Source organism: Papio anubis, chromosome 3, assembly GCF_008728515.1.
Source record: "Papio anubis isolate 15944 chromosome 3, Panubis1.0, whole genome shotgun sequence".
In the NCBI taxonomy this organism is placed as follows: domain Eukaryota; kingdom Metazoa; phylum Chordata; class Mammalia; order Primates; family Cercopithecidae; genus Papio; species Papio anubis.
The window spans coordinates 111,618,174-111,690,262 of record NC_044978.1 but is presented as its reverse complement, the minus strand read 5'-3'; the positions used below and the strand labels follow the sequence as shown (position 1 = coordinate 111,690,262).

Sequence of the window (72,089 nt, the reverse complement as noted above, 5' to 3'; positions counted from 1 at the left end):
TTCTATTGTTTCCAAGCTACCCAGTCTATGGTATTTTGTTATAGCAGCCCAAATGGACTAAGGCACTTTCCATTTCTGTATCGTATGTGTGTGAATGTGTCCTTCTGTGTTCTTAGAGCTAAAAGCTAGTCTGAGTGCCTATCTGCATGTCCAGACTTTGGTTTGAATTCTGGTTTATTCCTTTCCTGGTTGTTTGATTTGGGGTAAGTTATTTAACCTCTGTGGCCCTACTATAAAATTTGGCTAATAGTAGTGCCTTCCTTATAAGATTGTTGTAAAAATAAAGGGAGTTTATATATACATATGTATATATGTATGTAGGGAGTATATTTATATTAATATATATATAAACTCCCTACATTTATATATATTTACTCCCTACACATTATATATAATATAATATAATATAATATAATATAATATATAGCACCTCTCTATTTTGGATAATATTATTAATAAGTTGTCAAGGTTACTCAATTTTTCAAGGTGAGGGTAACATATAGCTGCTTTTGTGCCATTAAGTGACTGTTCTTCTTTTTTTTGAGACAGAGTTTAGCTCTTGTTGCCCAGGCTGGAGTGCAATAGCACGAACTTGCCTCATTGCAACTTCCGCCTCCTAGGTTCAAGCGATTCTCCTGCCTCAGCCTCCCAAGTAGCGGGGATCACAGGTATGCACCACCATGCTAGGCTAATTTAGTACTTTTAGTAGAGACGGGGTTTCTCCATGTTGGTCAGGCTAGTCTCGAACTCCCGACCTCAGGTGGTCCACCAGCCTCAGCCTTCCAAAGTGCTGGGATTACAGGTGTGACCCACCATACCCTGCCTAAGTATTCTGGTTTCTTAGGTGGTGGATGGGCTGTAAAGCTCCCAAAAATTTATGTCCTTTGTGTTAAGCTACCAGGGTGAGTAGAGAAATATCATCAGATAGGGGCAGGGTTAGTTGGGTCTGAGCTCTACTTCTCCTTGGCTAGGGCCTGCTGTGGCCACTGTGGTGTACAAGGGATGGTTCTCAGGCTGCTGAGGTAATGTTCCAGAGAGGATTATGGTTGCCTCTGCTGTGCAGTAGCGTTCGCAAGGTAAGTGGGGGAATAGCTGGCAGCAGTAGGCCTTACCCAGCTCCCATGCAGCTGATGAGACCAGTCTCATTCCCTCAGTGCCATCCTAACAGCACTGGGTTTAGATCCAAGCAGCCTGTGCTCAGAACTCAGATGTGTCCCAGGCCATAAGCTTCCCAGTTGAGAAAGCAAGCATGACTTTCAGACCATGCCCCTACTTATCTGCCTACAATGCCAGGTGCCTAGCTCCTGTGCTGGTATCTGTGGCACTTCCTGCTCACCACCTAGATTCTGCTCAAGGGAGTTCATGCCCACTTGAAATTATACCATAAAATTCAGTTGAGAGCTTCTTTCACCCTGTGACCCCTCCCAGAATTCACTGACTGACTGCCCTGCAGGCCCCTGTGAGATATAGTCAGAGATGGCTTCCCTGGGCTCATGCTGGAGACTGGGAATGCCTGCAAGGTTCTTCCCACCATGGCTTCTACTTTCATATTTCACACCACTCCCTAAATCTGTTCCAGCTCTAGATAGGGTTAAGATCTTCTCCTGTGATCTGGATTTTCGGATTCCCCAGTGGGAATGTGCAGTTGGAGGCATGCCCTCCTCCTCTCACACTCCAGAAACTCAGTTTTTCACCTGTGTCTTGGAGTATGCTATGGCCTACTCCTTCTTTCAAAGGATCTGTGAGTTCTTTTGGTTTTCCTGATAAGTTCCCCTGGTGGTTCTTGGAACAAAAGTTCACAGTGTGAATCTTTTCACACTATCCTGTCATTCCAAATGGGAGAGGCATGCTGACACTGCCTCCTATCTGCCACCTCAGACAAACAACAAACAAACAACCTCAACGTGTGTTCTTAAAAGAATAAGTAGCAGTTTGGAGCACATGAGCTATATATGGAGATGTGAAGCATAAGTTTTGCAAAGGTAAGACATTTCCTTCTTTCCTGTCCCTTTTCATATAAACACAATCGAAAGAATGAGACAGCCATGGTTTAACCATAAACACAAAAAGACATCTTTTAAGTCAAAAACATCTGAATTAGGTAATTAGGTGATGTCACTGTGTCACAGTTTTCTTCAAGCCCATTCAGTGGCTACTTTATTTACATTTGTATCAACATTTTTTTTTAAAAAAAAACAAATTTAACTCAAAGGTCAATTGAATACTCAATTCTGGGGAGGCAGAACACTATTGTATCTTTAAAAAGTCATTTGTTAGATTATATCAGCAAGGTTTTATTAAACAAAACAAAATAAAACCAATGACAACAAAATAAAAACAAATCCCCAAAACAGCAAACTAAAAGCCCACCCTCCTAGGATACTAACTACTTACATATAGTTAAAATTATTTTAGCATTTATAGTGATTATATAATATTACATTGTAAAGATGAACTACATTATTGAGCCATATCTGTATTTTTGTACTTTAGATTACTTTCAATTTTCTATTATTTTAACATAATATGATGTGTAACTTCACAATATTATTCAGAAGTACATACACACAGTAATTATTTTGGGTGGGAGATTTGGGGTAATTTTTGTTTTTTTTTGTCTGCTTTTCTGTGGGTAAATTCTACAAAACATTTGAGAAAGAATAATACTAATTATACACACACTCATGCAGAAAATTGAAAAGAAGATAATACTTCTCAACTAATTCTATGAGTTCATCATAACTGAATTCCAAAACAAGATTAGGGCACTACAGGAACAAAAACTAAAGGTAATATCTCTTATTAACATAGGTACAAAAATTCTAAATAAAAACATTATATTCAAAAATATCACAAGTATATACATCATGATCAGAGGAGCTTATCCCAGGAATGCAAAATTTGTTTAACATTCTAAAATATGTCAATTAAATTATCATATTAATAACTTGAAAGTAAATTCATCTCAGTAGATACAGAAAAATTATTTGACAAAATTCAACATCTACTCTTAATTAAAACATTCAGCAAATTAAAAATAAATGGGATCACCTTAACCTGATAAAGGGCATCTATAAAATACCTACACGTAACACCAAATGTAATGGTGAATCCTTTCTCTCTAAGATCAGAAACAAGACGAGGATTTCTGCTCTCACCACTTCTGTTTAACATTATGGTAGAGGTTCCAGCCAGTGCAATAAAAGTAAGAAAAAGTGAGGCTGAGGCAGGAGAATTGCATTAACCTGGGAGGCAAAGCTTGCAGTGAGCTGAGATCGCACCACTGCACTCCAGCCTGGGCGACAGAGCGAGACTCCATCTCGAAAAAAAAATAAATAAATAAGAAAAAAAGCAATTCAAGTCACAAAGAAGAAGTAAAACTCTATTTTGTGGCAACATAACCATCCATGTAAAAATTTTGATGGAACCTTTATAAAACATAAAGCCAGTAAAACTATTAAGTTTGCCAAGGATGCAAGATAAAATATTAATATACAAAAATGAATTCTGTTTTTGTATACTGGTAACAAACAGTTGGAAATTGAAATTCAATAAGCAATACTATTTATAATACCAACAGAAATATAAAATACTTAGGAATAAATCTATCAAAATATGCAATAGCTATACACGAAAACTTATAAATTAAAGAAATTAAAGAAGACCTTACAAATGGCCAGGTATGGTGGCTCATGCTTGTAATCCCAGCACTTTGGGTGGCCAAGACAAGACGAACTCCTTGAGGCTAGGAGTTCGAGACCAGCCTGGCCAACATGGTAAAACCTCGCCTCTACTAAAAATACAAAAATTAGCGGGGCACGGTGGCACACATCTGTAGTCTCAGCTACTCAAGAGGCTGAGGCACAATATTTACTCCAGCTTGGGCAACAGTGAGGTTTGGTAAAAAAAAAAAAAAAAAAAAGAAGACCTAAAAAATGAATATACTGTGTTTATGGATTCAAAGATTATGTATTAATATGTAAATTTTCCCCAGATTGATCTATAGATGTAATAAAATTCCAATAAAACCCCAGCATATATTTTTTTGGATAGATATTGATAACATGATTCTAAAATTTATATAGAAATATAAAGGATTTAGAATAGCTAAAATAAGTTTAAAATTTAAAAAAAGTCGAAGGACTAATGTCACCTGATTTTAGGACTTTTACAAGGTGTAGTAATCAAGAGAGTGTGGTATCGGTACAAAAGTAGACAAATAGACCAGTGGAACAGAATAGAAAGTCCAGAAATAAACACAGACATACATGGCACACAGCTGATTTTTCACAAAGGTGTAAAGAGGGAAAAGATAGCCTTTGCCATAAATGGTGCTAGCACAACTAGATATGCATGTGCAAAACAAAGGAACTTCAAACCATATCTTGTATCATATACAAAAATTAACTCAAAATATATCATAAAACTAAATGCAAAACTATGAAACTACAACTATAGAACTCCTAGGAAAAACCTTAGAAGAAAACTTCTGTGACCTTCAGTTAGGCAAACATTTCTTGGGCATGACACACACAAAAAGCATAATTCATTAACAACCTTATGAATGAATTGGTCTTTTATCAAACTTAAGAATGCCTTTAAAGACAAGCCACAGACTGGGAGAAAATATTTTCAAACCACACATTTAATAAATAACTTGAATCAGGAATATATAACAAATTCTCTGAACTCAACAAAATCTGAACATCTCAGTTAAAAAATAGGCAGAGGATTTGAGCAAATACATCACCAAAGATATACATATGTCAAACAAACAGATGAAGATGTCCAACATTATGAGTCATTAATGAAATGGTCATTAAAACCATGAAATATCATTACATATTTACTAGGAAGGCTAAAATTAAAAACACTTACTATACCTAGTATTGGTGAGGATGTGAAGAAACTCAACTTTCATTCATTGCTGGTGGGAACAACACATTGTATAACCAATTTGTAAAACAGCTTGGCAGTTTTTTAAATAAACATCTACATACTGCATAATCCAACTATATCACTACTATGTATTTACCCAAGAGAAATAAAAATACATGCGCACAAAAGACTTTTACATGAATGTTTGTAAACTGCTTTGTTTGCAGTAGCCCCAAACTGGAAACCACTGAAATAACCAAATAATAGGTGAATGGATAAATAAATTGTGGAACATAGATACAAAGTAATCCCTTTAATGCTCAGCAATAAAGAGGGATGAACAACTGATACATGCTACCACATAAATAATTCTCAAAATAATTCTGCTGAAAGAAGTGAGATGCAAAATAATATTGTGTATGATTTCTTTACATGAAATTACAGAAAATGCAAACTAATTCACAGTGACAGATCAGATGTTGCCCAAAGAGGGCTGGGAGGGAGGAATCACAAAATGGTCCAAGGAAACTTAGGGGAGGTGATGGATATATTCATTATCTTGGCTGTGATAATGGTTTCATAGGTATGTACATATGTAAAAACTTACTAAGTTATATACTTTAGATGTACAGTATATATATATATATCAATTATATATATCAAAAAAGCTATTAAAAAGAATATCCTCTCTTCAATAAAAGTTAATAAATCCATTTTTAAAACTTTCTTTGGTTTTCTGTTTTCAACACTAAATATTTTAATTTATTCTCCTTTGTTTGCATAGTTTCTGATGAGAAGTTCATTATAATTCTTATTCTTGATCCTCTATAGGTTGAGATTTGTTTTTTCCCTGTGACTTCTTTCAAGACTTTGACTTTTGTTTTCCATAGTTGAAGTTTCTGGAGTGTAAATTTTTTTTGATATTTATCCTGCTTGGTGTTCTCTAAGCTTCCTGGATGTGTGATTTGGTGTCTGTTATGGTTGGAATATTTGACTCTTCTAAACCTCATGTTGAAATCTGATTCCCAGTGGTGAGGCCTAATGGGAAGTGTTTGGGTCACAGACGTTTTTCTGTTAAAATTTATTTTTTGTCTTCTCATTTCAGTTGGGGAAGTTTTTTATTGACCTACCTTCAAGCTCATTGAATCTTTCTTTGGCTGTGTTCAGTCTACTGGTGACCTCATCAAAGATATTCTTCATTTGTTAATGTTTTTGATTTTTAGATTGTCTTTTGATATTTTCTTAGAGTTTCCATAATCTTTGCTTCTAATACCCAGTTGTTTTAGCATATTTTCCACTGTTTTTCATTGGAATCTTTAATATATCAATTATAATTATTATAAATTCCCTGTCTGATAATTCAAAAATCTGTGTCATATCTGATTCTGGTTCTAATGCTTGTTTTGTCTTTTCAGATTGTGTTTTTCCTGCATTTTGGCAGCTTGTAACTTTTTTTTTGAAAGTCAAACATGCATTGAGTAATAGGGACTGAGGTAAATAGGTCTTTAGGGTGAATATGCCTATTAATCTGAGTAGGAGTTGTTCTGTGTTTAATGTTTCCTATAGCCGTAGGTGTCATAGGCTTCACATTCTTTGAACATCCTTGTTTTTCTCTTTCTGTTGTCCTTGCTCTTCCTAAATTCTTCCTTGGATAGAGTGTGCATTTTGCAGACCTTTCAGCTGCAGTCCATTCCTATTACACTAGAGCCCTGTTGGTGTGATGGTAAAGGTGTGGGCAGGAGAAATACTCTATAATCTTATGATTGAATTTCAGTCCTTTAGTAGGCCTGGACTATAATCTTCACAAGTGTTTCTTAGTTTTATTTTTACCCTTTGTGTGAGACTAGAAGGCTAGAAAGAACAGGAATCAGGGAAGTACCCATCTTCATGTAGGATAAGGCTCTGGTAAAGTCTTTTTCTGGAAAGTGGGCTTTATAATGGAAAATGCTCTGGGCATTTCATACTGGTTACTTGTCTCTTGCACCTGTCAGAGCCACAATATCTTTCGTGGCTTTGGCTTTTTACCATGAGAACCTGGCAGAGTTCCCAGACATAAAACCCATGAAAGTGTGGGGGCCCCTAAGTCTGAGGCTCCTGGGAGTTTCTCATTTTCACACTGGTCCATACACAGCCTCTAGAAATTCATCAAAATTGTCATTTAACTATTCCTACTAGCTTATAGCTCCAAAAGCTTCTGCTCCAGGTAAGCAAATCCAGGTAAGAAGTACATGATTCTCTGGATTCATCTGTTTCCCCAAATTTTGGGATGGTTGTTTTCCCCACAACTTCAGTTCTCTGAGGGGTCCAAGGAAAGCCACTGATTTTCACCTTATTCAGCTTTCTTCTTGTTGTTGGGATGAGAATGACAATGTATTAGTCCTTTTTCACACTGCTATAAAGATAGTATCTGAGACTGGGTAATTTATAAAGGAAAGAGGTTTAATTGACTCACAGTTTTTCATGGCTGAGGAGGCCTCAGGAAACTTACAGTCATGGCGGTAGGTGAAGGGGAAGCAAGGCATGTCTTACATGGTGGCAGGAGAGAGAGAGAAGAGCAGTAGAGGAACTGCCAAACACTTATAAAACCATCAGGTCTCATGAGAAGTCACTCACTATCATGAGAACAGCACTAGGGAAACCACTCCCATGATGCAATCACCTTTCACCAGGTTCCTCTCTCAACTCCTGGGGATTGCAATTCAAGATGAGATTTGGGTGGAGACACAAAGCCCAACCATATCAGGCAATTTCTTAGTTTTTTACATGTTGGAGCTGAAGTAGGGAAATCTTTTTTCCAATTTGGGACAATTCTCCTAAACTCTTAAATGGTTGAGCTAGATCACAGGAAATTATGAATAATCTTTTCACACCTTTACAAAATAAATACTTTCCCAGCTTTCTTGGAGCTCAGTCTAATGTACAAAAGAGATCATTTAAACATAGGAAGATAGGTGGTTGATGGATATGTCAGGAGGCTATAGGAGTACAGAGGAGGGCTAGGTTCCAGCCTGAGGGGATGGGACGGAATATGGATGGAAGAGCAGGCAGGCAAGGATTCAGGAGATGGGCAGTATCTGAGTTGTGTTTTGGTAGTTAACATGTTGAAGAAGGAGAGATGAGAGAGGAAAGATGGTCTGGGTTAAAAGGAGAGTGAGTATAGCAGCACAAAGATGAAAGAGAAAGTGCCTTAGACATTATTGCTTAGTATCTTACAGTGTTTTGCTGTTTTAGACAATGAACTCCTATTGTTTTTATGCTACTTAATTTAGAATGCTCTCTGCACCACAAAGAGAGTGTTCATGGAAGGGCTTTACACGTCCAACTTTTTTGTTGCTACCCTAACGTAGTATAATTAAGGCTTTATTTTCTATTGAGTTATAAACGAAAATGTGATACATTCATTTCAATTATAATTTGTTTCTAACATCTTCATTTGTGCGATTATAAAACAAAAGGGAAATCCTTAATTTTCATGTGTTTTGAGAATTTGTTTTGTTAGAAATGCTTTAAACTAATTAATGAGAGTAATAACAGATTTCTGCAAGTTGCAAGATGTTCAATTAACCACAGCTGCCCTTTGGGAACATTCCCTGGACTTCAGCAATCCATTGAAGGTTTTGAGAATCTAAGGCAAAGCTTCAAGCCTGACACAGGAGAGGATTGTCTAATAATTAGAACAACAGACTGGGAGTTGGTTACCTTGAATTGTATTTTTGCTTTAGCAAGTTTTTCAGACTGACCTTGGGCAAATTGCATAATCTTTTGGGGCTTCTTTATCTTTCAAATGCTGATAGTACTAGCTTGATTTTAGGCCTTTTAAAGGTTCTTGGATGAAAGCTGTTTTATAAGCTTGTAGAATTATCAGGAAATGCCAGATTTAGAAGTTATTATTAACTCTGGTAAGCATGTGAATGCACACTCACTCCCCTCCCAAGATGGAAAAAACCAAAAAAAAAAAAAAAAAAAAAAAACTCAACAAAACACCATCAGAGCCCCACTGCTGGGTTGTCATGGACACAGTGTTCTTTTCATGATATTTTGCAGAGCAGTTCATAGTCAGTAGTTACTTGTGGGTATAAGTTGTGTTTTCACTATTCTTTTCAGGTCAACATTATTTATTCATTGACTGCAGGCCTCATTATATTCCATTGGGTGGCTTTACAAATGCCACCATCATGAACATCTGACATTAGTTCTTATAACATAAGGGAAATGACCTGACAAAAATATGGAATCCCAAAAGGTAAATAAATAAACATACTCTAAAAAGCAACACTAAAATTATACAAGGAAGAATATAGTCAGTTCACAGTGGATGGCTTATAACAAATATACAGTGAACAGTGCTCCTTTGACCATAGTCAGGCATCCCATAGCCTGACCATCCCAGGCATCATGACTTCTATAAAGTTTAACCAGACTGGTAAGTATTTATGCTAGTGGAAATAATATCCTTTTTATTTTCTCTCATTTGCATTCTTTGAAAACATTGTGCTGCTTTTTATGATATTATTTGTTGATGCTTCAACAAAACAAAGACAAAATTATTATGAGTAGTGCTGCCAAATCCTTTGAGGCAAGTGTTTCCAAAACATAGCAATCTATTTGTTCCTGATCTTTTGCCTCTCCCCTTTTTTCTTCTGCTGTTTGTTTACTTATGTGGAGCTAGAAAACATGTTATGTACAGAGCAAGATGACTTGCTGACAAGCAATCCAGAATCCCTGGCCTGAAGCGTATCTCTCACTGGGAATGGCCTGATGTGAAGGATAATGGAGCAATGACTCCTTTGCTGATCAGGGACTCAGAGGAAGGCTCATTCTGCCACTAAATTGCCTCAATCATAAAAAAGTAAATGGCTCTGGAAAAGTTACCTGTTATATGAATTTATTCATTTAAATATTAAATAGTATTAAGTATCTACAATATGTTGGGTACCATGATAGGCACTGAGAAATCAAAGATTAATAAAATACAACTCATAATCTCCAGAGATTTATAATATAGTGGAAGAAACAGACATCAGACAACAAAGAATTTGGAAATGTCTAGGTTTTATTAGCTTAGGGGTAAAATGGAGTAACTTAAATTCCTGTGGTTCATAGTTGTTCTTGATATCACGTATCCTGGCTTCTTTAATACTCCCCTCAGTTACTTATGGGGATTCCTGGGAGTAATTCGTATGTCTTCAAAAACAGTCTTTATGTCTTCCTCTCTAGCCATTCATTTTTGCCCTGATCACTGCTGTTGGAATCCCATAGGAAACATTCTCTCAGGCATCTAAAGACAGGAAATTGTCTAGGATGAACTCCAGATCCATGGTTCTGGAAACTGGGTAACTAGTGGTTACCCACTAAACAAAAAGGGGTTTTGAAATAAAGTATGAGATTTTAAAAAGGAGAAGGGGAAGTAGAGGAAGAACAAATTTTGAGGGGAAGTTAAGAAGTGACTGTTGTGCGTTTTGTACTGAAGGTGTCTGTCAGACACCCAGGTGGAGATGACAAATGAGACATTATCATTACCATTGTGCTGCTCAGGAGAGAAATGTGTAAATTTGGGGGGTTATCAGCTTATAGTGGCTTTCAAAGCCGTATTGGTTGTTGAGACTGCCTTGAGATAGGTTTTAGAAAGTGGAGAAAAGAGGAATACATTACAGAGAAAGAGGTCAGGTTTGTTGTTGAAACCATGTTTCAGCAGATAAGAGACTGGAGAGAATATGAAGATAAAGGTGCCTTAAAGTAAGAGGCTGAAGGGCTCAATATAAGGGAACAAGGGCTCAAACTTAGGAGATGTGTTAGCCAAAAGCAGAGTTCAATGACTTCCCAGTTTTGCTAATGACTGCTCCTTCTTCATAAAAATTTGAAAACTGAAAGCAACTGGAATTAGTTTCTTCGCTGAGACTGTCTTTTCCAATAGCATTCTTTAGATGTCATCTCCATCCTCCTAAACTCAAATCAAATCAAACCAAATCAAATCAAACCAAACCAAACCAAACCCCATTCTATGACGTTTATACACATTTACTGAAGATACAAGCTGGAAGCTGGATAGGATGCTGCATGCCAATGACAGAGTAAATAAAAATAAACTAAATCTATAATTTTGAGTTTATGATATTAACAGTTTAAGTTCTTTTTACCAGTTCCAGTTTTAGTCTGTTTGCCTAAAGTGTTTCAGTATTTCTAAACTTGCAATTGCTATCACTAGTATTTCTATTGTTATTATTATTAATACATATCTCTTTATTTGGACCTTAGTTATATAAAATTGGGTTAATCCTAATTTTTGCTATCTGTACACCTAAATAATATATTTTCCTTGCTTATTATTAAACCTTTGAAAAGGGCATCAAACTATATGTAGTCTCCTGTGACTGACTCTTTTTTTTAACTTGATATTATGTTAAGATTCATACATAGTGTTGCTTATAGTAATATATTTTACCACTACACAGTATTTCACTGCATAAATACATCATGATTCTTCTTTTATTCATTGTATTCGTCAATGAGCATTTGGGTTGCCTGAGCATTTTTACCATTACTGACAGTGTTACTGTGGTCATCTTGCACATGTGCAGAAGTTCTCTTCAGGATTTTATCAGACATATAAACCATTATGCTGTGATAACAAATTAACTCCGATCCTTATATGGCTTAACACAATAAAGCTTATTCCTTAATGGGGGACTTTCAGGGATGAAGGCTGACAGAGACTGTGCTATCAGGAATGTGAGACCTCCTTTGGCTCCTTGGCAGGGGAAGAGGGATGTGATAGAACTGCAGAGGGCCTTTCAGTACTTCATCTGAGAGTGACAGATGACTTTTGTAATGGTTAGTTTTATGTCTTAACTTAATTGGGTGATGGGATGCCCAGATATCTGACTAAACATTCCTCCTGGGTGTGCCTGTGAAGGTGTTTTCTTCAGAAGGGATTAGCATTTGCATTGGCAGGCTGAGTTAAGCAGGTGGCTCTCCTCACTGTGTGTGTACATCCTCCAATCTGTTGAAGGTTTGAGTAGAAGAAAAGGTGGAGGAAGACTGAATTAACTCTGCCTGACTGCTGCAGCTGGGACATCGATCTTCTCCTGCCCTCAATGCTCCCAGTCTCAGGCCTTCAGATCTGGACTAAAATCTATACCAGCAGATCTCTAGCTGTCTTTGAATTATACTACCTACTTTCCTGGATCTCCAGCTTGCAGAGGGCAGATTGTAGGATGTAGCCCCCATAATCGTGTGGGCTAATATGATATCTAGGAAGACACACACACACACACACACACATTTCCTATTGGTTGTTTCTCTGGCAAACACTGACTAATACAACTTCTATCCACATTTCCTTTACCTGAAGTAGCCCAGTGGCCAAACATAACTCAAGGGAAGTAAGAACTGCAGGGGAGCAGATAAAATGTTTGATGATCACCCCTGTCTCAGCCACTTGGGAAAGAAATTCCCAGGCTTTAGAGTTTATAATATGTAGCTTTACAAGACAATGCCAAATTGTTTTCCGAAATCATCGTGCAAATTTATACTTTCAATAGCAATGTACAAGCAATGTAATTTATTTTGTAAAGTATCTAACAAATTTCTCCCCAAAGGCCTTTTTTTGAAGCACTTTTTGTGCTTTATCTTTGCACTTCCATGTAAAGTCAATAGTGTTATTCTTACGCTTATTTTTCAGATGGAATAAGTGATTGGTTTAAATAATTAAGTAGCAAATTTCTGGTGTTCTTGTTTGTTTATCCTTTCTGTCTTTTGCATCTGGTAATAGCACCTGATCTTTCATTTTTTGGATGACATTTCCAAAATGTTATGATAAGTCTATCATTGTGTTTTGATCTCTTCTCCTCCTCGTTTCTTCCCATAGAGAGGGGTGTAATTTGCAGTCTACATGGCTCACATGATTAACATTATTTTATCCCTTTGCTACAGTGATTGGCTCAGCATTGGGCCCATGGTTCAAATGAGGAATCAGAAACTAATGTAAAATTTTGTTTGTGGGTATTCAGAGAGAGAGAGAGAGAGAGAGGGGGGCAGTCTCTTTTAATGAGACAGAGAGTTGCAAGACCCATGTGTACTTAGGGCTGCCCTTGGCTGTCTGCTCTAACTGTCTTGAACAAACTATCTGAAGAGAAAAGCTAATATAAAAAGTAAAGAAGGTCCAAGCACAGGAGGGAGAAACACAGAGCCTTGGCAACATGGTTGGATCCCCTTGATTTAGCTGTGTCTGCAGACCAGTCCCTGGACCTTTTAGTTATAGGAGCTAATACATTCCCTACTGTAAACTCCTTATAGTTGGATGTCTGGGAGTCCTAATCAGCTACTTAGTGACAAGGATACAATCCAAACCCAGATCTTCAATCTCTTGATTGGATTCTCCATAAACCTTACTGTGATGCTTGGCTCTACTTTGCTGGGCTAAATATTACCAGCTTCAGTTTTTGCACTGAATCCTGGAGGTAGAGATTTAAGAAAACTTTCAGGGGCAGAGGGTGGGAGTAGGGGAAAGTTAAGATTTTGAGAAGCCATTTGGAAGGTTACATCATGAGTAATGTGTCACAGCACAAATTAATATATTAGACAATTTTGTCATTGTTTCAGAGTATAGAAATTGATTCGTGAGTTTCCTGGTCCATGGCACTATAAAAAGATACACATCCATCACTTTACAGAAGATGGTGAGATTTTATCTTTGTACTTACCTCAACATGACAAATAGTTAATTGGACACATAAAACATTTTCTAACACAGACAGTTTTGAACTTGAAGTTTTGCTGCTGACAGAAAGAGGAGTCTCAGAGGGTGCAGGGGTATGAACACTAAATAAATCCAGAACCCTTTCCAATGTCTCAATAACTGCCAAGTCAGCTCTGAGGCTAATTAATCAAAACAAATGTACAATTAAGCCCACGAAGAAGCACTAATTACGATGCCTAGCAGGGGGAAAATGTGCTGAAAAGGGAAACCTACAAGTGAGATGGGAGAATGGTCTTGTCATTGGCCTGTCAAGGGCAGTGCTGCAGGGTAATTGGATGGATAGTGCTGCACCTTGTTCTTGTTCAGGCAAAGGTGCCAGTTGCCAAGGTGAGGGTTGCAGATGCAGGTTCTGTCTCTTATGTATTACAGCGAATCTTGTGCCTGTCTTCCAGAATGAGGCCTGTTCCTTCCAGCAAAGCATGACCTTTCTAGAATCTGCCCCTTGGTCTGAAAGTACGCCAGTAAGGAACAAAGAATGAAGATGCCTGAGGTTATGGAAGAGCCAATTTTTTTCCAATCATGTTCAGTGAGTAATAGCCAAGCATAGCTTTCATGTAAGCTGTTTTATGGCTTTGGTTGTTTATATTATTGACTGTCTCTGCCTCTGAATTTATACTTCTGCATACTTAAACACATTCATCTTATGTGAAGCCTACCCTGCTTCAGTTTCCAGAATAGTTTGGACTCGAAACAGGCATAACTTGAGCAGCTACTTTTGTTGCTATTGGTTTGGTGCAAATATTTGATAATATTGATCTATGATATTGGCCACTGTCTCTGGAGTTGTAGAACTTTTGCCTTGATTTTCAGCCCTGGTCTCTTATTTTGGATCTTGATTTTTCCTTACGTGTTCCTTCCCTTTATTTTCATATTTTTCTGACTCCTAGATTCCTGTTCCCTAACCTTCACTATTATTGTTGGATACAACTGTCTGTCCAGTTCCTAATGCTCATCACTTAGTCACTCAACAGACATGGACTGCCTATTAAGTTAGAGAATTTGGCTAGGGTTCCATCAAACCAATTTCTTCTTCTTTTTGGGGACACAGTTGTATTACATTTTTCAGGCTCCCCTAAAGATAGGTGGGCACATAGGCCTGAGTTCTGGCCAATGGAATGGGAGGGGGAAGTGATGGATATCATTTGCAGGCCTGGCTCCTAAAATCTCCCTGTAAGTCCTTCTCATTGACTTACTCTTCTTCTTCTTCTTCTTCTTCTTTTTTGTTTTTTGTTTTTTTTTTTGACAGAGTCTTACTCTGTTGCCCAGGCTGGAGGGCAGTGGCATGATCTCGACTCACTGCAACCTTCGCCTCTTAGGTTCAAATTACTCTCCTGCCTCAGCCTCCCAAGTAGGTGGGATTACAGATGCCTGCCACCATGTCTGGCTATTTTTTTACTTTTTTAATTTTTAGTAGAGACAAGATTTCACCATGTTGGCCAGGCTGGTCTCTAACTGCTGACCTCAGGTGATCTGCCTGCGTTGGACTTCCAAAGTGTTAGGATTATAGGCATGAGCCACTGCGTCTGGCATTGCTCTTCTTTTAATTGCTGGTTGAATGCAGAAGATTTAGTGGAAGACTTTGAGGCTGTGGAGGGAGTGGAATCATTAAATGAAAAGATCTCAGTGTCTGAATGGTTGTGCAGATTACAGCCACCTGCTGACTCACATTCAACTGTGGCTAAGTAAAAAATAAGTGTTCTTTGATTTAAGACATTGAGATATTGAGGTTGTTTGATACAGCAGTTAGCTTGTTTTGATGAATATATCTTACATTCCTCCATTCATGTAATAGATACGTCATGATTACTTACAGAGTGCTAGATTCTGTTATATGCTGATGTTACAACAGTGAAAAAAATGTACAGAACTTGGCTTCCCTGCTCTTATAATCTACTGGTGACTAATAAGGATGGGGATGGAAGTGCTGGTGGAAGGAGATAAAATCCAAAGTAGCATGATTAACATTTTCAGGAAACTGATGTCTATAAAATTGGATAAGAACAATTTCCTGAGGTTATGGACCTTGACTTGTTATTAAAATAGAGTAGCATGTGAGCTAGTAGGTAAAGAGTTGACAGTTTATGTGGAGTAAAGGATTTTTTTTAACATAAAGATTAAATGACCTAGAAAAATGTAGCATATTATGGGAAAGAATCAGAAGCTTACTGGGTCCTTACTAGATACTAGCCAATGTGCACGTACTCCTGCTTAATTCTGAAAACATTATGAAGCAGGTGTTATCTTTGTTTCCTGTTGCAAAGACTGAGGCCCAGGGACATGAAGTTACTTGTCTGAGGTCACACAGCTAATTAGTGGTAGAACTGGCATTCCAGCCGAAGCCTACTGGGTCTTGGCACCATGCTATTTAGTTTTTGTCAATGGTATTGAGAGCATAGCATACGTGAGAAGAGATCTGATCATTACCCGGCATGGCAGGCTTTAGTCTTGGGAATAAAAGCAAATGCTGCGTTCTTCCCCTCCACTGAGAGATACACACTCCATTAGTTTTTCATTTGCCAGAAGCATCAGTTTTTTAATATTTTCTCTTTCCTTTTATCTCAGGGGAATATCAATCTGTACAGATTTATTATTAATTCCCTGGTAACATGCTTAGCTGCTCAAAAATTTTTTACTGTTGCTTGTAAAAGAAGACCTGCCTGTTCTTGAAATTTCAGGGACTGCGATCACTCTGGATGAAATATTACCTTAAGAGACATTGTAAGAAGAAGAGAAAAGTACAGGATAAAGAACTCCTCTACCTCCCACCCGTCTGCCTTTTCTCTGGAACAAGCAATAGCTACTTTAATGGAGGCTGTTTTTCCAGCAGACTGATCTTTTACTGTTTCTCCACAAGCTTCCCTGTCCAAAGAATATCAAGTTTATACTTAAAATAATATTTCCAAAGGAAAGTAATCCTCTTAGCAGAGGCTCTTTCTTTTATTTCTCCAAATTTCTTTTTACCCCTCAGATTCTCATTTTTTAATTGACTAGTCTGATATTTACATATTTTATTTGTCGATACCACAAAGCACATTTTTGTCTATTATTCTGAACAATTGAAAAATTTTAGGCGAAAATCAAAAGCATTCACTTCTGCATATATTCATTTATTTATTCAATAAATATTAATCAGAGGCCCACTATGTGTCAGAGCTGGGCTGGTGCTGGAGATGTAACCTGTGCCTCCATGGAACTTATGGTCTACTGGAAGACGTAAACGTTAAGCAAATAAACACACTAAGAATTTTGTAAAACTACAGAATTATCACATCAGCTAATTAAGCTGCATGAATATGGTGGGATGTAGGCATGAAACAGTTGTGCTTTTCTCTAGTCCGTGCCTTTCTGTATATTTGGTGATTCTTTCTCACTCCTTAATGACCTTTGGGGAGCTTCAATAACTTCCCAGTTACTATCTGGTGTAAAAATTCCAATCCAGGTCATTTGAGAAGTTAATTCTCTTGTCTGATCCACGTTTTTTTCCCTCTCCCAGTTCTGGCCTGATTTTTGATGAGAGGGGCGTGGCACTGGGGAGGGAGGCGTGGTCTTTTTCATTCCTTTTGTCCCGACTCACTTTGTCACTTTGGGCCCCATCTGTAGAGTGTGGGTTTGGGGGAATGTAAGGAAGGAGAAATACAGAAAAGAGGCAAAAGCTTTTTTAATCAACTAGTGCTATAATTGGTAGCTCCACTTCAGCTCCTGCTTCTACCTCCAGTCGTGTGCCTGTTAATCGCCTGCTGCAAAGCTCCCCTCGCCTCTAAGGCCACTCTGTTTGCAGGATTCAGTCAAGTTCCTCAAATCTGGCTACCTTTGCAGTGTCTACTCCACCCATGAGTAACACACATATGTCTTGGCTTTGGGGAAGAGGATACCTCTCTTGAAACTCTCTATAACTTCCAATAACTCCTCTTAGAAATTACTATCTGTCACATGGGCTTGAATCCAAGTGATTACAGTAGGGCTGATTCTGCTACAGGTAAATCCTATGGGCTGTCTCTGAATAATGTGGGTGTACTTGGTGCCTATTGTTTTCAGCACTGGAGCTTTAGTTACAAATGCCAGAAATAGGAAAAATCCCCCTTTAATAATCTTTTACAAATACAATTGCAATATGTACTAGGAAAGAAAGTATCAGATGTAATGAGAGCTTAGGATGTTGTTATAACAAGATGATTTCATCCAGATTGGAATATATTGGACGTTGGATTAGGAAGGGTGTTCCTAAGGAATATACTTTCAATCAAATACCTGAAGAATGGGCAGGAGCTCCGGTTGCAAATGGTCAGGTGATGTGGGTTCCAGGCAGAGGGAATAACATGGGAAAGGACTCAAAGCAAGAAAAAGCTTGGCTCTGTAAAATAATAGAGGTACTTCAGAAATGATGAATAAGGTCCTTGGTAGATGGTTTCCCCATTGAAACAACCATTGGGTGAAAATTATAAAACACTATCATTTAAAGTCTCTGGAAATTGTATTAGATACATTCATTCAAGCAAATCTACAAATCTCCTTAAGAACACAGAGTTTGTGGCATCAGAATCATGAACTGCAATCTTTCCTCTCTCTTCTCCTCAGCTCCAAGTTCCAGCAGTTTTACCTGGGCACTTGTTTCACCAAGTTCCAGCAGTTTTACTGCAGGTGTGTGTGACTGAAGCAATGAGGCTCTTTCTCACCAGCACTTAGTCGGGGGCCACAGTTTCATCCAGGGAGGGGCAGGCTGCTGGCATTTCTGTCTTTACCCTCCGTTCCCCAAGCCTTATGTAGCAGAAGCTCCCACTTACAGGGCAGAAGCTCTAGTCCAGGCAGCAGGCAGAGCTCATTTGTAGCAAAGGGGCTCCGTACTAGGAGGGACAAGCCAAGGAGACCAGAGTTTGTTTGCACCTCTCCATGCTCACTCATAGTGATGGATTGTGTCACTCTGGGAAAAGCAGTTCTGCTCCAGGCTCTGGGGCAGTGGCACAGGGATTCTCCCCAGCATAAAGGCAGGCCATAAATACAAATTACTCCACAGCTCTGCCCAAGGGGATTTTATGTGGAACACAAAGTGGAGAGCCCATGCCCAACCCTGATGGAGAACAGTAAAGAGGAGTGGCAGTTCCATGAAACAGGCAAAATGGCAGGGTAGAAGATTATTTTAAAAACAAAATAAGGAAAGAAACAACCAAGAAGAACCTTTTAAAGATCTCAGTCAACTGGGGATTAGGAAGGCTCTGTGCATGGCTAGGCTGCGCCCGGTTGGGAACACTCACAGCAGAATGTGGGGTAGACTTAAAAACATTCCCCAAGGAGCGCATAGCAGTCAATACAAGGCAGAAGCTTCACCGCCACGGGGGGGGTTAAATACATCCTTTGACCAAACATTGACTGAATAAGAAGCTACTTATATTTAGGGTCAACTCCTAGGAAGTCAGGCTTAAAACTATATTTCTACTCATCCCTGGCAATGTAAAAGACTATGTGCCATGTCTGTGATGGTTAATTTTATGTGCCAACTTGGGTAGGCCACAGTCCCCAGATATTTATCAAACACTGATCTAAACGTTGCCGTGAAGGTAATTTTCAGATGAGATTTACATTTACATCAGTAGATTTTGAGCAAAGCAGATTAATCTTCATGATGTGGGCGGACTTCATTGAATCAGTTGAAGGCCTTAACAGAGAAAAGGCTGAGGCTCCCACAGGAAAAGAGAATTCTGCTCTAAATTGCCTTCAGATTCAAGCAACAATGTCAACTTTTCCCTGGGACTCCAGCCTCCCTTGTAGATTTCGGACTTGCCAGACCCAACCAACATGTAAGCCTATTCCTTAAAATAAGTGTTTCTATATACACATATATTTTATTAGTTCTGTTTCTCTGCAAAACCCTGATTAATACAATACCCAAGGCTTTACCCTCTCAGGAGTCACTAAACAGGGAGTTTCCCAACTATTAGTCCTTGGCTGAATGTGGGGGTCAAAAATATAAACTCCTCGAACTATGATAGAAGTCATTAGGCCACATACACATCAAATGGTAAGGAATAAAAATCTAACCGAGTAGGTAGGCTGAAGCAGAACTTTTGACCAATAAGCAGCTTATGTCAATCGAGAGATGACCTGTAAGTAGTCAGTCAAAACAGAGAAAAACTGACTAGGGACATACGTGGCTGCACACTGCAGGGGAAATGGACTTCACATAATTAGTTCCATCATTACTGAACAAATCAATAACCAAGCAAACAACAATCACTGAGGATTTGGTCACTAGAGTTGCTATAATACATTTTCTAAAATTTCCAGTTTTTAACAAAAAAAATTATAAGACATGCAAACAGAAACATATGAGCTATACAAAAGAAATAAAAAAGCAGATAATAGGAACTGCCTTTGAAGAGGCACAGATGGTGGATTTAGCAGATAAAGACATCAAAGCAGCTATTATAAATATGTTCAAAAACTAAAGAAAAGCATAGTTAAGGAATTAAAGAAGGATACAATGACAATATCTCATCAAATACAGGAGACAAAATAAAGAGATAGAAATTATAAAAAAGAAAAAAATGAAGATTCTGGAGTTGAAAAGTATAATAATTGAATAAAAATTAACTAGAGGCATTCAATAGTCAATTTCAAATTGCAGAATAAAATATCAGCAAACTTGAAAATAGATAGAGATTCTGCAATCTGATAAATAGGACAAAAAATAATGAAGAATCAACAAATCCTAAGAGAGATGTGGAGCACCATTAAGTGCACAAAAATATGAGCAACACGAGTACCACTGGTGACGAGAGACAAAAAGGGACAAAAGAAATAATAATTTAGGCTGGGCGTGGTGGCTTACGACTGTAATCCCAGCACTTTGGGAGGATAAGGCGGGCGGATCACGAGGTCAGGAGTTCGAGACCAGCCTGGCCAACGTAGTGAAAACCCATCTCTACCAAAAATTCAAAAATTAGCCAGGCATTGTGGCACATGCCTGTAGTCCCAGCTACTCGGGAGGTTGAGGCAGGAGAATCGGTTGAACCCAGGAGGCAGAGGTTACAGTGAGCTGAGATCATGCCACTGCACGCCAGCCTGGGCAACAGAGCAAAACTTTGTCTCAGAAAGAAAGAAAAAAAAATAGAAATAATGTTAGAAGTCCAAGTTTGGTGAAAACATTGATCTATAATGCAGACAGTTCAACAAACTCCAAGAAGATATATACAACGTGATCTATACTCAGACATACTATACTCAAAATACTGAAAGCCGAAGATAAAGAGAAAATGTAGGTTATTATGAAAGACACTATAACTGCATATTTCCTTATATTGTTGAACCTATAAAGTACAAACATACTATTTTTGACAATACCAGAACAAAGAAAATGGGTGGGGACAAAGCTGTGAATAAGCAAGTGATACCAGATGGTAGTTCAAATTCACAGGAAGAGATGTAGAGAACCAAAAAGGGTAAATCAGATTAACACAGCAAATTCTACAAATATGTATTTGCTCTCTTTTCTTTTCTCAGCCTCTTTAAAAGATACAGGATTATAAAAAGTAATAATGACAACGAAGTGTTGTTTGGTTTGCAACATTTATAGACAAAACGTAGGTATCAATAATAGCACAAACAAGGCAGGACAGGGAGAGGAACTATGTAGCAGTAATGTTTTTATACTTCCTGGAACTATGTCAGTGTAAGTCTTAAGTAGATTCTAACAAGTTAAGATGTATATTGTAAACCCTAAATTAATCACTAAGAAAATAACTAAAAAAGTAAAAACAAAGAAATCAAAATGATACTAATAGAAGATACTCACTTGCTATGAAAGAAGTCAATACAAGAAAAATAGAGGGAAAAGGATAGGAAACATGTAGAAAACAAAAAGCAAGATGGCAGGTATAAATACAACTATATCAATAATAACATAATTATTAGTGATCACATGGAACAATATTATCAATAACAACATTAAATGTAAATGAATTAAACCATCTTTTTTTTTTTTTTTTTTTCTTTTTAAAGTTATTTTCTTTCTTTGTAGAGATGGGATCTTGCTGTGTTTCCTAGGCTAGTCTAGAAATCCTGGCCTAAAGTGATCCTCCTGACTCAGCCTCCCAAGGTGCTGGGATTACAGGCATGAGCCACTGTGCCTGGCTGAATTAAGCAATCCATTCAAAAGGCAGAGATTGTCAGGTTGGACAAAGAACAAGATCCAACTATGTGCTGTCTACAGAAGATGCACTTTTGCTTAAAAAATATAGCAGAAAGAAAAAAATGGAAAAAGATATATGATTCAAACAACACCCATAAAAGAGCAGGACTACATTAATATCAACAAAATAGACTTTAAAACAAATTGAATTACTAGAGATAAAATACAGATATTTTCTAATGATAAAAGGGTCAATATAGTAGCAAGATATATTAGTCCAGATGGGTCCACTGGTAAATTCTACTAAAGAAGAATGGATACCAATTCTTCACAAACTCTTTCAAAAAACAGAAAAAAAATCCCATTTCATTCTAAAACATAGGAAGTCCTTCCCAATTAATTCTACAAGTCCACTATTATGTTGATATCCAGACAATGACATCAAAACAAACCTACACACCAACATCTCCAGTGAATGTTAACACAAAATCCACAGTAAAATAGTAGCAAACCTAATGCATCGAATATAAAAAGGATTATATACCTGACCAAGTGTGATTTAGCTGAGCAATACAAGGTTGCTTTAACATTCAAAAATTAATTAATGAAAGTATACCATGAGTGTGTAGTAAGAAAACTATATGTACTATTGATATAGTTTTCCTATTATAACTGTTTATATTCCTACTATATTATTAATACTTCTGTGACCAGATGAATGTTTTCTTTTTCCCTATGCCAAATAATTCTGCAGACACCAGGTAGGTATCCTAAAATTCATTTAAATTCTGCTACTATTTTCCCAGAGATAACATGAGATTCCATAGGTTGAGAACTCAGTACCACAAGGCTGCCTCCTCTTCAGACAGCAATTGCAAGTCCAAGGTTGTGACCTGTGCTTTTGACCAACCAGCTATATATATAATTGGGGTTCCCACAAGCTCCTCTGCTCCTCCTCAGGTTTGATAATTTGCTAGGAGGGCTCACAGATCTCAGGGAAACTATGTTTACTGGTAGTTATTCCATCATAAAGGATATTACAAAGGTTACAGATCAATAGTAAGATAGAAAAGATGCATGGGGAAAAGAATGGGGAAAAGGATGTGGGGCGTCCATGCTTCCTCAGGATGCACCACCCTACTAGTACTTTCACATGGTCAGCAACCTGAAACCTCTCTGAACCCTGTCTTTTTTTCTTTTTTATTAAGTCTTCATTATGTAGGCCTGGTTTATTAAAGCATTGGTTATTCGTAATCAACTCAACCTTCAACTCCTCTTCCCTTCCCAGCGGTCAGGGGGTGATGCTGAAAGTTCTAACCCTCTAATAACATAGTTAGTCCCCTCTGGCTCATCTTGAGTCTACCCAGGAACCCCCATTAGTCATCTCATTAGCATACAGGAAGATACTCATTACTTTGCAGATTCCAAGGGTTTGGAAGCTGTGTGCAGAGAAACTGGATGAAGATCAAATATATATTTAATTCAATTTATTTATTTTATCAAAAAAAGCTTTTTGGAGGTAGGTTCTCACTATATTTACCAGGCTGGATTAGAACTCCTGGGTTCCAGGGATCCTCCTACCTCTGCCTCCAAGTAGCTGGAACTACAGACATGCATTACTATGCCTGGCTCATTTCTTATTAAAAAATCACAGTATCACAGTTGAATAGAGGCCAAAAACTGTGTGATTATCAGTAGATGAAGGAAAAGCAAAGTTTAACATTCTTTCATTATAAAAACACTGAAAAAAGAGAAAAGGGAATTTTCCAAATAGACAAAGGACATTTATGGAAAACTGACAGTTAATATCATACATAACAGTTAAAGATTTAAAGCTTTGCCCCTAAGATCAAGAACAAGACAAGAAGGTCTTCTTTTGACACTTTCATTCAACCATGTACTGAAGGTTCTAGCCAGGACAATTAGGCAGAAAGATAAAATTAAAAGCATCTAAATTGGAAATGAAGAAGTAAAACTATCACTGTTTGCAGATAACATAATCTTGAATAGAGAAAATCCTAAGGGGCTTACTAAAAAGCTATTAGAATTAATTATCAAGTTTAGAAAGGTTGTAGGATACAAGATCAATAGATAGAAATCAATTGTGTTTTTATATGCTAGCAATGGGCATTCCAAAAATGAAATTAAGATGACAATTCCATTTAAAAAATAACAGTTACAAAGAATACAATATTTAGGTATAAATTTAACAAAAGATATACAAGGCTTGTACACAAGAGCTATAAAATAATTTTGAAAGAAATTAACAAAGAGAAATAAATGGAAAGATATTTCATGTTCTTGGACCAGAAGACTTAATAGTATTAGGATGGCAAAATTGAACTGCAGCTTCAATACAATCTTTATCAAAATGCCAGCTGGCTTTTTGTTGTTGTTTTGTTGCAGAAATTGACAAGCTGATCCTAAAATTCATTGCAGAGGACCCAGAATATCTAAAACAATCTTTAAAAAGCACAGGTTTGGAGGGTTTACACTTCCCAATTTCAAAAGATTTTACAAAGAAACAGCCATCAAGACAGTGTGTTGCTGTCATAAGAATAAACATATGGTTTAATGAAATGGAATCAAGAGTTTAGAAATAAATGAATACATTTATGGTCAATTGATGTTTGAAAAGGTTGTCAAGACAATTAAATGGGGGGGGAAAGAATAGACTTTCCAAATAATGGTGCTGGGACAATTAAACACCCACATACAAAAGAATTAATTTGGACACAGACCTCACACCATGTAAAAAATTAACTCAAAATGAATCTTAAACCTAAATATTACAGCCAAAACTATAAAAATCTTATGAGTAAATCTTCTTGACCTTGGGTTAAGGAATCATTATTAGATACACTAGAAGTACAAGTGACAAAAGAAAATAGGTAAGTTGGGACTACTTCACAATTAAAAACTTTTGTGCTGCAAATGATACCTTAAAGAAAGTGAAACTACAACCCCATGAATAGGAGAAAATGTTTGCAAATTATGTATCGGATAAGGGACCGGGCTCCAGAATATATAAAATACTCTTACAACCTAGTAATAAAAAGATGACTGAATTAAAATACGAGCAAAGGATTTGATTGGACATTTCTCCAAAAAAGATATGGAAATGGTCAATAAGTTACTTTTTTGGGGTGTGAAAAAATGTAAAACAACCTTAAGATCTTTGAAGAAGAATAAAAGACTTTGGGGAGTCTTATACATAATTTAGTATAACCTCACTAGTTCTTGAGTAAACAATACCTTCAAGTGTAGAGATTGAGAGTGTGGGTGTCTGAATAAAATGAATTCAGTTTCTAGTCCTGTTCCTGAAACTTGCTGGGTTTTTAAGGTAACCTCAAAAATGTCAACTATTCTAATAATGTAGAGTATCTCCCGAGCACTTATTATCTGCCAAGTATTATTTATAAACTTAAAAATTTGTTTCATCTAATTTTATTATTAATGACAACACTCTGAGGCAGTTACAAGAACTATCTCATTCACGAGTGAAAAACTTGGAGTACAGAGAGGACAAGTAACTTGCTCAAGCTGACACAATCAGTAAGAGGTGGAGTCCTAATTCAAACTGTCTTAATCAAGGCACTTGAGGCTTATATCACAATACTGCCTCAGTTTTCTTACTATCAAAAATAAAGAAAATAATGATATTTGTTTTATAGAACTGGGATAATTAATTGAAAGGGAATACATACAAAATTCATGGCATATAGAAAGTACTAGAAAATTTTAACTAAGGTTACTTAAAATTAATTTTCATGTGAGCTACTTTTAAATATGAAGATGCTCTTAGCTCATCACTGAAGTTTAATAATTGCTTAGATGCTTTGGCTTCTCCTGCAATGATTTCATAATCATTTAGTGTTCTAAGTGCAATTTGCTATTTATAAAAGCATTTATGGCTTCTTATAATTATTAACATACCACCTATGCTAGCTGTAATGTTTTTCCCTTTTGAAAGTTGTTTGTTGTAACTTTATGTAAATCCAGTATTAACTGCTTGAGAGCCTTAATGCCAAGTGAAACGAAATATTCTTCTAGATGCATATCCAGAATGATTAAAAATTAGTAGGCTTCTGTTTCATGTTCATACATATGGCAGATGTCTCACGTGTGTGTGTGTGTGTATATATATATATATATGCAGACTCTGTGTGTGTGTTTGTGTATGTGTTACATCTATATTTGGCAGTATATGAGGTGGTATAGTGAGTTATCTATTTCTCTTGCTCCTCTGCCAGAGCTTGGAAAATAATATTTTCTATCTTATATTAAACTATAAAATCAATATATACATTACAAATCATAGCAGAGACCGGCAAAGTCAACCAAGTCAAAATGACTCCCAGTCCTCCTAGAATTAACTGGAGGATGAAAGGAGTAGATATAACTAACAAAAGAATATGTCACTCATAAAGGAAAGTAGGTCAGGCAGAAGCATAGACAAGGAGGTATCAGCAAGGGCTGATAATTCCCATCTAAGCATTGATCAGGGGAAAAGGAGATGTGGGTCACATACAATAACGATTAAGGCTTGTGAAAACAAATACAACAGGCAATCCAGTTTTATGCCATGAATCCACTGAATTAGGTAATATCTTGCTTAGATTTTGTGCACACTAAATAACATTTAATTATATGCTTTTTCTTCTAGGTAGGTGTATGTGATGCTTGATTTTATGTCTGTGAAGGCATTTTAGAAGAGATTAGCATTGTATTTGTGGACCCAATTAAGTAGATTTTCCTTCCTAATATGAGTTAGTATCAACCAATCAGTCAAGGATCTGAACAGAATTAAAGGCAGAGGAAGGAAGAATGCACCCCTTTTTGCTTTCTGCCTGTGTTCCTGAATGAGATCATCTCATTTTATTTCCTCTGGCCCTCAGACTGAGATTTGCACCGCTGGCTTTGCTGGTTCTCAGGCTTTTGACTTGAACCTGAACTGCACCAATGGGTTTCCTTGGTCTACAACTTATAGATGGCAGATCATGGAACTTCTTGGCTTCCACAACTCTGTGAGCCAATTCCATACACATACATATGTGTATCTACACATGCACACACACACATACACACACACAGAGACACAGACACACACACACACAATTTATCATGCTGCTTTTTCTCTGGAAAACCCTAATAGTCTTCCAATAGCGGCAAAAGGCGATAGTGTTCCGGTGGGAAAAATGGTTGTATTTTCTAATGTAAACTCAAAAATTAGCATTCTGACTTCCTACATCAGTTTCCTGAGTTCTGTCCTTAAGAGATGGATTCCTGTATCTTCTTTTAGGACCAATAACGTCTTAACCCTGCAACCTTCATAAAAGCCCCAGACCTGCCTAAATTCATCAAGGTTTTGCTACTCTGGGAGGCACCTTATAGACACTGCCTGTGATTTCAAGTATCCCAAACAACTTTTTTGATCAGATTTCTGTTTCAGTGTGTAATGTTGCTTATAACATGTGGTTATGATATTTAATTTTATTCTATGACATACTGTAGCCCTGTCCTCTGAGATGGGGCTATAGTCGTCACCTCTGACATCAAGCAAATGAATTATTACTAGAAGACATTTGTTTATTCTTTTATTCATTTATTTAACAAATATTTATTGAACACATATGTTATGCTACATATTTTATAAGACACTGGGTATATAGCTGAAGTCTGCAAAATTTTTTATGCTCAGACAAAGAGCAAATAATTTAGGCTCTGTGGACCATAAGGCCTCTGGTCACAATTGTTAAACTCTACCATTGTAGTGTGATAGCAGCCATAGATAACATGTAACAAATAACTGTGGCTTATAAAATGTATTTATGAACATTGAAATTTTAATTTCACGTAATTTTCAGTTGCCATATAGTATTCTTTTGATTTTTTCCCTATCATTTAAAAATGTTTCATATCTCATCGGTCACATAAAAATGGGCAGACAGCTGAATTTGGTTTGTGGGTTTTATTTTGCCAACCCCTACATATAGTATTGAATAAAACATATATGGTATTTGCCTTTTGGGGTTTGTAGTCTAGTGGATGACTCCTTTGATTAGGGTGCAGAAAACTCACAGTTAACTGGTGGTATGGTTTGAATCCCTTTTTCAAAACTCATGTTGAAACTTAATAGCCATTATGATGCTATTAAAAGATAAGGCACTTAAAAGGTGATTAGGTCATGAGGGCTCTGCCTCTGTTAATGGTTTGATGCCATTATTGTGGGAATGGGTTAGCTATCATAGCAGTGGGTCCCTGATAAAAGGATGAAGTTCATCTCCATCCTTTCTCTATCTCATGTGCTCACTTGCCCTTCCACCTTCAGCTATGGGAGAATACAATGAGAAAACTCTCATCAGACGTGGCCCCTGGATCTTGGAATTCCCAGTCCAGGGGACTTGGATCCCAGTCCTCAGAATCATAAGCCAAATAAGCTTTTTTTGTTCATAAACTACCCAGTCTGGTATTCTGTCATAGCAGCACAAAATGGACTAAGACAACTGGGAATATACATGTTACAGTGGCAGGGCCATCTTCTCCCTACTCATAGGACGTGACTAACATTCGTGGAACTCAGAGCAAGAATACAAATGGAGGCCCATACATGGTAAGTCTAAATGTTTAAAAGCAGTAAATCAAGCTGATAAACTTGTAAATGAAATATATTCTATCATATTATCTTGGCAAGCATACCTTCAACATGACTTGGAAGGCCAGAGTCCAGCTTAGAACTTCCATACTCTTTAGAGTTCTACACCAGGAGATACAGCCTCAAGATACAGGACCCAGCCTACATATGGTTTGTCTGTGTCCCCACCCACATCTCATCTTGAATTTTAGCTCCCATGATTCACTCGTGTTGTGGGAGGGACCCAGTGGGAGATAATTTAGTCATGAGGGCAGTTTCCCCTATACTGTTCTTGTGGTAGTGAATAAGTCTCATGAGATTTGATTGTTTTATAAGGGGAAACACCTTTTCCTTAGTTCTTATTCTCTTATCTTGTCTGCCACTATGTGAGATGTGCCGTTGACCTTCTGCCATGATTGTGAGGCCTCCCCAGCCACATGGAACTGTGAGTCCATGAAACATCTTTTTCTTTTTGTAAATTGCCCAGTCTCTGATATGTCTTTATCAGCAGCATGAAAATAGACTAATACAGTAAACTGGTACCAGTATAGTGGGGCACTGTTGAAAAGATACCCAAAAATGTGGAAGCAACTTTGGAACTGGGCAACAGGCAGAGGTAGGAACAGTTTGGAGGGCTCAGGAGAAGATAGAAAAATGTGGGAAAGTTTGGAACTCCTTAGAGACTTATTGAATAGCTTTGACCAAAATCTGATAATGATATGGACAATGAAATTCAGTCTGAGCTAGTCTCAGACTGAGATGAGGAACTTGTTGGGAACTGGAGCAAAGGTGACTCTTGTTATGTTTTAGCAAAGAGACTGGTGGCTTTTTGCCCCTGTCCTAGAGATCTGTGGAACTTGGAACTTGAGAGACATGATTTAGGGTATCTGGTGGAAGAAATTCTAAGCAGCAAAGCATTCAAGAAGTGACTTGGGTTCTGTTAAAGGCATTCAGTTTTAGAAGGGAAGCAGAACATAAAAGTTCAGAAAATTTGCAGCCTGACAATATAATAGAAAAGAAAATCCCATTTTCTGAGGAGAAATTCAAGCTGGCTGCAGAAATTTGCATAGGTAATGAAAAGCCAAATGTTAATCACCAAGACAATGAGGAAAATATCTCCAGGGCATGGCAGACACCTTTGTGGAAGCCCTCCTGTCACAGGCCTGGAGGCCTAGGAAGAAAAAATGTCTTCATGGTCTGAACCCAGGGTCCCTCTGCTGTGTGCAGTCTAGGGACTTGGTGCTTTGCATCCCAGCTCCTCCACCTATAACTAAAAGGGGCCAACATACAGCTTGGGTTGTGGCTTCAGAGGGTGCAAGCTCCAAGCCTTGGCAGCTTTCATGGGGTGTTGAGCCTGTGGGTGCACAGAAGTCAAGAACTGAGGTTTGAGAACTTCCACCTAGATTTCAGAGGATGTATGAAACACCTGGATGTCTAAGAAGTTTGCTGCAGGAGTGGGGCACTCATGGAGAATCTCTGCTAGGGCAGTGTGGAAGGGAAATCTGGGTTGGGCACTCCCACACAGAGCCCCCATTGGGGAGCTGCATATGGAAGCTGTTCCAAACCCCAGAATGGTGTATCCACTGACAGCTTGCACCTTGCACCTGGAAAAGCCACAGACACTCAACACCAGCCCATGAAAGCAGCTGGAAGGGAGGCTATCCTCTGCAAAACCACAGTGGAGGAGCTGCCCAAGACCATGAGAACCCACCTCTTGCATCAGGGTGACCTGGATGTGAGACATGAAGTTAAAGGAGATCATTTTTGGAGCTTTAAGGTTTGACTGCCCTGCTGGATTTTGGACTTGAATTGGTCCTGTAGCCCTTTTGCTTTGGCCAATTTCTCCCATTTAGAACAACTGTATTTACCCGATGTCTGTACCCTCATTGTACCTAGGAAGTAACTAACTTGCTTTGATTTTACAGGCTTATAGGCAGAAGGGACTTGCCTTGTCTCAGATGAGACGTTGGACTGTGGACTTTTGGGTTAATGCTGAAATGAGTTAAGATTTTGGGGTACTGTTGGGAAGGCATGATTGGTTTTGAAATGTGAAGACATGAGATTTGGGAGGGGCCAGGGACAGAATGATATGGTTTGGCTGCATCCCTACCCACATGTCATCTTGAATTGTAGCTCTCATAATTCCCTTGTGTTGTGAGAAGGACCCAGTGGGAGGTAACTGAATCATAGGGGCAGCTTCCCCCATACTATTCTCAGGGTAGTGAATAAGTCTCATGACATCTGATAGTTTTATAAAGGGAAACCCCTTTCACTTGTTTCTCGTTCTCTTGTCTGCTGCCATGTGAGTCTTGCCTTTCACCTTCAGCCATGACTGTGAGACCTCCCCAGCCACGTGGAACTGTAAGTCCATTAAACCTCTTTCTTTTGTAAATTTCCCAGTCTCTAGTATGTCTTTAACAGTAGCATGAAAATGGACTAATACACGGCCCATAGCTGGCTCTGCTTTCTCTTTTTGCTTCCAGCTCAATCCTGCATTATGAGGGTCTTTATGTACATTCCTCTGTACACTTCAGCTGCAAGTCCAAATTCTGACCATATCTTTGAAGGCATCTTTCTTGTGGTCACACTTTGGGTCTAAGATTGGGCACATCAGAAGCAGAGCTTGGAGAAGGCTGGTATAGGTCCTGGAAGCAGCTTAGAGACAATGGAGGTCCCTAGAATATAGTGTACAAAGGAGAGTGCAAGTTTCACATAGGCATGTCCCCTTTTGTTCACAGACTCCTTACGAGTGAGGAGGGACACAGCTGAAGAAGGGCCAGGGAAGGGTTCTATAAAATATGGGTTTGAGGACAGGGGCCTCATTGGGACAGTGAGAGAATGATCCATGCTAGAGGACAGCCCATCTTCAGCAGAGGCCCTTCGACTTTGCTCTTTGCTCATCTGTCATGGAAAGTTATTGTTCACCTTCCTATTTTGAATTCTCCTCCCTTTAGAAGCTCCTTCATATCCTATCTGAACCATCCTCCTTCTTTCTCTTTTTCCCTCCTACCCAGTCTTATCTAGTCTTGTAGAGGCACTCTGGATGCCATGCAGAATCTTCTTCTTGCACTTGTGCTAAAGGTTTATTTGAATCTCTTTCTGTTTCAGTCTGTTTGAGGAGAAAGAGCAGTCCTTTGGCTACAGGTAAAAGAAGGAGAGAGAGAAATACATAGAGAACAATTAGATTAATATTTCAAGACATGACTATGCCATAGGTATTATGTTTCTAAAAGATTACTTATTCTTTATTTTGCAGGGTAAATATGAATCAATGGTTGCTGACTTACAAACACTTATAAGCTATGACAAAAGATGCCAGTTGGAGCAAGATGCAAAGGAGCAAAACATCTATACATTTAACAATAAAAATCACTGCATGCTTTTAATGTGTCAGGCACCAGTGTAAGCACTAATATATATTGACGTATTCAATCTATTTCATGAGATAGACAATATTTGTAGCAACTTTATATATGTGAAAACGGAGGCAGAGGGGAGCTGAATAATTTTCTTAAGGTTACACAGCTAGAAAGTGGCATAGCCGAAATTCAAACTAAAACACTTTGTTTTCAGAGTTTACTTTGATGTTAAAAGTATGTATTCTATTATACTAGTATGCATCCTCTTCTTAATTGTTTTCAGCTCAACTATTTACATACTAGTAAATACTGTGTGTTCTATTAGTATGTATTCTCCATCCTTCAGAAGGAGATAGGTCAATAGCTCTCACATCAGCTCGACTGTTCATCTTTAGAGATCAGCTTTTTAGCCATATTTGTAGAAGAGAATTCAGTCAATTTTCTTTGTGGTCCCTCTGAAATTTTTAAAGAAACTATTCTTGTAATAAGACAGTGATATTTCTTTTGTTTTCCTTACGACTAGAGTTTGTTCAGTAGATGCTGACGCTGTTCCTAGCATTTTCCATTTCCAATTTTGCTTTCCTTTTCCTGGTGGACTTTCCTACTTTCCTTTCCAGTAGTTCTTAGAACTTATACACCGCAAAGATCTTTATCTGGTAAGAGACAAGAATACGTCTCCCCAAAATATGAAGGATGAGCTGAGGACAGTTAAGAAGAATAAAATTCAGAAGAGCTCTCTGTCCTTCTTTTACTTGCCTAAAAGTGGAACATAAAGTTTACTGGGACAAAATATATACTACCTGCTGTGGTTTGGGTATGATTTGTTTTGTTTCCACCAAACTCATGTTAAAATTTGATCTCCAGTGTGTGAGGTTGGGAGGCCTAGTGGGGGCAGATCCCTTATGAATGGCTTGGTTCTGTTCTCTTCGTTGTAAATTCTCACTCTCCTGAGACTGGGTTAGTTCTCATGTGAATGGATTAGTTCCCACAAGAGTGGGTTGTTATAAAGCCAGGGCACTCCTCAGATTTTTTCTCTCTGTTTGCATGTGTCCACTTCCTCTTTGACCTTCTCACCATGTTATGTTGCAGCAGGTGCCCCTCACTAGAAGCCAAGCAGATGCTGGCACCATGCCTCTCTTAATTCCCAGCCCACAGAACCATGGAAAAAAAAATCTCTCTCTCTTTCTTTCTCTCTCTCTCCTCCCTTCCTTCCTTCCTTCCCTCCCTTTTTTCTTTCTTTCCTTCTTTCTTTTTCTTTCTCTCCTTCCCTCTCCCTCCCTCCCTCCCTCCTTTCCTTCCTTCCTTCCTTCCTTCCTTCCTTCCTTCCTTCCTTCCTTCCTTCCTTCCTTCCTTCCTTCCTTCCTTCCTCTCTTTCATTCTTCTTTTCTTTCTTTTTTGATGGAGTCTTGCTCTGTTACCCAGGCTGAAGTACAGTGGCATGATTTTGGCTCACTGCAACCTCCATCTCCCATGTTCAAGAGATTCTCCTGCCTCAGCCTCCCAAGTAGCTGAAACTACAGGCACATGCTACGACACCCTGCTATTTTTTTTTTTTTTTTGTATTTTTAGAAGAGATGGGGTTTCACCATGTTGGCCAGGCTGGTCTTGAACTCCTGACCTCAGGTGATCCACCCTCCTTGGACTCCCAAAGTGCTGGGATTGCAAGCGTGAGTCACTGTGCCCAGCCAACATATTTTCTTTAAAAATTACCCAGCCTCAGATATTCTGATATAGCAACATAAAATGGACTAAGACACTGCTCCCTGCCCATGCCGACACTAGGTAGAACAAAGGTTAAACATTGAAGACAGCTTTAGACCCTCATTGGCCTGGAGATACTGGAGATAATACCAGAATAATTTATATTAACGATCTTTACTCACTAGCCTATATCTGCCACTCGTTTGCCTTTCCCCAGGTTGCTTCCTGTAGATACTCAAAGTCCTTTTTCTTTATCTTTTCTTTCTTTAAAAATGTACTGTTCTTTGTTGAAAATACTATAGATGGAGGAATTCAAGGCCACTTCCTTGAGAATTACTCATTCTCTGGGTGTCTGTCATGTATATATGAAAGGCACATGTTAATAAACTTCTGTTTGTTTTTGTCTTCTTAATTTGTCTTTTATAACAGAGGTCATTCCAACTATGAACTTATGAGGGTTATTATTTTTGCCCTACAATATTCAAGATCAAGAAAGCTGAGAGCTACAAAGACCTAGCTGTCTTGTTTAGTGTTGGAGGGAACACTAATTATGTCAAACGTTTTAACACGGTTTAAACACATATCATAAATGAAACAATTCTTAAAAAACAATACCTGGGTGCGGTGGCTCACGCCTGTAATCCCAGCACTTTGGGAGGCCGAGATGGGTGGATCAGGAGGTCAGGGGTTCGAGACCAGCCTGATCAACATGATGAAAGCCCGTCTCTACTAAAAATACAAAAATTAGCTGGGCGTGGTGGCAGGCGCCTGTAATCCCAGCAACTCAGGAGGCTGAGGCAGAAGAATTGCTTGAACCCGCGAGGCAGAGGTTGCAGTGAGCTGAGATCACACCACTGTACTCCAGCCTGGGTGACAGAGTGAGACTCTGTCTCAAAAAAAAAAAAAAAAAAAAAAAAAAAAAAAGCAAGCTTGTTTTTCTATAAGCATATTTAAAATAAAACAATTGCTTGGAAGTTATTTTTTGAAAACATGTGGGTGTGATTATTTGAAGAAGTATCATCCTTCTTTAAGTTTTTTGAATTTTGTCAGTCTAGCTGATTGTCCATGTACTTTGTTTTTAAATTAACTGATTTATTCAGGTTTCTCACCAGTTATCAAATAAATCAGACATAAAACAGTGATGGCTTCTAAAAAACATTTCGACATTTACTAAAGGAAAAAAAAAGCTACCTTATTGCTTGCTATTCACAGGGAAATTGTGAGCAATAGATTTCATTTAAACATGAGCTTATGCTTATATGCCAAATAGGCATTTTCTCGTAAATGGTTATAAAATAATGCTTTTATTGAAATTTTTGTGTAACTACAGGCTAATATCTCTCAAAAAGTTTGTCTTTTAAAGTGTGTATATTTTGGTTTAAAACATCAGTCAGCAAATACGGAGTTGTGATATTGATGATGCAATCATACTTCATGAACTTTATATTGGTTAGTGATACATCGCAAGGCTTTCTTGGATTCCCTAGTATTTCAATGACACTAAGAGGATACAACATAATACCTGGTTTTAAGATTCTATTGATTATAAGATGAACCATAAATTTTAAAATAACTTTTCAGGAAAAAAAAATTTCAGTAAATCAAATATACATGCTGAGTATCTGACTATATCCAGATTTCTAAAACATTACAATGTGAAGAAATTTGTATTTTAGAATTGAAGCACTGTGGTAATTCTAGCGAAAAAATGTAACATGAATACCAGAAATGGTTATACAATCCTTCAAACTAAATTCATTCTCATAATAATAGCTATCAATAATATGTATAGCATCAGTTGAGAGCTTTCTATTTGCCAGGCATTGCCAACACCTACCATAAATGATCACATTTAATCCCCACATCAATTATTTCAGTGCGTACCATTATTTCCCTTGTTTTAGAGACAATGGCATTGCTTTAAGTTTTAGAGAACAAACAGAAGTTTTCTAATATATATACCTCACATATATATAAATGACGCCCAGAGAAATGAGTAAATCAAAAGATATGACTGTCAATTCAGGCTTAAGTACTATCTGTTATTGTTAAGGAGGCCAACAATATTTTAAAAATTTATTTTTCTTTTTTGATTTCTGAAATTATTTTGTGTAAGTTACTACAAGTGGGAGAGGAAGATACCATCGGGCCTGAACAAATGAGCAGATGCCGTTGGCCGGGTCAATTCACTAACTATGCAGTTTGCTTCATCCTGTCAGGCTCATGGCGGGAGGAAGATGTGATTCAAATTCATTCTCAGCAAAATTAAAAAAGACTGCAGATCATGACATTTTAGGATTATTGAAGAGTATATAAAAGTGATGAGATTTGGGACATACTACCCCAAAATATGTCACCTTAGCATTTGAGGAGGCAGCAGAAGCAGGAAGGTCACTCTTACCTTTCCTTTGTCTCTTCTCTCTTGAAGCAGGTTATAAAACCTAGTAGCCCCTCTCATGAAGGAGATCGTAAGACTCTCATCCCAGAAGTGTCCTCCCTGTACCTGGAGGATAGGAATGTTATTATCTCTGAGGACACTGAGACGGAAAAGAAACTGTACAAACAAACCTTTCTAAATCCCTCCTAGCTTATTAACATTAGGTTATAAACCCTCTGTCTAATCATACTTCAGCATCACTGTCTGCTCTTCATCAAACCCATCCATAAAAACACACAGGTTTTCCTATTTCTTTGGGTCTTCATATCTGTAGGTTCCCATGTCATATAAAACTTATATTAAATATATTTGTATTTTTTCTTGTTAATTTGTCTTTCATTATAGGTGCCACAGCCATCAATGTATGAAGAAAGAAATCTTTCCTCCCCTGTAGTTTCTGGCACCCACTGAAGGACAGCTGAGACACCTGACTTACTCTGGAGCCAGCAGATGAAACCCTGGGATAACTGACAAAAGCCAGCAAAAGATAAGGATTCTTATCAAGGTCAACTCCCTCATATCTCTGTCTGTAGTGCTCAGTCAAGAGAGGAGGATATGAAAACTTCTTGTCTCACCCTTTCAAAGTTTGGATTAGCTGGAGAAAGCATCTCTGTATCAACTAATTCTTTGGGCATAGCGATTTTGTGATTTTTGCTCAAGTACTCTTGATTTCTTTATCCTTTCACTCCCAAAGATAGTCTTTTCCTCCATGTCTCTATCTTTTTGTGTTTGTCACGACAAGGACAATCAGAAAAGGTTCTCCTTCTGTCTTATTGTATCTTGAGAACTTGGTTTGTAACTAGTGAGAGGAAATTTTCTCTGGTCTCCACCAACCAGGAATGCTGGTTGTGGAAATCTGGATCTAGTGGTTAGCTTTGAAGATATGGTCTGATAGAAAACCCAAGGAATGTCTGTCAGACCATACAAACTCTCAGGGGAATTTGTCTCATCTCTACCTTAGTTGCTGTGTCCTGGGGCAATGAGGATCTTTGCTTTCTTAAAACTATCTTTGGGAGTGACTTTTGGATCATGGGAGTCACTTCTTCGGCACGTGCTCCAGGGATGCCCCCTTTATCCGTTGTGAAAATTTGTTCTAAGCCTGGAAGGTTAACTCTAGGTCTTACCATGCCCCCTTTATCCATTGTAAAAATTTGTTCTAAGCCTGGAAAGTTATCTCTAGGTCTTACCATGAAAAGGAATATTTGATTATGTCACTTTTGCAATAAGTGCACTTCTGGAAATCCCACTTGTCAATGGCTAGATGATGAATCCTTTGATTTGGAAAACTTTTGTATTCGAAAGAGTTCTTATGCTACACAAACGCCCTGTTGGTACCTGTGGGGAGATCAAACTGAAATGGGGACACAAAAGAGCATTACAACTAGCCTTAGGGACTTCTTTAATAAGATCAAATAACAGAAATAAAAATATACAGGTTTCCCTGTTTCTTCGGGTCTTTATTGTATTATGAAGGCTCCTGTGTCACATAAAACACATTAAGCAAATTTGTATGATTTTCTTTTGTTGATCTGTCTTTTGTTATAGGGGTCTCAGCCATGAACTTAGCAACTGGTGAGAAAAGAAATCATTTTTTTTCCCTTCAAAATACAAAAGCCATTGAATGTTTAATTGCTAAGGGGTTATTGAAATATTTTTATTTACGTTGCTTCAAAGTTGGCCACCACTGTAGACTTATGATAGAATTTGCTAATTTTTAAACATTGAGTATTTTAAACATTCTGTTTTACAATATATAGTTTATGTTTGACTTTATCTATGAGGTAAGAAATAGGAATAAAAGGTCTGAAGTAATCTGACCTGTATCATGCTACAAATTATTACTTTGATTTTAGCTTTAAAGAATAAACTTGTAAGTCTATTTTATCTTTATTGGCTGGATGACTTGTTTCTGGAATTAGAATCTGAATTTGCTTAACATCTTATCAACACAGGGCAACATCATTTATGTATATCATAAAAGGTGACAAACAGAAATGTGTTTTGATTAGCACCTGCCCTCCAAGTCACCCACACACAAAACTTTTCTAGTTAGAGCACAGCCCAACTCCTCATTGTTTAATCAAACTGAATACCATGCCCCTACTTGAAGTTGAAATAATTTAATGCTAACATCTCAGCCTGAATTTTATTTATGAACCAGCTGCCTGTGAAATATGCATAGGCATTTGAAATTAGTAATAATGAGTAGAATATATACATATTTAAAAAAATACATGGATCATTTCCTGTCTTTTCTTGTGGTTAAAGCAGCCTAGGAGAGCAGCAGCCTCCTCCAGCTGCCATTATCATTCCACATTTCTCTTTTATTGCCCATCAAACATGTATGGATTTAATGACCTGGAGAGGGATCAGTGAAATTCTTCACAGCTCTGCATGTTTATTAATGGGCCTCCTGTTCATTGTGATGTGATAGTGTCAGGATTATGCCAGTGGTATTGCAGGAGGCAATTGAGTGTTTCTTTATTCCTGATAAAAAGGAAATTAGCCACTGATCAGCAACACAGAGACAACTCAACCTCCTCGTGAAGTAAACCAGAATATTTCACCCCAGAATATACTTTGACTTGTGAGATGGCTATTTGGAGAGGTTATAAGCCACAGGATAGCTTTGAAAAGCTGTCCTTTTGTAGGGGAGATTTCCATCTGCGGAGGAAATCTACATAGTGAGATAAATAGTAGATGCAAACAGGGTTTTCTGATGCCCCCCTCCATGCCCCTTTTATCCAGGTCTAGGAAAAATTAACTCACAGGAAAAAGAGACTAAAAGTTTCATACTTCTACAAGTCTGACAGAGAAACTTTTAGCACAGATTATCATCTATTCTTTCTGAGGGCAGCCCTGAAATTTCCTGAGAGATTATATTTGCATAACATGCCAAATTTTGCTTGCCATGCTTTTCTTCCCTCTTTCATTCATAACCTGTGAGACCCCTCAATCCCTCCACAGCGGTCCCAGGCACCGAGTCTTTCAGTAACCTCAGAATGGTATAAACCTGCAGTCGTCCGGCTTCTCTTTCTGTGTGTGGCTCCTTTGCCCTATGAACATTAATATATCTGCATACTTTTCTTTTCTGTTAATCAGTCTATTATCACTTTATTTCAACAAACTTAGACTCAAACCTTCAGAGGCGGAGGGCAATTCTCTTTGCCCTTACACTGACAATGCATGGGGGAAGGAGAAAAGCAAGGGCCATAAAGAGATTAGAAGATAAAGTGATATTTGATGAGTTTGCCCTGTTCTAGGACACAACAAAAAAAGAACAGCAGCATGGGCTGGAAAAGAGGAAATAATGGACAATAATGAAAGCAAAAGTTAATTTAAATATGGATAGGAATGGGGGTCATTGCAATGGTTCTTAGTTTCCTTTGGCAAAGAGAACATTTTGTTCATTCAATTACATCATTTATTTCAATTTCATTCAAGAGGAAATTTTTGATCAACTAATTATATGAGTCTATGGAGGGTTTTTTTTTTTTTTTTTTTTTGGTGGGATGTAAGAATAATTAGGATTTAATTCCTACCCTCAGGTAGAAAAACAAATCTTAGGAAAAAGCTCATTGATTGCTGCTGGAGGATGTTTTGGGGCTCAGATATTGTTACTCACAAACATGGTACTTTGACATGCTGAAATGAAGAAAATGCCTCGAGGTCTTTCTGACCTTCCCCTACTGTATCTCAATCATCTGTCTCTCCCAAACCACAGGATGAAGTTGTACTCTGAAGTTTCCTTATCTGCCTAAAATCTGGACACACCAAAGAAGAAAACAATCACCTCTGATCCCTTCCCTGAGTTTTCATTAACTCAACTCATATTGTAAGAAGAAAGACTGAAGTCCGTCAACACACCTGAGCAGACTTTTATCACAAACCGTTGTCTGCTTGGTGGGCTCAACAGACTTCGTCCCAGGCCACTGTATGTTTTTCAATCTCATTGAATCCTCTTAAAAATCATTTGTTAACTGCCTAAAATCACCCACACTTCCCCATCTCCTTTTCTTTTAAGAAGAAGGGTGCATAACCATCTGTACCTTATTGTGTGGTGTGGTAATCACTTTGATTTCTTCCATGCATATTAGTAAATGTCCAAGCATTTTCTTCTACTAATCTGCCTTTTGTTAGTCGAGTTTCAGCAAACCTTTAGAGGTTAAAGGGGAAGTTTTCCCTTGGCCCCTACAGCTTTGACATCATGAACAGGATAACTAGTCACTCTGCTCTTCTGGAAGCTGCAATCAAGGAAACTCAGGATCTGACAAACTGGCAGAAGGGAAATACATTCTTACCAGCTGGGCTTTCAGCCTCTATTTCTGCAGAATCCAGTTGAGTGGATGCTAAAAATCAGTTTGTCTCTTTTTCCTCTCCAAAGTATTGATTAATGGGATAAAAAGATTTAGGTGACAAGTCTTGGGTGTCGTGTCTCTGGTATACTTTTTGGTATGAATATTCATGTTGTTTGATCCCTTTCCTTCCAGAAATAGTCCTTGTTTTTGTTTGTTTGTTCATTGTTCTGTCACAAAGAGGGGTACCATGGGGTAGAACATAGGTCTCATATCTCTATAAGCTGGTTGTTTTAGCAGGATGTGCAGACTGGTAAGTTTTGTGGTTCTGATCACAATAGCATCTATTTAGATAAACTTTCCTGTAGATCCCCCAAATAAAAACTGTATGAGGTTCCCCTCTCATCTTGTTTTATGTCTTTGAGAGCTTGATTTGTGATCTAGCAGCAACAGTCTCTCTTGGTCTCTGCCATCTAGGAGGCATGATTTTTGTGTCACATCTAGTGATCAATTGGAAAATGTTGGAAACCCCTGAGATTTTAAGCAGTACACTTCTTGTTCCAAGCACGTCAAGCTCGCATAAGGGGCTTTTGTTGTCTCAATCATTTGTTGTCTGGTTAGTCCTGGGAAAGTACAATCCCAGCAGGGCCTACCTAGGGTCATGGATTAATGGGTCTGTGACTGGCAGCTTCCTACAAATTTGTGGAACACTGGAAGTACTGTATGCAGAAACACTTTCCTAAACTGTCTGTGGCAACACGAGTCATTTTCTATCTTAGCGTATACCTGGGAGTGAATTTTTTTTGATCATGGAGACTGCCTCTTCCATGTCCTTCCACAAAAAGAAAAACACTTATTTTAAACCTGAAAAATTATTTCCTGGGATTTGCATAAAGAAGCTTAATTGAACTGAGTTGCTATTGGTATAAGCACATCATAAGAAATTCTAATCTTTAGTGGCCAAAAGATGAATTCTTTAAATTAGAAAGACCCCAAATTAAAAAAAATAGTTTTCAGAGGTCCTCATTCTAAACAGTTGCCTTGTGGGAAGATCAGATTAAAAGAAAGGCATGTAACAGTGTCACAGGAAGCCTTAAAAATTATCTTGATGAAATTAAAAAGCAAAAATTTGACCCAAACCAAAGTTAAAATTATTTGCAACCTCAAACTGCCTGATTTGGACCCCTGTGAAATTTACAATGATGGCTTCTTTACCTTGTAGTCTAGTAGTAAAACTTTTGTGATTTCACTCTAACAACCTTAAGTTTGATGCTCGGTTAGATAACCAGTCCTTTTTGGTTTGATACTTGTGTGAAGCTTAACTTTGGGGGTACCGATTTGTTATCCATTCTTTTTCCTTCTATGGACAAGCTTTGATTTTTTTACTATTTCCATATGTGGGGACATCTGGGGCTTTTGGGCTTTTGTCTATAGATGGTCAGCTGAGAAGCTGAGAGCCTAGAGTATATGGAGATAGATATGGGTTGTACCCCATTTGTGGCTAGTGATCATTTCCTTTCTTTCAGCTGTCTTTGGTGTAGTTTTGGATTTTGTGAGGTCTGCTTTGCACCTCTTTGGAGATGACCTGTGTCCTTGGTTAAGTCATCATTTTGGTTAAGCTCTATTTGTTTTGGTGAGTTACTTGGGAGGGTACTTTTGGTTAAAAACAAAAACAAAAAAAGCTCAAAAGCCAAAAATATTGTCTTTTGTCCTGGCTAAAATCTGGTAATAAGAGATTTGAGGGAAGTTTTCTTTTTTTAAAGAGCTCTGTGGTAAGAAAGTGGCTTATTAAAAGCTGATATTCAAGATATATTTCTTTTTTAAAACGACTCTCTGCTTTTTCTATTTTGTGTTATGTTTCTGGGAAGTTTTTTCAGTCAATCAAAACCTCTTTTAAAAAATTATATGCTTGCTGCTTCCATTTACTTCCTTTCTTCTGGGTATGATTTTTGCTAAGGAAAAAATAAAACTTCATTGACCTTTTACAAAGCTTTAAAATCTCCCCAAATTGCCTTCTATGAGAAATTTTCTCCCATTTACTTTACTCCTCCTCCTGCAGTGCTTATTTTTGATAACACATGAAAGAATCTGGAAGGGACTTGTAATGATCCTGAGACCTCTTGGGGGACACAGAAGATGGCACCACAATCCTCATTTTGTGGTCTTCTGTCTTCCTTGTGGAGTCTCAAGAGCATGAACAGGTTACTCTTAGGTCTAAAGCTCTACTGTCTTTTACATGGAACTCTTCTATCTCTTTGGCTTTTAGATACACACATGTGCACACGTGTGTGTGCCATATGTTGTGTCTACATGCTACATGTACATATATGTTTATACATGTGTTTGCATATTGTCTACATCGTACCACACTGACATAAATGAGTACTCATCAATTAACTAGCCCACTTTTCAAGTCATGTGGCTTTAGTAATTTTTAGTGAATAAAGCTAATTTTAAAATTGTTGGCAAAATTAAGTAGAAATGTCTTCAGAATTTTAGATATTTTTGTCTGGGTCTACTCATTAGACTAATTTGTACTCTTTATGATAGATGTTTTAAGGTCACAAAGCTGTTGCTTCTGTGATATTTTTGTACTTGTTTGATCTATGAGTTTATATTTTTGGTTTTGAGGCTTTAAATTCTAGGGTCTAGACAAGTGGCCATGGTCAGGCATAGGGACACGTGTGTGTCCACAGTGCCTACGCCTCATCCTCCCTGGCCCATCTATGCTTCCTGGCCATGCTGGGAGAGGTCAGATCCTCCAGGCATTGTCTTCACAGATCTGTCTTTTGTCCTGGGCTCTGCATCTGATACATAACAATTAAAATTGCTTTCTTTCTATATTTCTGATTGAAAGTTGGGTTTACTATGTAATTTAAACAACTATATATAAAAGAAACACTTCTGTATGCAAAGTGTAAAAGTAGGATGTGTTTTTGGTAAGGAAAGTTATAAAGAAGGTGTGAGAATATGACTTTTGTTAAAGAAAAAGTAGTTTTGTTTAAAGATTTTTAAATGTCGTTTTAAATTAAAGAAATAAAAAATGAGAATTGATAAAACTAAATGGAGAAAGAATGTTGGGAAAAGAAAGAATGGGAAAAATTGTAAGAGGTTATAAAAGGTTTATTGCAATCTTATGTGGCCAAAGCCGATTGAGATTAGATAAATCTATTTATAAGGTTTTATTAAAATTAGGTTTCATATTAATAATATATTGATATGGGATAAAGTTGAGAAGGAGGTAAAGAGAGAGGGAGAAAGTCTCACATTGTCTGTGTTAGGTTTTTTGACTATTTGGAAAACGGAGTCTTCTTTCTTTCTAAGAGTAAAGGTTTTTGCTTTTTGAAATTTTTGAATTATTACTTTGGCTAAATTAATTACTCTTTTATAGTGACCTGTGATCCTATTTTGATTGAGTGTTTTAAGCATTCCTTATTTTGATATTAAGTATTTTAAACCTTTGATATTTGACAAACTTCCCAAAATCAAATAAAAAGTTTTAAATTCTATCTTTTTGACCTGAAACAGACTTTTGGATGGTAGGACCCTTGGAAGTCCAAATGAGGACCCTGAAAGTCTAAGGGAGACATATTAGGCTTCTTTTATATGTTAGAATTATACTGTAATTATTGTCAAATAAGAAATGGTGTTTATTTGTATGGATGTTATTAGTATGTGTTCCAAAATTGTATGGAATTCCTAGAAATCTGATATGTCTTGGTATATTAAGTAAATTGCCTTATCCTGATGCTTTTTCTTCTAAAAGCTCTTTGCAAATTCTAAAGTGTTGTGTCTTCAAGAAGATTCATGGAAAGAACCATGAGAAGTACTCTTAAATACAGGTTTCTAATAACTTTGGATCGTATAATTGGACTAAATAAAAACTTCCAGAACTCTAATAAAATAAACCTAACTGATTCATTAAGATTGCTAACTCAACATTAAGAAAAACAAGAATTAATTACACAGGACTGAACTGATGGCAGGCATAAACGATTTTTAATGACTTTTTGTTTGAAACATTGCTGATTCTTTTTATGTTTTGTTTTCCAGCTTCAAGACTTTTTTTTCTTTTGAGTTATGTATAGCTTTCAGCAATTGGGTAAAGTATACTTTTGTGAGCAAAATCGAAACATTTACCTTTCTGTCTACCTGATTTCTCCAGAATTTGGAAACTGTTTATGAGTATTCTTTTCTTATGACAATATAATTATTTGCATAAGTTAAGTAACAATATGTTTTATTTTGCAACAGGACACAACCAGAAATGCTGCTTATTTTATCAAGGCTTCGACTGGAATGACATATTTTCAGATATGTCCAGACTGCTTTGAAGAATTGAGGTTGACTTTATTGAACTGATGAAAAGCCCTTTGGAAAGACTGACCTGGTACTTTATCTACATGGTTTCTTTTCAATGTTTCTGACCTTGTGGTAAGTAAAGAATGTCACTTTCTGACAGGTCCAGAAGCCTCAAGATATTTTGGGAACTGGAAGAAGAGAGAAATTACCCAATTCATTCAGATATTACAGACACAGTCTGATGGCAAATCCTTGGCTTGGCTTCCTATCCTCAACAGACTTTAAAAGTCTAATCTGAGATTCATTATGAAAGAGTTCAGAAAAGCCAACCTAAATGGAATCTATATGGCCAATCGCTACTATTGTTGCACTTTATGCAAATAATTAAGCCAAATATCATAAAACTAAAACTTATTTTGCAAATATATTGGTCTTTAGTAAAAATAAGAGACTGGAAAAAGAAAAAACGTGTTGGAAAAAAAACCTATGACGTACCTATTATTAAATTCTAGCCAGTTTATAGTTTTTTTTTTTAATTTTTGTTTTGCTTCTTTTCTGTTTTTCTGTTTTGGGTTTTGTTGAAACAGGGTCTTACTTTGTCACCCTGGAGGACAGTGATGTGATCATAGCTCACTGCAGCCTCAACTTTCTGGCCTCAAACAATCCTCCTCTCTCAGCCATCAGCTTCCCAAGGAGCTGGGACCACAGGCAGGTGCCACTATACCTAGCGAATTTAAAAGAATTTTCTCTTTCTTTCTTTCTCTCTCTCTTTTCTCTTCTTTTCTTTTTTTTCTTTCTCTTTCTTCTTTCTTTCTCTCTCTCTTTTCTCTTCTTTTCTTTTTTTTCTTTCTCTTTCTTCTTTCTCTCTCTCTCTCTTTCTTTCTTTCTTGCTTTCTTCTTTCTCTTTTTCTTCCTTTTTTTTTTTTTTTGTAGAAACAGAGTCTTCCTATGTTTCTCAGGCTGGTCTTCATTGTCTTCAAGTTTTTATCGCTTTCCTACAATTTGAACTGGATCCTGAATTCTTTCTTGGCTACTAGTCTTCAAACACTTCCAAATTTTTCTTCCATTTTTCTGACTTAGACTCAATGAAATTGCTGCTACTTTTCTTTCTGAGGTCCTGCAAACTGAAGCTCATGTATAAACAACCTTGTGACACACAAACTGCAAATGAGAACAATTCATCAGCTTGCCACTATCTACTGCCACTTTAAATGAGGATGCTTTGAGTCTGACTGTCTTTCGGACTATAAGGAAACTACTTATAGACTAGTCCAGACATTAACCTTTGTTTTTCTTCTGTTTGAGAACTTGTCTGCACCACCGTCTTCTGAAATGAGACACAACTGTTTAAGTGGACTGGCCTGTTTCTAGAAATGGGAGACTGACTCAGTGGGATTCTTTGCCATTCAGCTATGGGCTGGAATTTTTCTCCACGGTGCTAACTCAGATTTTGGTGTGTAAACTTCGAGGGAAGTTTCAGACAGAAACTTCAGAAATGGATACTTCAAAATATGGTGCTTTGATGTACTGAACTGAAGAAGATGCCTCAAGATCTCTCTGACCTCCTGCTCTGTATCTCTCAATTCTCTGTCTTTTTAAAGCCCATGATGAACTTTTTCTCTGATATTCCCTTATCTACCTAAAGTCTGGACCTGCCAAAGAAGGAAACAATTACTGCTGGTCCCTTCCCTGAGTTTTCATTAATGAAACACACTTTGAAAGAAGAAAGACTGAAATCTGTCAATACGCCTGGACAGATTTTTGTCACAAATCATTGTTTGCTTGATGGGCTCAATAGACTTTGTCCCAGATCATTGTTTGTTTGTTCTTCAAGCCCATTGAATCCTCCTAAGAGTCACTTACTACCCCGTCAAATCATCCACACTCCCCTATCTCCCTTTCTCCTAAGAAGAAGGTTATCTATCCATCTGTGCCTTACTGTGTGGTGGGTTAATCACTCTGATTTCCTCCATCCATGTGAATACATTTGTGTGCCTTGTCTCCTATTAATCTGCCTTGTATTAGTTGATTTTCAGCATTTTTCAGAGGATAAAGAGAAAGTTTTGTCTTTTCTCCTATAAAGGTCCATCATCTGATTCAGGCTGCTGACAAGCATTTATTGAGGAACTATTCCATGTGTACAATGTTTCACTAAGCATGTTGGAAGGATGTGAATAAAACAAGGCACACTCTCTGATTGTGCTGAGTTTACCATGAACAGAGTGCACCACACATTCATGTAGAGAATAATTTGAGATCTGTCAGCAAAATGAAATTTAAGAGATTTAGGAGAGAAAGAAAGGAGCTAATATTTAATGAACAGTTTACTTTATTTCATTTTCTTTATTCAACAGATATTAGTTAACGAAGAGCCTGTTACGTGCCGGGAGATACTCTACATGCTGGAGACATATCAAAAAGTCCATACATTCTAGGAATGCTTTACTGGCACTATTTCATTTTATTAAACAATCACCCTTGTTAGGAGCTGAGTTGTGTCTCCCTAACCCATTAATATGCTGAAGTCCTGACCCCTAGTACCTCAGAATGCCACTATGCTTGAAAACAAGATTTCTGAAGGGGTGATTACGATTGAATGAGGTCATAAGAACACCAATCCAATATGACTGGTGTTGTTATGAGGAGACGAGAGATGAGGCTACCGAAAACACAGAGGGAAGACCATGTAGAGAAGACTCAGGGAGAAGACAGCCGTCTGCCAGCTGGGAGAGGCCTCAGGAGGAACTAATCTGTGAACACTTTGGTCTTGGCCTTCTATCCTTCAGAACTGTGAGAAAATAAGTTTGTTGTTTACACCACCCACTCTGTTGTCCTTTATTATGGCAGCCTCAGCAAACTAATACAACCCTGAAAGAGGGGAACTATAAACTCACTTTAAATTGAAACAGGTTCGTAAAGATATGGAAGTGATTTAGATTTACAAAACTAGTAAGTGGTTTTAAGAATTTAGGTTTTCAGAACTTGGATGAAAAAAATTCCCTTAGTTGCTAAAAACATCAGCATTAAGGACATGTGCATCAGAATTTCTAAAAAGTCTTGAAATTGTAATCAACACTAAGCCTTATACATAAATGGCTAACAAATACCAATTCAAGCAAAGTTAGGATTTTTGGAAATCTATCATATGAAATGAGTGAGTAGAATACCTTCTGCTACTTATTCCTTACCTAAAATATCACATTCAGATCTTGTGATTAAACTTTTGGAAAAACAAACAAGTTACAACTTGTTCCAGAGAAAGTAACTCAAAAATGACTGAAGAACTTGGCAACATCTATATCAGAAATGGCCAAGAGGACTAGGCATGTCTCTGTAGAGACAGCTGTCTTCATTTGAAGAAAAAAGAGAGAATAGGTTTATTTTTAATGACTCTGCAGGGATGAAATAGGGCCAAACTCTTAGAAGGATAGATTTAGGTCGAAGCCAGTGTGGCTGAGACATGGGGAAATAAAAAGAGTCTTCAAGGAGTTTTGGGGCATTGTTGGGCTGAAAAACTTTTGTTCTGCTCACCTTTATCAAAAAGCATGAGTAAAGTTCTAGCCTTAAATTATTAATACCAGGTCTAGGAAGGCAGTGCTGGATCTACTACTCCAAATCCCATTTATGCTCATCAGCAACAAAGGAGGCTTACTTTGAATTTCACCTGATCTAGCCACAGGTGAAGAGTCACTTCACACCTGCTGGTCTCCAGTTGACTTTGTAATGGTTAATTACCCAAGAGAGAAAAATCATTCTCCAGGAGCCAGCTTTTTTTTTTTTTTCTTTTAAATATTTCAATAGCAAAAAGCATTAGATATATTCTGTGAGGCACAAGATTGAAAACTTTGTTCATAAGAGGATATAAATGCTCTGTCATTAGGTAGAATCTATGATTTGTTCAGTATTAAGTGCCAGAAACACTTGATAGAAATTAAAGTAGGAAATGGAAATTAGAACTTTGTGCACAGGTGAATATCCCTCAGACATAGTAAATGCACAGGTTCAAAATTGACTAGAAATTGTTCCTGATTTGAGTTTAAAACCACAGATTATAGATTCTGGACAGCTGTCCAAACTGACAGACAGGTTAAAACTAGGGAGATTTTCTTCTTCCTTTAGATATCATCGATTTCTTTTCAGTTACGGTCTTTGGGAACAATATATAATTGGTTTCATAAAATAACATTTGTCTGGAATAACTGCTTTAGAATTCGGCACTGCTTTCTATTGTAAATTTTCTAGTGCTAGATGATAAGCCATGTGTCCCATTAATTCTGGACTCTTCGACAAATGAGACATGTCAAAAGCTTGTCATTCAGCTAAACTAATTTCTGGAATTCTGTAGTACAGACAGATGTCCACCAGAGGTGCCTGACCTTCCTCTCATGTGTGACTTATGGACTCTGGGAGTTAAGACATGGTCGTCCCTTCTTTATTCCTCTTCCCAATTTTCCTACAAGATCTGGATGCCTAGGGTGATCTTGGAAGCCACATGTCAAGATGGCAGAGCTTCCATCAGCATGAGCCCCTGAATGATTATATAGAGCAGAACACAATCTCCTTTCCTTCCTGCTAACTGGGAAATCCGCATAAAAGAAACATTTACTGTGTTAAAGCACTGACATTTTGGCATTTACATCAAATACAGTTGGCATTACATTAACTAATTCAAGTCCTGAAGTAATGAGGTTGACTCTCGGAGAGATGATAGAGTCAATGCTGCTAAAAAATCCCCAAACAGCAAAATATCTTAATCCAAGTAACATTCAGAAATCCTATGAAAATAATAATAAATTAGGGAGGATAGTTTTTAGACTTTCATTTAAGAATTCCAAACTTTGCACTTCAAATTACAGGGAAAAAAATTAATTTTTGATTTTAATTTCTTTGTCTTTAACTTGCAAGAAGATTTAATCTTGAGTATTAAATTCTCACCAGGATGTTGATAATAGGAAGAGCTTTGTATTAACATTTTGAGAATTTCTGTTGTTGGTGTTTTATTATTGGAGTATGCCTTATTCTAATATTATTACCTGGTCTCATTGGAAAACATATGAAATGTTGTACTAGATTGTGTTTCTAAAAATGTATGGAATGAGAAGCAGAAGAGAGTTAATTTCAGCTGTCTTTTCAGAATAGCTTTGGAATTGGTATACTCAATGTACTGTTTTGATCCAGATCAGAACCTTCTGGGAGCAAAACCTAATTGCTCAGTAGGTCTTTCCAGGAGGAACAGCAGCTGGTATTGGGGGAGTGTCCTGGAGGAGATGAAACGGGACTGCCTTGAGGAGGCTGCTTTCTTTCCCCCAGGATGATGACTACACCCTTCGTCAACTATAAGATTAATAGTTAAACCCAGTGGGTAAGAGGGAGCTGTCAAATGTTAGAGTGAGAAATGCTTTGCCATAACTCATGCTCTTCATGATGAGAGATTTTCTGTAAACACCCTCCTGGTACATTAACTATGCACCTGTGAAAGGGTCCATTTGAGAAGAATAATGGGGTGTGCATAGCTCCGCCCCTGTCCTTCTTCCTCTAGGAAGAAGTCAGAAGGTCAGGAGGGCTTCTCTACTTCTCCCTGTTCAGGCAGCTCCTGCCTCCCACCTGCTCACCACTTCTGGGGATTCGAGCCAGGTCCATTGCTACCATTACCAGGTGGGGAGTTCTTAGTTCTGGCGCAAATCACATCTTGCAAGTTGTCTTCATTTGCTATTCATTGTGATGTTTTCATCTGTCTTCTTCAATTTCTTTGTTTTATTTACCAAATTATTCAATTTGAGAAACTTAGGCAGGGAAGAAGCATGGCAATTTTTTAAAAATTCACTCAGAGGTTCCAGCAGGTACCCAAGTACACAGAAATAAGGTCCAATGTGAAGTTTTAGTCTTTACTATGAGTATAAATTATTGTCCTGTTGAAGTGTATGACTTTTCCTCTGGGTCAAGATGGGCATCTTAAGGTCAGGAAATCTCTGTGATTTTAATTATTTATCCTTTAAATCTAATGGATTGCAAGAACATATTGCTTATGTGTAGAGTTGGCAATCTGTCATTATCCAGGACTAGTCAGGAATACAACTTCGGAGCCCTGAGGAATGCAAGGTTTCAGTGCTCTGTAACTTCTCAATGCGGCTTAGGTAACTGAAAATTTTTCAAAATACTTGTACTATAGAATAACAGTAATAGCAAGCTTCTAAGCATTTATTCCATACCAAGTACTTCACTGAGTGCTCTGCATACATTAATTCATGTACTTATCATAGCAAACATTTGACTTAGATGCTATTTTTGTGACTATTCTATAGATGAAGAAAATAGCTAGTTTATGGTAGAGCTGCAATGCAACTGTAGGTTTATTGACTCCAGAGTCCATGCTGTTAACTATGATACTATACGGCTGTTAAAAATAAAATGATAGCAATTAAACAAGTGCAAAGATGTTCAATAAAGTGCTGTTTTCACCCCATGATAACTCTATTTGTTCTTATTTTGAAACATTATATAACAAAGTATATAAGTGAATCTCTGTCTTACTTTTTTTTCCTCTCTCTCCTTGTCTCCCTCCCTTTGGTTTTCTTGTTTTGCTGGGACTTTGTCTTAGTTCATTCAGGCCGCTATAACAAAATTCTATAAACTGGGTAGCTTATAAACTATAATAATTTATTTCTCACCGTCCTGGAGGGTGGAAAGTCCAGGATAAAGGCAGATTGAGCGTTTGCTGAGGGCCCACTGCTGGCTCATAGACAGTTCCTTCGGAACATGTCCTCACATGATGGGAAGGGTGAGGAACCCTCTAGGGCCTCTTTTACAAGGGCACTACCTCCACTCACGTGACCTAAATCACCTTCCAGGGGCCCCACCTCCTAATATCATCACTTTGGTGGTTAGAATTTCAATACATTAGTTTTGTGGGCACACAAATATTCCTACCATAGCAGTCTTTAAATGTATTCTTAGTCTAGCTATTGGGCCACCCAACAGTGATGTTGAGTGAAGACTTGAGCTCTTAGCACTGAGTGTACATATAATAAAAATGCAATGAGAGGAACTGTTGGGGTGGAAAAGAATACACTACTTTTTTTTTTATTATTATACTTTAAGTTCTAGGGTACATGTGCATAACATGCACGTTTGTTACATATGTATACTTGTGCCATGTTGCTGGGCTGCACCCATCAACTCGTCATTTACATCAGGTATAAATCCTATGCAATCCCTCCCCCCTACCCCCTCCCCATAATAGGCCCCGGTGTGTGATATCCCCCTTCCCGAGTCCAAGTGATCTCATTGTTCAGTTCCCACCTATGAGTGAGAACATGCGGTGTTTGGTTTTCTGTTCTTGTGATAGTTTGCTAAGAATGATGGTTTCCAGCTGCATCCATGTCCCTACAAAGGACACAAACTCATCCTTTTTTATGGCTGCATAGTATTCCATGGTGTATATGTGCCACATTTTCTTAATCCAGTCTGTCACTGATGGACATTTGGGTTGATTCCAAGTCTTTGCTATTGTGAATAGTGCCGCAATGAACATACGTGTGCATGTGTCTTTATAGCAGCATGATTTATAATCCTCTGGGTATATCCCCAGTAATGGGATGGCTGGGTCATATGGTACATCTAGTTCTAGATCCTTGAGGAATCGCCATACTGTTTTCCATAATGGTTGAACTAGTTTACAATCCCACCAACAGTGTAAAAGTGTTCCTATTTCTCCACATCCTCTCCAGCACCTGTTGTTTCTTGACCTTTTAATGATTGCCATTCTAACTGGTGTGAGATGGTATCTCATTGTGGTTTTGATTTGCATTTCTCTGATGGCCAGTGATGCTGAACATTTTTTCATGTGTCTGTTGGCTGTATGAATGTCTTCTTTTGAGAAATGTCTGTTCATATCCTTTGCCCACTTTTTGATGGGGTTGTTTGTTTTTTTCTTGTAAATTTGTTTGAGTTCTTTGTAGGTTCTGGATATTAGCCCTTTGTCAGATGAGTAGATTGCAAAAATTGTCTCCCATTCTGTAGGTTGCCTGTTCACTCTGATGGTAGTTTCTTTTGCTGTGCAGAAGCTCTTTAGTTTAATTAGATCCCATTTGTCCATTTTGGCTTTTGCTGCCGTTGCTTTTGGTGTTTTAGACATGAAGTCTTTGCCCATGCCTATGTCCTGAATGGTAGTACCTAGGTTTTCCTCTAGGATTTTTATGGTATTAGGTCTAACATTTAAGTCTCTAATCCATCTTGAATTAATTTTCATATAAGGAGTAAGGAAAGGATTCAGTTTCAGCTTTCTACTTATGGCTAGCCAGTTTTCCCAGCACCATTTATTAAATAGGGAATCCTTTCCCCATTTCTTGTTTCTCTCAGGTTTGTCAAAGATCAGATGGCTGTACATGTGTGGTATTATTTCTGAGGACTCTGTTCTTTTCCATTGGTCTATATCTCTGTTTTGGTACCAGTACCATGCTGTTTTGGTTACTGTAGCCTTGTAGTATAGTTTGAAGTCAGGTAGCGTGATGCCTCCAGCTTTGTTCTTTTGACTTAGGATTGTCTTGGAGATGCGGGCTCTTTTTTGGTTCCATATGAACTTTAAAGCAGTTTTTTCCAATTCTGTGAAGAAACTCATTGGTAGCTTGATGGGGATGGCATTGAATCTATAAATTACCTTGGGCAGTATGGCCATTTTCACGATATTGATTCTTCCTATCCATGAGCATGGTATGTTCTTCCATTTGTTTGTGTCCTCTTTTATTTCACTGAGCAGTGGTTTGTAGTTCTCCTTGAAGCGGTCCTTTACATCCCTTGTAAGTTGGATTCCTAGGTATTTTATTCTCTTTGAAGCAATTGTGAATGGAAGTTCATTCATGATTTGGCTCTCTGTTTGTCTGTTACTGGTGTATAAGAATGCTTGTGATTTCTGCACATTAATTTTGTATCCTGAGACTTTGCTGAAGTTGCTTATCAGCTTAAGGAGATTTGGGGCTGAGACGATGGGGTTTTCTAAATATACAATCATGTCATCTGCAAAGAGGGACAATTTGACTTCTTCTTTTCCTAACTGAATACCCTTGATTTCTTTCTCTTGCCTGATTGCCCTAGCCAGAACTTCCAACACTATGTTGAATAGGAGTGGTGAGAGAGGGCATCCCTGTCTTCTGCCAGTTTTCAAAGGTAATGCTTCCAGTTTTTGCCCATTCAGTATGATATTGGCTGTGGGTTTGTCATAAATAGCTCTTATTATTTTGAGGTACGTTCCATCAATACCGAATTTATTGAGCGTTTTTAGCATGAAGGGCTGTTGAATTTTGTCAAAAGCCTTTTCTGCATCTATTGAGATAATCATGTGGTTCTTGTCTTTGGTTCTGTTTATATGCTGGATTATGTTTATTGATTTGCGAATGTTGAACCAGCCTTGCATCCCAGGGATGAAGCCCACTTGATCATGGTGGATAAGCTTTTTGATGTGCTGCTGAATCCGGTCTGCCAGTATTTTATTGAGGATTTTTGCATCGATGTTCATCAGGGATATTGGTCTAAAATTCTCTTTTTTTGTTGTGTCTCTGCCAGGCTTTGGTGTCAGGATGATGTTGGCCTCATAAAATGAGTTAGGGAGGATTCCCTCTTTTTCTATTGATTGGAATAGTTTCAGAAGGAATGGTACCAGCTCCTCCTTGTACCTCTGGTAGAATTCAGCTGTGAATCCATCTGGTCCTGGACTTTTTTTCGTTGGTAGGCTATTAATTATTGCCTCAATTTCAGAGCCTGCTATTAGTCTATTCAGGGATTCAACTTCTTCCTGGTTTAGTCTTGGAAGAGTGGAAGTGTCCAGGAAATTATCCATTTCTTCTAGATTTTCTAGTTTATTTGCGTAGAGGTGTTTATAGTATTCTCTGATGGTAGTTTGTATTTCTGTGGGGTTTGTGGTGATATCCCCTTTATCATTTTTTATTGCATCTATTTGATTCTTCTCTCTTTTCTTCTTTATTAGTCTTGCTAGCAGTCTGTCAATTTTGTTGATCTTTTCAAAAAACCAACTCCTAGATTCATTGATTTTTTGGAGGGTTTTTTGTGTCTCTATCTCCTTCAGTTCTGCTCTGATCTTAGTTATTTCTTGCCTTCTGCTAGCTTTCGAATGTGTTTGCTCTTGCTTCTCTAGTTCTTTTAATTGTGATGTTAGAGTGTCAATTTTAGATCTTTCCTGCTTTCTCTTGTGGGCATTTAGTGCTATAAATTTCCCTCTACACACCGCTTTAAATGTGTCCCAGAGATTCTGGTATGTTGTATCTTTGTTCTCATTGGTTTCAAAGAACATCTTTATTTCTGCCTTCATTTTGTGATGTACCCAGTAGTCATTCAGGAGCAGGTTGTTCAGTTTCCATGTAGTTGAGCGGTTTTGATGGAGTTTCTTAGTCGTGAGTTCTAGTTTGATTGCACTGTGGTCTGAGAGACAGTTGTTATAATTTCTGTTCTTGTACATTTGCTGAGGAGTGCTTTACTTCCAACTATGTGGTCAATTTTGGAATAAGTGCGATGTGGTGCTGAGAAGAATGTATATTCTGTTGATTTGGGGTGGAGAGTTCTGTAGATGTCTATTAGGTCTGCTTGCTGCAGAGATGAGTTCAATTCTTGGATATCCTTGTTAACTTTCTGTCTCGTTGATCTGTCTAATGTTGACAGTGGAGTGTTGAAGTCTCCCATTATTATTGTATGGGAGTCTAAGTCTCTTTGCAGGTCTCTAAGGACTTGCTTTATGAATCTGGGTGCTCCTGTATTGGGTGCATATATATTTAGGATAGTTAGTTCTTCCTGTTGAATTGATCCCTTTACCATTATGTAATGGCCGCCTTTGTCTCTTTTGATCTTTGATGGTTTAAAGTCTATTTTATCAGAGACTAGTATTGCAACCCCTGCTTTCTTTTGTTCTCCATTTGCTTGGTAAATCTTCCTCCATCCCTTTATTTTGAGCCTATGTATGTCTCTGAGTGTGAGATGGGTCTCCTGAATACAGTAGACTGATGGGTCTTGACTCTTTATCCAGTTTGCCAGTCTATGTCTTTTAATTGGAGCATTTAGTCCATTTACATTTAAGGTTAAGATTGTTATGTGTGAACTTGATCCTGCCATTATGATATTAACTGGTTATTTTGCTCGTTAGTTGATGCAGTTTCTTCCTAGCCTCGATGGTCTTTACATTTTGGCATGTTTTTGCAATGGCTGGTACTGGTTGTTCCTTTCCATGTTTAGTGCTTCCTTCAGGGTCTCTTGTAAGGCAAGCCTAGTGGTGACAAAATCTCTAAGCATTTGCTTATCTGTAAAGGATTTTATTTCTCCTTCACTTATGAAACTTAGTTTGACTGGATATGAAATTCTGGGTTGAAAATTCTTTTCTTTAAGAATGTTGAATATTGGCCCCCACTCTCTTCTGGCTTGGAGAGTTTCTGCTGAGAGATCTGCTGTTAGTCTGATGGGCTTCCCTTTGTGGGTAACCCGACCTTTCTCTCTGGCTGCCCTTAAGATTTTTTCCTTCATTTCAACTTTGGTGAATCTGGCAATTATGTGTCTTGGAGTTGCTCTTCTCGAGGAGTATCTTTGTGGCATTCTCTGTATTTCCTGGATTTGAATGTTGGCCTGCCCTACTAGGTTGGGGAAGTTCTCCTGGATGATATCCTGAAGAGTGTTTTCCAACTTGGTTCCATTTTCCCCCTCACTTTCAGGCACCCCAATCAGACGTAGATTTGGTCTTTTTACATAATCCTATACTTCTTGCAGGCTTTGTTCATTTCTTTTTCTTCTTTTTTCTTTTGGTTTCTCTTCTCGCTTCATTGCATTCATTTGATCCTCAATCGCTGGTACTCTTTCTTCCAGTTGATCGGTTACTGAAGCTTGTGCATTTGTCACGTATTTCTCGTGTCATGGTTTTCATCTCTTTCATTTCGTTTAGGACCTTCTCTGCATTAATTACTCTAGCCATCAATTCTTCCACTTTTTTTTCAAGATTTTTAGTTTCTTTGCGCTGGGTACGTAATTCCTCCTTTAGCTCTGAGAAGTTTGATGGACTGAAGCCTTCTTCTCTCATCTCGTCAAAGTCATTCTCTGTCAAGCTTTGATCCGTTGCTGGCGATGAGCTGCGCTCCTTTGCCGGGGGAGATGCGCTCTTGTTTTTTGAATTTCCAGCTTTTCTGCCCTGCTTTTTCCCCATCTTTGTGGTTTTATCTGCCTCTGGTCTTTGATGATGGTGACGTTCTGATGGGGTTTTGGTGTAGGTGTCCTTCCTGTTTGATAGTTTTCCTTCTAATAGTCAGGACCCTCAGCTGTAGGTCTGTTGGAGATTGCTTGAGGTCCACTCCAGACCCTGTTTGCCTGGGTGTCAGCAGCAGAGGCTGCAGAAGATAGAATATTTCTGAACAGCGAGTGTACCTGTCTGATTCTTGCTTTGGAGGCTTCCTCTCAGGGGTGTACTCCACCCTGTGAAGTGTGGGGTGTCAGACTGCCCCTAGTGGGGGATGTCTCCCAGTTAGGCTACTCAGGGGTCAGGGACCCACTTGAGCAGGCAGTGTGTCCCTTCTCAGATCTCAACCTCCGTGTTGGGAGATCCACTGCTCTCTTCAAAGCTGTCAGACAGAGTCGTTTGCGTCTGCAGAGGTTTCTGCTGCTTTGTTGTTATCTGTGCCCTGTCCCCAGAGGTGGAGTCTACAGGGACAGGCAGGTTTCCTTGAGCTGCTGGGTGGAGCTTCCCAGCGGCTTTGTTTACCTACTTAAGCCTCAGCAATGGCGGGCGCCCCTCCCCCAGCCTCGCTGCTGCCTTGCCGGGAGATTGCAGACTGCTGTGCTAGCAATGAGGGAGGCTCCATTGGCGTGGGACCCTCCCGGCCAGGTGTGGGATATTATCTCCAGGTGTGCCTGTTTGCTTAAAGCGCAGTATTGGGGTGGGAGTTACCCGATTTTCCAGGTGTTGTGTGTCTCAGTTCCCCTGGCTAGGAAAAGGGATTCCCTTTCCCCTTGAGCTTCCCAGGTGAGGCGATGCCTCGCCCTGCTTCAGCTCTTACTGGTCGGGCTGCAGCAGCTGACCAGCACCGATTGTCCGACACGCCCTAGTGAGATGAACCCAGTACCTCAGTTGAAAATGCAGAAATCACCAGTCTTCTGTGTTGCTCGCGCTGGGAGTTGGAGACTGGAGCTGTTCCTATTCGGCCATCTTGAGAGGTACACTACATTTTTTGCCTTCTAAGCCAAAAAGGAAGCAAATGACTTGTGAATCGCTTGGCTTTTGCAGTACTTTGAGTTCATATAATTAATAAAAAGAATCAGAGAGATCTCTTACATTCTAAGTCATTCTCCAAACTGCCTTACTTTCAACAAAGTGAGTCATAATTACCCCATAATCTTTCAAATGGGGAGTATCTCTGGGACCTACGATCTCCTTTTTAAAGGCTTTTTCTAGTTTGATTTGCTAAGACCTTTAGTTAAAAGGCAGGTATTTTCCTTGGAATCAAAATTGCTGAAATGGTGGATTTTTAATTATTAAGAAATTTGGGGGGCTAAAATTGTTATGCTTCTATGCTTGTAAAGGTTGGATAACATATATTTGGAAACATTTATCTGTACTTTATATCTACACAATCTATTCTTATATCTATGACAGTAGAACAGAGCTTTGTCTGACCTCGACCAAAGAAAAGTTTGTTGTCAGCTTTTTTTGTTAGATAACAAAATCCCTGGGGAAAAACTATCTTATATTTTAATCTCATTTCTGTTGCACTGACAGCACAGCCCTTCTTTGCTGTGTCAAGAAGTTATTAAGTTGTAATTAGACCGTCTGAAGGAAAATCACATTGCATGTTGGAGTCTCTTTTGGATTACCCAATTGCTAGACTAAGAGGATGCTTAAAATACCAGCCAAATGGGACGAAGGGAAAAATTCAGAGGGTGGGGGGAGGGAGGGAGGGAGAGAGAGAGAAATTTATAGAATTTGATATGTGCTGTTTTATGAATAACAGCATCTTCCATTTGGCAGACATGGACTAGGGTACTAAGTGTCGCCCAGAATCCACTGGTCCTACAAAATGTGGTCCCAGTTTCATTATTGTAGATTTATTTTTCTATCCTTTGGTCAACCCAAGCTCTGGATTCCTACATATGTTCCTTGTTTTCTTCTTCCAGTTTATTTAAATTATTGTATTAATTATCATTATTGTAGAAGTCCTATCTACTTTCAAGTTTCTAGTGTTATTGTACAAATTTGTGACACTGAGGTCTTCATCATAGTCTTGTCTTGGCTTCCAGTCTGTTGAGCAGTGAGCAGACTGTGCATTAACATTTAGAATACCTTCGCTGACACAATGGCCCAGCCATTTGCCACACAGATGTAATCAAATCTATTAACGCCTTTATAGATCAGGTTTATTTCTTCTTTATGGAAAGCAGTTCAAGAGAAATGGTAAAAAGGAACAAAGGGGTTGCTGTCTAGTGGGTATAGATGAGCGAGTTTTCCCCTTCCAATTGCCTCACAAATCAAGGGGAGCATTTCTTGTTTAGCAATAAACTTTTGAGCTGAAACTTGGACTGAATGTAATTTTCTTTGGAGTGAGATAAGAACGGGTAAGGAAATTAGTTGTTTTTGAAAGTAGACGTATAAAAGAAATATTATTAGCACAATATCTGGCTGAAATCTCATGAGGCACCGTGCTCCAGTAATTGCCATTAAGGTCCACTGTCTTATCTAAGACAATTCCGAAATCATTTTTTTTAGAACCACATTATGAGGAAAGGTTTTTTATTTATACTTCCATGTATGCAGGGGTGTTTTGTACATTATGAATTTGTATTGATTCCAAATTTGTGCTGACGTTTATATGGAAAGAGGGTGGAAAAATTAAGTATTCAGGTAGAAGGGAAATTGAGTGACGGAATTTAACGCAATTCAGAGTACAATAATCTGTTGTCTTTCCATGCCATAGCAAGACATGCCCACTAGAGGGCAGTAAAAGGCAAGAGAAAGCTTTCCGCAGGACGCTTCCCCACACCCAGGTGGTTCCTCAGATTCAACACTTGTACTTTGAAAGGCTTTCTTTCAAAAATGACTAAAAAGTGGTATTCAAGGTTTCATGGGAGAGGGAAACAAAATAAAGAATGTCGCCTCTAAAAAATGAAACTGTGAAAAAAGTGTTTGAAGAGGTTTCACTGTAGAAAACCTTTCTTTTGTGATTGCTATCTAAGAGTGAAAAGGGATATGTACCTTCACTGGCCCTTTGGGCTTGGATTTTAGCTGGTGTAACAAAGCCTATTGCACAGTTTCTGTGTCTTCCTGCAGTGTTGGAAGGCGACTCCCCACTCCGGCTCCGACAGGACATTTTACTTTACTTTTCTTAATGGCATTTATTGCATTGTTTATTTTTCATGTATGCACCCTTCTCTTGTACTAGTTTACAAGATTCTTGATGACAGGAATCTGGTCTCAGGCATTTAAAAATTCTTAGTACTTGGACATTGCTTGACTAAAACATGGCAATAAAAATGTTTGTGGAACATGTATATAAATAAATTCACAATGTTTTCATTATGCGTTGCTTACAAGACGGATATGTTCTGAGTAATGCGTTGTTAGGCAACACGGTCTTTGTGAGAACATCATAAAGTTTACTAACTCAAATCTAGATAGTATATTGTACTACACACCTATGCTACATAGCATAGCCTATTGCTCCTACGCTACAAACCTGTACAGCCTGTTACTAGAATGAATGGTGATTATAACATGATGATATTTCTGTATGTAAACATATAAAAGGTACATTAAAAATAAGGTATTATAGTCTTTTGGGACCACATATATGCAGATAACTGTATTATTTACAATGTATAATAGTATTTTTGTGCATGTGTGTGATTTTCATTCTTCTATCTTTCCTCTTATAAAACCAATCAGAATGATTATGTCTTAATTTTGCCTGTTCACTTATCAATTTCTGGTCAAATTCAGAACTAAAAGCTAATGTCTTTATATGTAAAATGCAGGAGAAAAAGAGATCACTGTCACTTTAACTATAACCAATTTTATTCCATAAAATCAAGAAGGAATTCAGAGCTTTTCAAATTGATGGGTGTTAGTCTGGCAAGCAGTGAATTCTGGCCTTCAATTCTCGAGTTGTCAGACTATTTCACAGACCTGCTGCATGATGGAAGGCTATTGAATATTACTCAGACATTGACCATTATGTTATTTTCTTCTGGCATGCATTAAGTACTTTCCTTTAAGATGGGCTTCTGCTGTTTCCCCTTTCTTTGTGTATTTGGAAATCCTATAGAAGAAGCAAGAACCCAATCTAAAAACCAGAGCACTCTCAGCTTTGGCATCCACATCTTTCCTGGTAGGTGGCTCAACATGGTGCCTTTGAACATACGGCCCCAGTGGGAGCCCTATTATCTGCTAAATATTTCTGGAAATGTTTATACAGAACATTGAGCACAGCAGGCTCTCCCCCACCCCTACACTGATGGCTTAAGCCTTTGAAATGGCAAATGCATAGACCTCCTAAGCTCCTCCAACAGCCCCTGCTGTTGACATTTTCAAAGTTAACATATAAAATGATTCAATTGAAATAATATTTTTGAAGATCTTACTGCCCAAACTTTATCAAGGCTCACAAATTAGCTCCAGGATGACATTTGACTTAGGTAGAGTGTGGGAATTTAAAAAGAAAATCTGACAGATTACATTAAAGCAGATCCCATTGTGACATCCAAAATGTATTGCCCAAACCTCTCTTTGTACAGTTGAGGCTGGTTTTTGACTTTCTGGTGTCATTTCCAGACATGCAGTCCTAATATGTGAGAATTCCATGATCCCTCAGACTCCTTCTCGCAGAACAACACCTTTGCTTTAGAGGTGAGGAAATCAAGGTTCTTGTAGGATATTTGAAATAACTCCAGATATGGGATGCTTGAATCTTCTTTTGGCAAGATTTACCCCATCAGTTTTATTAACTCATTCCAGGTATGATAATTGGGAATGGGGGGACTACTGTTTGATTATATCACAAAATCACCACAACCCAGTATCACAGATAGCAAGGGGAGCCATCCATCTGATATGCAAATGGATATGGCTAGTTAATAGCACCTTTAGTGATGAAAGCCATCCTCCTTCCTCTATCTTTTCTTTCCCCCTTTAGTCTTGGAAAGAGGTACATGTGGATAAGAAGTGGGATATGTATATAAGAAAAAAAATCTGATTTCAAAGTAGAGTGTTCATTCTCACACTACTATAAAGAACTGCCTGAGACTGGGTGGTTTATGAAGAAAAGAGGTTTAGTTGACTCACAATTGCACAGGTTGTACAGGAGGCATGTCTGGGGAGGCCTCAGGAAACTAACAATTATGGCAGAATGGTGAAGGAAAAGCAAGCACATCTTCACATGGTGGTCTAAGAGACATGAGAGAGAGAGAGCGAATGAAGGGGCAAGTGCTATACACTTTAATACAACCAGATCTCGTGATAATTCACTATCATGAGAATAACAAGGGAGAAATTCACCCCCATGATCCAATCACCTTCCACCAGGTGCCTCCCCTAACAGTGGGGGTTATGATTAAACATGAGATTTGGGTGGGGACACAGAGCCAAACCATATAATAGAAGTAAGCTGGAAATAGTGACATAATGAGTAAAGCTGGGCGCCCAGATCAAATCTCTTTCCTAAAGTTTTGCCGAGAAGTATATAAAAAGTAGTAGTGGGCTGACTAAGCAAAGTTAAAGTTCTTTGGTGATAATGCAAGAGAGGCTGCTTTATTTATTTATTTTTTAAAGACAATTTCTTTAGAGCAGTTTTAGAATCACAGAAAAATTGAGAGAAAAGTACAGAGAGTTCCTATATATTCCCTTCCCAAACACATGCTTAGCCTCCCCCATTGTCAACACCCCTCACCAGAGTGGTATATTTGTTACAATTGATGAACCTACTGTATTAGTCCATTTTCATACTGTTATGAAGAAACACCTGAGACTGGGTAATTTATAAAAGAAAGAGGTTTAATTGACTCCCTATCAGGGCTGGAGAGGCCTCGGGAAACTTACAGTCATGGCAGAAAGGGAAGCAAACACATTCTTCTTCATATGGCAGCAGCAAGGAAAAGTGCAGAGTGAAGCGGGGGAAAGCCTCCTATAAAACCATCAGATTTCATGAGAACTCACTCACTATCACAAGAACAGCAGGAGATAACTGCCCCCATGATTCAATTACCTCCCACCGGTTCCCTCCCAAGACATGTGGGGATCATGGGAACTACAATTCAAGGTGAGATTTGCATGGCGACACAGCCAAACCATATCATTCCACCCCGGGCCCTTCCCAAATCTCATGTCCTCACATTTCAAAACACAATCATGCCTTCCAACAGTCCCCCAATGTCTTAAATCATTCCAACATTAATGCAAAAGTCCAAGTACATAACTCATCTGTGACAAGGCAATTCCCTTCCACCTATGAGCCTGTAAAATCAAAAGACAAATTGGCCAAAACATAGGGGCTACAGGCCCCATGCAAGTCCAAAATCCAATAGCGCAGTCATTAAATCTTAAAGCTTCAAAATGATCTCCTTTAACTCAATGTCTCACATACAGGTCACGCTGATGCAAGAGGTGGACTCTCCCACAGTCTTGGGCAGCTCCACCCCTGTGGCTTTGCAGAGGTACAGCCTCCCTCCCAACTGCCTTCATGACTGGCATTGAGTGTCTGTGGCTTTTCCAGGTGCATGGTGCAAGCTGTCAGCGGATCTACCATTCTGGGGTCTAGAGGACAGAGGTCTTCTTCTCACAGCTCCACTAGGCAGTGCCCCTGTGGGTTCTCCATGTGGGGACTCCAGCCCCACCTTTCCCCTTTGCACTGCCCTAGCAGAGGTTCTCCATGAGAGCTCTATCCCTTCAGCAGACTTCTGCCTAGGCATCCAGACATTTCCATACATCCTCTAAAATATAGGCAAAGGTTCCCAAACCTCAATTCTTGTCTTCTGCATACCTGAAGGCCCAAACCATGTGGAAGCTGCCACAACTTGGGGCTTGCACCCTCTAAAACCACAACCTGAGCTGTACCTCAGCTCCTTTTAGCTATGGCTGGAACAGGTGGGACATAGGACACTAAGTCTCAAAGATGCACACAGCAGCGGGGCCCTGGACTCGGCCCAGGAAACCATTTTTCCCTCTTAGGCCTCCAGGCCTGTGATGGGAGGGGCTGCTGGGAAGATCTCTGACATTCTCTGGAGATATGTTCCCCCTTGTCTTGGTGATTAACATTTGTCTCCTCATTACTTATGCAAATTTCTGCAGCTGGCTTGAATTTCTCCTCAGAAAATGGGATTTTCTTTCCTATCACATCATCAGGCTGCAAATTTTTCAAAATTTTATGCTCTGCTTCCACTTGAGTGCTTTGCAGCTTAGAAATTTCTTTGACCAGATACCTTAAATCATCTCTCTCAAGTTCAAAGTTCCACAGATCTCTAGGGCAGGGGCAAAATGCCACCAGACTCTTTGCTAAAGCATAACACAAGTAATCTTTGCTCCAGTTCCCAAAACATTTCTCATCTTCATCTGAGAATACCTCAGCCTGGACTTTATTGTCCATATTACTCTAAGCATTTTGGTCAAAGCCATTTAACAAGTCTCTAGGAAGTTCCAAACTTACCCACATTTTCCTATCTTCTTCTGAGCTCTCCAAACTGTTCCAACCTCTGCCTGTTACCCAGTTCCAAAGTCACTTCCTCATTTTTGGGTACCTATACAGCAGTGTACCACTCTCTGTGGTACCAATTTACTGTATTAGTCTGTTCTTATGCTGCTATAAAGAAATACCCCAAACTGGGTAATTTATAAAGGAAAGAGGTTTAATTGACTCATAGTTCCACAGAGCTGGGCAGGCTTCAGGAAACTTACAATCATGGTGGAAGGGGACGTAAACACATACTGCTTCACATGGTAGCAGCAAAGAGAAGTGCAGAACAAAGTGGGGGAAAAGCCTCTTATAAAACCATCAGATTCTTGTGAGAACTCAGTCACTATCATGAGAACAGCATGGAGGTAATTGCCCCAATGATTCATTTACCTCCCTCTGGGTCCCTCCCTCCCACGACACATGGGGATTACGGGAACTACAATTCAAGATGAGATTTGGGTGGGGAACCAGTCAAACCATATTACCTACATTGACACATCATCATCACCCAAAGTTCATAGTTTACATTAGGGTTCTTGGTATTGCACCTTCTAGGAGTTTGCACAAATGTGTAATGACCTGTATCCATGACGATAGCATAACACAGAGTATTTCCACTGCCTTGAAAATGCTCTGCCTATTTATGTCTCTCCCCAGCCCCGGTCTCAGGCAACCACTGATCTTTTTACTGCTGTCTTAGTTTTGCCTTTTCTAGAATGTCATGTAGTTGGAATAAAAAATATGTTGCCTTTTCAAATTGGTTTATTTCACTTAGTAATATGCATTTAAGGCCAGGTGCAGTGGCTCATGCCTGTAGTTGCAGCATTTTGGGAGGCCGAGGTGGGTGGATCACTTGAGGTCAGAAGTTTGAGACCAGCCTGGCCAACACAGCAAAACCACGTCTCTACTAAAAATACAAAAATGAGTTGGGCGTAGTGGCACTTGCCTGTAATCCCAGCTACTCGGGAGGCTGAGGCAGAAGAAGAGCTTGAACCCAGGAGGTGGAGGTTGCAGTGAGCTGAGACTGCACCACCATACTCCAGCCTGGGTGACAAAGAGAGACTTTGTCTCAAAAAAAAAAAAGTGCATTAAAATTTCCTTCTTGTCTTTTCATGGCTTGAAGGCGCATTTCTTTCTGGCATTAAATATTATCCCATTATCTACATGTATCACAATTTATCCACTCACCTGCTGAAGGACATCTTGGTTGCTTCCAAGTTTTGGCATTTATGAATCAAGCTGCTATAAACATCCTTGTGTGGGTTTTTCTGTGGACACAAGTTCTCAGCTCCTTTGGGTAAATACCAAAGAGTGCAATTGCTGAATCTTATGGTAAGAGTATATTTAGTTTTGTAAGAAACTGATTACTTTATTTCTGGTGATGATAGTGATGAACCCAAGAATCAGGACACTGTCTCAGTGCCATAGTTAAAGAATTTTCTGTTCATTTCAACTATTTTTTTTTTTTTTTAAATCAAGTACCTTTTGTGTTCCAAGCACTGGGTATAGAGCAGTGAACAAAACAGTCCCTGTTCTTATGTAGTTTGCATTCTTATGGGAGGAGACAGACAATGAACAAGTAAGGCATGAGGAGTGCTAACCAGGTAATATTAAGCAGGACAAGGGGGACAAAGAGTGATGGCAGGGATGGAGTAGTATTTTATAATGGATAGTCATCTTGGGTATTGCAATAAGGATTTCAAAAAGTGCTGAAGCAGCTGTAAAATAGCTCGTGCTTTCCTCTGGAGAGCAGTCCGTTCTCACAGGCTGGAAAATTGGCCTCTGTAGCTTCTATAGCTCTCTCTGTCAGCCTGTTCCAGCTGAGATCCAAACCACTGTCCCAGCCCTTTGCCTCCACACTCAGCCTCCCCTCTCCTGTGCCCCACCCTGGGACAAACTCCTGTGGTTCTCACTAGCTCATGTTCCTGATGCAACATTAGCTGCCCTGGCTTAGTGTCACTCTTGTTTGTGAGTCACACTGAAGAGACTGCTATTAAAAGCATTTCTGGCATAGGAGGTTCAAACAATATTTGAATCAGGTTGAGAATCTGGTTGAGAACCTGGAATAACAACAAATATAAGAAATAAATCCATAGCTATTCTAGACATATTGCTAAAGAGTTATTCTTGAGATAGAGAGCCAGATAGGTGAAGTTTTCCTCCTAGGTTTAGGTTTTCTAAGTGCAGTTTCACAGCTAAAGAATTTATGGAAGGAGATTAGCTATACCTCCTGTTTTTTTTTCATTTTGGTGCAACCTCACAGAGTTTGTGAGAAGAGATTTTGGTTGAAATTTGCTTTTTATATAGATAGAGTGGGCAGCTCTCATGTGTATAATTTTAAAGACATTGGAAAGGGCTGCTGCTTTCCAAAATGACTCTCCTACAGGTTGGTCATTTATTCTTCATTCAGTAGATATCTCCATTTAGCAAACATTTATTCAATAAATGACTCAGTATACCTGTTGTGTTGGGTAAGCTTTGTCCCTGACTCATAAGCAGGACAACTTGGGAGGCGTAAAACCTGTTGTTTATACCTTATTCTGACTAAGCTTCATATTTTTATCAGTGACAGTGTTTGTGGGGAGATTGAGAAGTGAAAAGAGCTTGATATTACAGAGCATGAGGAGGAACAATTAGGAGACTCATTGGGAATGAAGAACAGGAAACAAAGTCTCAATTTTTTTTTTTTTTGAAGTAGAGTCTTATTCTGTCACCCAGGCTGGAGTGCAGTGGCACAATCTTTGCTCACTGAAATCTCTGCCGCCTTGGTTCCAGCAATTCTCCTGCCTTAGCCTCCCAAGTAGCTGGGATTACAGGCACCTGCCACCACACCTTGCTAATTTTTTTATTATTTTTTTATTTTTAGCAGAGATGGGGTTTCACCATCTTGGCCAGGCTGGTTTTGAACTCCTGACCTTGTGATCCACCCACCTCAGCCTCCTGAAGTGCTGAGATTACAGGCGTGAGCCACCGTGCCCTGCCCAAAGTCTCAATTTTGTTGAAGGCCAGATGTCCTTTAATTCTGTTCTTTGATATTAATTATCTTAGTGTTTTAACTCATGTCTGTATACAAATATGATCTAAAAATATGTAATACCTGGTGAATTAGGCAGTACTAACACAATATATCATAGCCAGAGTTCTCTAGAGAAACAGAATCAATAGGATGTGTGTGTGTATATATATATATGGAAGATTTATTATGGGACTTGACTCACATGATTATGGAGGTTGAGAAGCTCAATGATATGCTGTCTGCAAGCTGGAGAACCACGAAAGCCAGTGGTGCAATTTAGTCTGAGTCCAAAGGCCTAAGAAGGGGTGTAGGTTAGGAGAGTTGATGTTAACACCTGGAGTCCAAAGGCCTAAGAACCGGGAGATCCAAGGAGAAGAGGAATATCCCACATCAATAAGACAGAGAGAATTGGCCTTTCCTCTGCCTTTCTGTTCCATTTGGGCTCTTAACAGATTGTATGATACCTGCCTACACTGGCGAAGATGGATCTTCTTTACTCAGACTATTGATTCAAATGCGAATCTCATCCAGAAACACCCTCACAGACATACCCAGAAATAATGTATTTATCAGCTATCAGGGCACCCCTTAGCCCACTCAAGTTGACACAAAAAATTAATCATCAAGCTGGTACAGCACTGAAATCAACCAATTAGAACAGATACTGTGAACACCCAGTTCTGCTAAGCTGGAGGGGAGCTGCTGAACATCAGTCTGCCTCTATTTAGCTTTGATTTATTGGTTATAAAATAAGTTGAGAGGGGCAATAAACAGTACCTTGTTAATAAAAAACTAGAAAAGCCAGGCACAGTGGCTGATGCGTATTATCCCAGCACTTGGGGAGGCCAAGACTGGTGGATCGCTTGAGCCTAGGAGTTACAGACCAGCCAGGGCAACATGGTGAAACCCTGTCTCTACCAAAAATACAAAAACTGAGCTGGGCCTGGTAGCACATGTCTGTGGTCCCAGCTTCTTGGGAAGCTGAGGTGGGAAAATTGCTTGAGCCCAGCGGGTGAAGGTTGCAGTGAGCCAAGATTGTGGCACTGCACTCCAGCCTGGTGACAGAGTGAGACTCTGTCTCAAAATATACATATATATATAATTACCTAAAAAATAAGGTGTATCTTCCCTGGCTTTAGTCATCAGGTAAGCTGAGCTGGCTATCTTTGAATTTTCATGACATTTTTCTTTCTCTTCTTATATCATGCTATGATATTTTGAATTTTGTCTGTCTTCTAAAAATATAGTGATGTTTTAACAATAATTTTGCTGATGCTTTCAGTATAAACTAGATAAACTAGCAACTGATTTGTAATAAAGTTTTCAATTTCAACAATCTTTGAAAACTTATTGCATACAAATCAAAATCACAGTGAGATATCATCTCACACCACTGAGGGTGACAATCATTAAAAAGTCAGAAAACAACAGATGCTGGAGAGGATGTGGAGAAATAGGAATGCTTTTACACTGTTGGTGGGAGTGTAAATTAGTTCAACCATTGTGGAAGACAGTGGTGATTCCTCAAGGATCTAGAACCAGAAATACCATTTGACCCAGCAATCCCATTGCTGGATATATACCCAAAGGATTATAAATCATTCTACTATAAAGACACATGCACACTTAGATTTATTGTGGCACTATTCATAATAGCAAAGACTTGGAACCAACCCAAATGCCCATCAACGATAGACTGAATAAAGAAAATGTGGCACATATACACCATGGAATACTATGCAGCTATAAAAAAGGATGAGTTCATGTCCTTTGCAGGGACATGGATGAAGTTGGAAACCATAATTCTCAGCAAACTAACACAGGAACAGAAAACCAAACACTGCATGTTCTCACTCATAAGTGGGAGTTGAACAATGAGAACACATGGACACAAGGAGAGGAACATCACACACCAGGGCCTGTCGATGGGTGGAGGATGGGGGAGGGATAACATTAGGAGAAATACCTAATGTAGGTGATGGGTTGATGGGTACAGCAAATCACCATGACATGTGTACACCTATGTAACCAATTGCACATTCTGTACATGTATCTCAAAACTTAAAGTGTAATAATAATAATAATAATAGCAATAAAAAGAAAAAACAGAAGTTACCAGCAGGGGCATAGGTTCCATAATTCCATCTCAATGTGAAAAATGCTCCCTGGAGTACTACAGAACCATGGTCTGCAATTAAAAAAAAAAACAAAAACAAACTTATTGCATACAGACAGTGCTGTATTTGATTTGCATTTAAAAGTTAAGATGTATTCCCACTATTAACTTTTTATGAGTTAAAAAATTCAGTATGATTTCTTCTGATATTGCGTTAATTATTTATGACCATGGTAGTTAGCACCTTGAAGTTGCCAAGCAATTGATACTTAATATTAAAATGTATGACAAAGAATAATTAAACCATTTAACATTACACACATTTGATAGGCCCTGTCATGATAGAAATGATCATTTAGTTGTTTATCCTCAGTTGAGTAACATGCTGGTATAGAGTAAAGCCCAATGGTTTAGGAATCCAGGGACCTTAACATGGTTCTAGCTTCACTCTAAATCATGCCAATTTGATTTTTTGGTTCACTGTTTCCTCAAGCGTAATGTGAGGGGTTGGACTAGATTTTCTAAGATCCCTTTTAGTTGTAAAACACTAAAAAAAAAAAAAAAAGAGAGCGAGGATTCTTCCCTTAGTATTTGAGTTTTCCCATAGTGGGAAGTAATGGAAATCAAAACATTCTTATTTTTTTTGCCAATAAGAAAGGCACACTGTCTAGTTTTATTCCAATCAACGAATAATTTGAAGATTATGGTGAGCATATCTTGATTTTGTCTGCTCAGTATCACTCCTGTGGTTGTGGAAGGGCTGTCAATTATAGAGCTCTAATTCCATGTAGTGTTGGGGACATAATCCAGACTAACTGCCACCCTTTAGCCAGTGGTTGATCCAGGGATGATTCTGGACATTTAGATTATTTTGGGGGATTGCTATATGGAAGTTAGGAGAGATTACCTTCTTTTGAGGTTGCCAACCTGGAAAAAATGTAAATTTAGAGCTTCCTGTGTGCATTGCCATGGAAACAAGTTTACAGACTCAGAATTTAAAGACAAGAGAGACATAAGCATTCATAAGAATTGCACGGCAAGAAGAAAGAAAATGAGAATTTGACATGTAGATGTAGGGATCACCACATCCAGGCTTCTTAACACACCACACTTAGAGGCATTTTTACAACTGAGTAAAACCCAAGATGCTTCCATAGTTTACTCTGTGGTCAGCAGGGTAGGAAGGCCTTCCTAACACTCAGCTAAGAAAGAGTCGTTTCCACTGTCATCAGGGGCAAGGGAATCACAACTTTCCATAAGTCAGTGGGCCTCACAAAGGATATTTAAAAGTGATATCAATAATTTGATAGAAGTACCAGTGTTTATGAAGTAAAACACTTAGGATTTATAAAAAATTATATTTGTACAGGGGAGTAAAAGTTAAAGATCTCTTTGTTAGTTGAGATTCATAAACTCTATACTATGTAGAATAAAATTATTTTGGCTAGAGATAGCCTGATTTTTTTTTTTTTTTGCCACCATCTTCCTCACCACATGAACAAGTGTGGATAAAGCAGGAAAAAATGAAACACCGCAGAGACTGAGAAGAACAAGCATGGCTAGAAAGAGACAAAGCCCTCCTTGAGAATATGATTTGAGGTCCTACATTCATCCAGAGATTATCCTCTGAAGTTCTAGGTTTTACCATTTATGTGAATCAATTTCCCTTTTTGCTTAAGCTATTTGGAGTTCCATTTCTGCCACTACTTGGTCAGTGAAGAAGAGTAGAGAATAACTGTGTCTACCTTGGAAACTCAAAAGTTGTGTTCCTTTTTTGGCACACACAATTGCATTAGTCATCTATATCTGTAACAGCTTGGTTTAGGAATAGAGTAGGTTGATTGTTTTCCCATGAAGCTGACTGAGTAACTTCATTCATTTACATTGCCCAGATTGACACTGCTGCATATTTGTTCTAACCTAAATCTAAATCTCTACAGTGAGTTGAACCATCAGAATCCAATATTCTGATAGATAGTTGATATCATTCCTCATAGAGAGATCCTTGCTTTGCAGAGAGCAGCCCACCTCAGAGACACAATTTCTCTCAAGGCTTGGTAAAATTATGAAGGATGTAAAGTATGCCTCGAACATTTCTCCTGTTCATTCCTTAATTATCGTCTATCAATATTGTCAACAAGTTAGTAGTAGGTCTTTTGGTCAGGATTCGAAACACTCATAATAGGTCCCTAGCATCCTGTTCCAAATACATACTATTTTATTTTCCATTGTCCAGTCTGCTTATTATCCTCTTTAAAATATATAGTTTTTGAATTAATGCAAAAAGATGGTGAAGTAGTATTACATAATAGTAAGCTCAGAGAATATGACTCTCCGTATATCCTGTTGCTCAGAGTGTCCCAACCTCAATGCTTTTGACATTTTGGACCAGAAATCTCTTTGTTTTGTGGGGCTAAGCTATGTATTATAGAATGTTTAGCAACATCTCTGACATCTGGTAGCATGCGCCAAATCATGACCATAAAAATATCCCCAGAAATGATTAAATATCTCATAAGAGACAAAATCTTTCCCAGGGTTGAGACACACAGCTCTAGTTTAACTCAGTGATGGAACACCCTACTACTTTGAGGATTCTGTAGGTCATCCCAGAGGATAGGATGAGGCTACGTCTGTCTTGGTCAGCTCTAAATTTCCAGGGTCTGGAACACTGCTGGGTACAAAGTGGGCAATAAGTATCTGGTCACAGGCCAAAGGACTCTTGTATTTTGAGAAACAATCCTTTTTTTTTGAGCATCACTTTCACATCTTAAGTG

At 38.4% G+C, this 72,089-nt stretch overlaps 2 long non-coding RNA genes across 2 annotated transcripts; one reads left to right on the top strand and one right to left on the bottom strand.

Annotated features, from left to right (window-relative positions):
* Nucleotides 1-30,784: 30,784 nt before the first annotated feature.
* LOC108585942 lies at nt 30,785-43,093 on the bottom strand. Its single transcript, XR_001902552.3, has 4 exons — nt 40,191-43,093; nt 37,077-37,240; nt 35,854-35,955; nt 30,785-31,530 (listed from the first exon to the last, which is right to left on the bottom strand). It is a non-coding gene; the product is annotated as an uncharacterized LOC108585942 (long non-coding RNA).
* Nucleotides 43,094-43,440: 347 nt separating this feature from the next.
* LOC108585943 lies at nt 43,441-46,978 on the top strand. Its single transcript, XR_002522093.2, has 2 exons — nt 43,441-44,618; nt 46,841-46,978. It is a non-coding gene; the product is annotated as an uncharacterized LOC108585943 (long non-coding RNA).
* Nucleotides 46,979-72,089: the final 25,111 nt, after the last annotated feature.